Genomic DNA, 70449 nt, shown 5'->3' with positions numbered 1-70449 from the left:
GGATCGCAAGACCCCTTCCTCTCATCTGAGATCAGCTAGGGCGAGAGTTCCATGAATCCCCCAATAGGCAGGGACAGCTCTACGCCCCTGCCCAGCAGGAAGCAGGTACAGAAGAAAAGACCTCCTGTCCCTCAACTTCCCATAGAGATTTTATGGGGATCACGTCTCTCAAGGGGAAAACTAGGCAGGCAGTTAGAGACAGACATTGGATCTCTGCATTCCTGCACATCCCACAGAGTGTGACCACCCAGGGAACCTCCCCTCTCCACCCAAAACTCCCCTTTGTATTGTAATTACCTACCCCTGCGGGAAAACAAATGGGCACAAAATACCCAACTAGATCAGACCAGTCACTTGCACCTGTGCAATACCTCTTGTCAATCACAGGTGCCAATCAAGTGGTCCCACGCCCATAGGGGAACAGCCCATTCTAGAGAAAAAGGGATAAAAACTCCAAATCCAGAGAAGTCCGGCCCTTTATTTTACTCCTTCCCTTATTTGAGTCCCTTCCTCCTTTTGAGCGTTTTGAGCCTCGCCTTTGCACGTGGCCTGCTCCAAACTCTTTGCAATGTAATTTCTCTTCTAATGATGGGCCCTTGAGCTATTCTCTACTGCAGCGGGCCCACTTCTACTTCTTTGAAATGTACTCTCTCTTCTAATAAACTACTTTTTCACTACTTGACTCCGGTATCTCGTTAAATTCTTTGCTCAGGTTGCCAAGGACCTGGACTTCTCACGGAGAAGGGCCCACTCTCCCACAACAAAGGCACACTGAATCTCCCCACTGATTCTAATGTGCTCCCCAAATTGAGAAATGCTATCTTTGTCCAACTACCACTCCAGCCCATAGTCTGAACTGCAGACTTCTTTCTCCAGACTCAAAAAGCACCTATTGGCCTGTCATTAGCACTGATTGGGCACGTACCACATTCTGTTTTATTCTCTCTTTAACAAGGCTCTCCTAGCTGACAAGTTTCTGTGCTGCCCCATGGCTTGGAAGAGCTGGGGTCATGCAGACAGCCAGTGAGCACTGGTTAACAGATTAAAATGTTTATCTCAAGGAGTGAAAAGTGCACAGCTCTAATCACTAGGCCCTGGAATCGCACTGGAGGTGGAACACTAAAAGGGATTGAAAACCTAAAGCTGTCAACATCAACAGTGATGAATCACACTAATAGCACTTGTGATGTGATGTGATGTGATGTGATGTGATGTGATGTGTTGATGTGATGAAATAGCACTTTACCTCTATGATCTTCCTCCCCCAAACCCATAAGCCCAGTTTAATCATGAGAAACACATCAGACAAATCCCAATTGAGGAATGTCTTACACTATACCTGACCAATCCTCCTCAAAACTGTCATGGTGGTTAAAACCAAGGCAAGTCTGCAACTGCCACAGTAAAGAGAAGCCTTAAAGCAGCGGTTCTCAACCTGTGGGTCACGCCCCCTTTGGGGGTCGAATGACCCTTTCACAGGGGTCGCCTAAGACCATCGGAAAACAAAAAGATATTTACATGACGATTCATAACAGTAACAAAATTACAGTTATAGAGTAGCAACGAAAATAATTTTATGGTTGGGGGTCACCACAACATGAGGAACTGTATTAAGGGGTCGCGGCATTAGGAAGGTTGAGAACTGCTGCCTTAAGGAGACATAACAACTAAATGTATGTGGCATTCTGGATGGAATCCTGGAACAGAAAAGGGACATTAGGTAAAAACTAGGGAAATCAGAATAAACTTCGGACTTTAGTTAATAATAATGTGTCAATATTAGTTCATTATTTGTGTGAAAATAATATAAATGGAGTCACTTCCAAATGGAGTTGGAGCTGCCATTCCAGAGGGTCTGCCTTGCATGTCTTACTCCTAAAACCTTTGGAAAAGACCCTTCAACTGGGCCAAAGCCACATTGTATTCCAAACAACTATTTGCAAAGCTAACAGGACAGGCATTCTGACTACCGGTCTGAAAATTAAAGACTTGCTTTAGGATTAGCATCACCATGTATAGTTAAAGAATAACTTAGCTTATCGGCACCTATAGAAATTCCTTCCTTCACCTATTAACACCAATAGAAATTTCTTCTGTTCTGTGTCATTCTCCTCCTCCCTTTCTCATAAAAAACCCCTTTCCTTCACCCCCTAATCGGAACACTTTGGGTTTCTGCCTGAATCAGTGCTCCTCGAATAGCTATCCTCTTGGATCTCAAATAAAAGCTTGTTGTCTTTCACTTTGGCCTTTTATTTTTAGGTCAACATTTGTATCAAATGTACCACACTTGCATAAGATATTAATAATAGTAGGGAAACTCTGTGTTGGGGATAGGGTATAGTGGAACTCTGTACTATCTGCTCAATTTTTTTGTAAATCTAAAATTACTTTAAAAGGGTCTATTAAAAACTAACTAAAATTTATTACTATTATTATTAGTTTCAGGTGTACAAAACAATGCAATAGTTATCCTTTTCACCCCTCACAATGTGACAACTCCCCTTACCCCATCCACTGCCTCCCCACCCCCAATTTCATACTTATCTATTACAATTCCATTGACTCCATTCCCACACTATACTCCACATCCCATGACTATATATATATTCAATTATAGTTGACATATAGTATTATTCAACAGCAGCTTCAGATGTACAGTGCAGTGGTCAGGCCTCTACACCGACTATGAAGTGGTCTCCCTGACAAGGCATGAGACCATCTGGCGCCCTAAAAAGTATTTACAACATTATTGATTATATTCCTCAAACTGTCTTTTCTATCCCTGTGGCAATACTGTAGTTACCAATTTGTACTGTCTCATCCCTTCCCCTTCTCCTTCATCCCCGCCCCTCCCAACTAGCAACCCTCAGTTTTTCCTCTGTGTCTCTGAGACTATTTCTGTTTACATTACTCATTTATTCAGTTCTTTAGATTCCACATATAAGTGAGATCATATGGTATTTGTCTTTCTCGGACTGACTGAAAAATAATTAAAATTTTTAAATTCATTTAAAAACAAAATAGTCCCCCAAGCCCATCCCATCACCTTCCTGGCAAGCAGTATGGAGCCCTGTGCCCTGTGTCTGATGCTTCTGCAATAGGGGCTGGGCTTCTATGGTTCAGAACTACAGAGCCAAAGCCAGCAAAGGCTTTTAAAGCTGCCTTTTAAAGCAAGTGTTTTGGGTCCAACAAGAGATCATTGATGGATCTTTGGCCTCCAGAGGAAATGCAACCTTTTCCCTTGATTTGCATTTTAAATGCCTATCAAATAAACGATTAAACCTCAGTTATTCTGTTTAATAGCCTAGCTTAAAATTATTGGCCCCCTTACACAGTTCCGGAGAGGGGCTGATGAGCCAACATGACTCAAAGCCTGGGACTGAGGATGGAGCCGAGGGTGCGGACATTCTAGTAGGCTAAGGGACACTTTACTGAATTTCCCATGCTGCCCCAAAGGCTGATAGAAAGCACAGGATCAGGGCAGGGTGCCTCTGGCCCAGATCTTCACTGCTGACACCTCCCAGGGTGGTCCCTTCCCACTGGGTCCTCTCTTATCCAGGGACCCTCAGGCCTGGCGGGGCCCCCCTGAGTAACCCCATCGCTGGGTCTGCCCTACCGCCCTTCATTCATCAAGGGGGACACTCTGAGCCCACAGGTCCCCATGACTCAAAGCTGTTTCTCTAGAGCCCAGACCCATCCAGCCTGGCTTCACAGGAGGTTGTGAGAGGGACAAAATGTCTTTATTATATAGCAGAGAACTTATTATTTTAACCAGGAGGCACCTTTACCTTTAATAGGGAGTGACTTCTGGGGAAGGGAAACATGGTCAGAGGAAGAAAATAACTGACCGTGAAAAGAATAAGGCCCTTTCCTCAGAAAGGGAACAGAATTCACAAATCACAAACACAGGCCTGTTTTCTAGAAGTCTACCTGGAGACCCCAAGCTGGCCCACTAGAGTGGGCACAAGGCCTTGCTGCCACCCCACTGTCACTGCCAACATTTCTCAGCCATCATCCCGTGAGCTTCTTCTCATAACAGCCCTCAGAGACAGGCTCACAGAGAAGCACTGTGTGGCCAACCAGCACAGGCTAATGATAACAAGTTGCCCAGAAGTGAGAAAGGGAGTAGGACCTCGGCCTGCTGCCTGCCCCCAAGGGGATCTCAGTCCAGCTCCAGGGAGTCTGGTTGATGGGAGGCACTGCACAGAAGCCCCAGGCTGGGTCCCCAGTAGGCTGGGCAGGCGTTAGCACAAATCAGGCCAGTGATGGGATCACCTCCTCCACATGCCTGCTGACAAAGGTCCATTCAAGAGAGGCCAGACAAGCAGCCCCAGAGGCAGAAACAGAAACTCGGAGCAGCTGCTGGGGCCAGAGGCCCAGGGGCCAGGCCCACCTACCCTACCCACAGCCATACCACAGTAACCAGCTAGCTTGGCCAGACCCCTTACACAACCTCTGTCCAACAGCCCACCTCCTTGAAAGCACAGCTCTGGACTGCAGAGTACTTCGCATACATTCACACTGTCTTGTTTGGGGGTGGGGGTGGCATGGGGATGTACTCTGAACCATGGGGCCTGCATACCTTAAAATATGCCCTACCTCTAGGTGGTAAGGGTAGGTGCAGGTACATGCATGGAGGGTTTACCTGACTTTGTTTATCGCTGCTTCAGGAAACACCCTCCTGCCATATGCATTCCTTCTCCCGATTCCCACAGAGCCAAGGCCCACACCTCTTCCGACGTACTGCCATCACTAGTGTGCGTGTGTCTCCCCCATCAAACTATGAACAAACTCCTAGGGGGCAGAGGCACATTCTAGGCATCTCTGGACCTACAGAGCTTAGCATAGTGGCTGCTCTATAAATGTTGATGTCTGAATGAATGGGTGCTTGCACATCATTATCGCTTTAAGTCATAATCCAATCTGAGCTCAGAACAACCCAAGGGTCTATATCAAATTTCTAAGGGATTTTATTAAGGAATTTTATAACTTTTTTAGTGCTCCCCTCCCCCTACTTCCTCACTTCTGCTGTCTAGGTCCCGGTCAAATCCCAATCACCAAAATGCTACCATGAATCAGCTCCCGCCACTGACCTCAGCCCTTAAGCATCTCAAATCTAAGATGGAGTCAAACTCTTAGTTTTAGGCTCTACCAGAGGAACTGAGCATGAGGATGAAGGAACGTACAGGTTAGGAATGTGTTGTGTGAACCTGGGTATGAGGGACGAGCATAAGACAGCTTGGAAGGACAGGTGGGCTTCCAACACCTTCTAGTGGATGAGAACTGTTTCCTACATACGAGGTATGACAATTATGTTTGCAACTATGTTGCTAACTTTTTTTTGATATCAGAGGGATTATTCATTAAGAATTTGTACCAACTGGACAAACAGTTAACCAAGTTGACTATTTGGAAGTGCTGAAAAGGCTGCGTGAAAAAGTTAGCCGACCTGAGCTTTTTGCCAACAATTCATGACTCTTGCCTTACAACAATGCACCAGCTCACAGCACTGTCTGTGAGGGAGTTTTTAGCCAGTAAACAAATAACTGTATTGGAACACCCTTCCTACTCACCTGATCTGACCCCCAATTACTTCTTTCTCTACCCAAAGATAAAGGAAATATTGAAAGGAAGACATCTTGATGACATTCAGGACATCAAGGGTAATACGACGACAGCTCTGATGGCCATTCCAGCAAGTTCCAAAATTGCCGTGAAGGGTGGACTAGGCGCTGGCGTCGGTGCATAGCTTCCCAAAGGGAGTACTTCGAAGGTGACCGTAGTGATATTCAGCAGTGAGGTATGTAGCACTTTTTCTAGGATGAGTTTGCAAACTTAATTGTCTGACCTCTTATGTTCAGCTCACACATGCTCATGCACTTTCTCCCTGTGTCCAACAGCGACAGAGCCAGACACTGTCTAGGGGACAAGCAGATTTTGCCTTTGAAGAGGTAAGGGGGGTAGCGGGGAGAGGGCATGGATCTAAGTAGATAAAAGGCAAGCACAGCAAGCCGTACAGCATTCAAGGGTTTGAAGAAGAGGAAAGCAGGTCTGTTTACCAGGAATCAGGAAAAGCTATTTGAAAGAATGAGGCAAAGGATACCTCAAAGGATAATATATCAACAACAACAACAAAATATCATTCTGATAATAATGTCACTGCTATCATTATTATTATAGCAGCTAATATCTACTGAGTGTTTACTATGTGCTAGGCACCACACAAAGCTCTTTACAGAGCTTACCCTGCTCAATCTTCATGCTCATTTGACATAAAAAAACCGAGGCTTAGAAAAGTGAAGAATATGGCAAGCATCAGAACCCAGATTAGAGCCCAAGTGTGTGTATCTCCACAGGCCACCAGCCCCTAGTCAGCAGGATGGAGTGAGAGAGCTCATTCCGGAGAGGGCCCGAGTATCGGCAGAGGGAAGGAACGAGAGGCTTCGGATGACCATCCAGAGGAGCTTGGGAAATTGCTGCAGCCAGGTTACAGGGAGCCTTGAGTGCCAGTGCCAGGCACCTGTCCCTATTAATAGGCAATGGAGAGCCACAGGAGGTCTGACATAACTGGACCTAACCCACGGGACCAGTGGAGAAATGGATCAAGGTGGAGAGAATGGAAATGAAGAGGCCATCACAATGGTCTGGGTGAGAGACTGCTGCCGGGCAAGGTGAGAGAATGTGTGGGAACCTGTGAGCACGTGCCTCTGTGTTAGGTCTGCAAGATTATGTGAGAAAGGGAAAGTGTGTGCAAGGGTGAGTGTGCATGTCAGTGAGTGGGGGGGGGGCGGCTTCCTGTTGAAGAGCCTTCCTGGTAGGAGGTAGGGTGAGGTAAGCAGGGGAAGAGAAGGGGCAGGACAAATCAATTGGTCTATCTGAGCAGGAGGCTCTGGTGAATGAGAAACCATCATTTCACAGCTCTGTGGGCTCTGAGAAGCCCAGAGCCTGGCATATCAGATGGACACAATTAACATTTGTTAAAATCATGCATGAATGAATTTAAGATCTTGGCCTCGGGTCTCTTCAGAGGCCTGGTTTTGCCCTCCATCTGTGTGGGGGTCACCCTCATTCCTAGCCCCCTCCATCCAAGATCAGACATGCTTAGCTAGAGTAGCCACACTCCCAGGGCCCCAGCCCCCTTCCCGGGCCTTGTGCTCCCCGCACTTCTTTCTAACAAACACATTCCCGCGTGGACTCCAAGAGGACTTCATACTTTCCCAGATAAGGGTCTCCCCTCCTCCCTCCTATTCCAGAGCAGAGAAGATGCTGCCCAGTTGGTTCCAAGCATTTATCTGAGCGTTTATGCTTCTCATCAGAGGCAGAGAGAACTGACCAGAACCTCCTGTCGCACTCTCCAGCTGGCCAAAGGCTTTCCCTCCCGAGGATTTCATAGGCCCACCAAAGGATGGCCCTGAATCTCGTCCTCGCCAGAAGACATCTCTTTCAAGACTCCTCCCAGCTCCAGCTTTCATCCTGACAGAACAGACCAGGTAGATAGACCACAGTGACCAGGATGGGGCAGCTCCCACAGCACGAGATGAAAACTTGGTCTCAGTTTCTTGGGCACCTCCTGTCCCACTGGGTGAAAGGGGAAGTTTTCTCTGGAGTAACAAAACAAAAAAAACTAGCTCCTTTCCTGCTCAGCTCAGCTGCAACCCTGTTTTATGGCATAATGAGTACGATTTGGCACCTAGAGAAAAAGAGGGGTCTCTTTCAGATTGAAGAAGCTACAAAAATTTAGAGGAAGAAATGGGGGCCGGCCGAGTGGCTCAGTTGGTTAAGAGCTCGCTCCGGAGTGCGAGCTCTAAGCAACAGTGTCTCTGGTTCGATTCCCAGCCCGAGCTGAGCTGCCGCTGAGCTGTCAACAGGTGGCAGGATGGCTCAGCTAAAAAAAAAATTTAAAAAAAAGAATAATCGAGGAAGAAATGCCTTAGAAATCATGAAATCTAAACCTCCCCAAAATAAGGCATTATTGACAGACATGGAAATAGACAGATGTGGAAATAGAGGTCTAAAATCTTGGAGGCTTTCAGTTGTTTAAGATCAGTCTAAGCCATTTCTGGCTTTCACCAGATCAGTTTGCATCCAAAAGGATATCTGTGGAATAAATACACTTGCCCTTGGGGCAGAACCTGGACTAGAACCTGGGTCTGTGCCTCCAGGCTTATAGCCTTTATGCTACAGGCTCTCTGCCTCCTGGGGATGTGCCTGTCATGACTGTTTTATTTCCTCCAGGCACTCGGGCAGAAGCTGGTGGGTGATTTGTTAGACAGTGAGTCCTGGGGGCTGCCTGGCACAGTCTGCCATCCAGATGGCAGCCACCTAAAGCCAACAGGGTTGGAGGGGCGGGGGAGTGTGTGCTCTGATTTATGGGGGATGTAGGTGGGCTGGCTGGCCTAAGGCTATGGGGAGTTTCCAGGATCTAGGGAGGCTCCTTCTCCCCAATCCCCCTCCTTGCCACACCCTCGGAGAAAACATAATGAAGCAGGCTCCCCACCCACACGGGGACCCACACTTTGGAAGGGCCATTGCAGTCCCCACAGGGTTGCTGTCAGTAAAAAAAAAAAGAAAGGCAAGAGATGTGGAACAGAGAGTGTAGGGTCACAAATCCTGGTTGAACAGTGAGAAGGCCCCAGCCACTACTGGGTGTGTGTGCTTCAGTTTCCCTAGCTACTTGATGTCCTGATTGGATGTTCCCTCAAGACCCCTTCTGGCTCTGAGAAATCTAGGATTCACAGGTCAGGGACTGTGTCTTCCTCCTCATCTTCAAGTGCCCAGCAACTAACACATAGTAGGTACTTAAACCAGTTCACTGAAGGATCAAATGAAATGGGTCCTCAATCAGTCCAAAGATCACATAGAGGCCAGGAAAGAGATTCTTGCCTCTAGCACCGACCACCTACCCACCACAGAATCCACCGGTCTTAGAAAAGCCTTGGCAATCCTGGAACCCTTCGTAAATCTGCTTCCTCTCCTAGGTGCACAGGTGTGGTTGGAGGAGCAAAGCGGGAAGCAGGAAAATGTGCCTGGAGGAGAGAGGGATGTCTGGACCCAAGAGGAGCAGGTCGCCCTACGGGCACTTTCTTAACTCATCTGGCCCCCCTCCTTCTGGGTCTGTCTGGCTTCCCTCTCCTTGGCCTTCTTTCCCCCTTTGTCTCCTCTCCCCGACCTCCTCTGACCTCCTCTGTTTTCCTTGCACAGTCACCTTTCCTGCCTGCTTTGTGGAGGCTCAGAGCCTTCTGCTGGTCCCAGAGTGCCTGGTCCTCCCTTAGGCAGGAAGAATCACACAGGCTGAGTGGAGACTCCTAGGAGCCTCAGGCTTTCTCAGGGGCAGGGCAGGGAGAAAACAGCAATGGCGAGATTTAAATTCTCCCTCTGAGCCTCCTGAGCCTTTACCTATCCTCCTTGGCATAGAGCCAGATGAGGCAGAAAATGTCCTCTCTTCTAACCTGAGATCTGTTGAGAAGTACATTGTGTATGTGTGTGTGTGTGTTGGGGAGGCGATGGTATGTGCTATTGTTGGTGTGTGTGAACATGCACAGTATGATGGCAGAGTGTATTGGTAGCATTGCAGGTGGCATTGTGGTGAGGTATATATGTGATGTATTTGGTGTGTATGGAATGTGATATATGGGTATGAGTGGCATGTTTATGGAGTGTGTATGCCGAGTAGGATGCATGTGTGGTATACGTATGTAGCGTGGTATGTATGTTGTATATGTTTGGGTGTTCGGGGTGTGTTTGTGATGTGCAGTGTGAAAGGTGAATGGAGTGGGTAAGGGGCCATGTCAGTTTGGGAGCTAGCTATCCAAGGTGCCCTACCCAGAGAAGCCAGGGCCAACCAGTATCTAGGCAACCATGTTGGGGGGAGGGGAGGAGATATGGAGGTGAAGAATGGGCAGGAAAAGGAGGGAGGCTGAGAACTGAAGAGGCGTTTCCATGGCAACTACCAGGCAGGTCACGTGCAAAAGGCTAAGTTGCGGAAGCAAATATACACATCCACACGTACACAATATGAGGGCACTTGGCCCCCAGAGTGGGGGTCCTTTCACAGCGGACATGGGCTGCCCACTGATCCATCGCCAAACCTGGAAACCTGGGCCCAGCCAGAACACCATGCCAAGGAAACAAAGGAAGTGGATACAGAGGCCACATTGGTGGGGCGAAGAAGCCTCAGCCCCCCACATCTGGAGGTTGGTAGCAGGGACCTGGGTAGGCCCATTTCTCCCGCACAGCTGCTCCCTGCTCCCACCCTTGGGTGCTTTCTCTACCAGCCACCACTTGTAAGAGCCAGAAGCAAGCGCCAGGAGCCGCGGGCTGCTCTTCCAACGCTCCGCGCGCGGAAGCCCAGAGAGACACAATGGGAGAGGCTCTGCCAGGGCCAGCCCTGCTGGGGAAAGAAGCTGGACGTGAGGAAAGGAGGGAAGGAGGGGGCGGGGTCAGGGCCCCCGAGAAGAAATCGGATAAACAAGGAGAAGAAGAAAAATAAATCGATGCTGACATTCTCATGAATCCCGTGCCCTGGAACCCCGGCCCTTCCTTTCCTTCCTTCCACCGCCCTGTCAAGCCCTCCAAACCCCAAACCAGCAAGTTCCATTTTGTATCGCTCATGTGTCCACATTCACATCCAGCCACCTCCCCATGCGCTACTCCGGTGTCCACAGCTTCCAAGTAACAAAGGGAAGACTCCCCCAGGATACAGAGTGGGTGCAGTCCTTTCCTCTTCTCCTAAAAACAAGAGCCCCAAACCGGGCAACAGCAAGCCGGTGCCCAGCTACCAGCTGCACCCCCACAGACATGGCCTGCCTTCCCTCAGAGGCCCCCTCTCCCTTTCGGAGGCCAACTTCCCCTTTTCCTATCCACCTTGGTTTTGGCTGCCAAAGGGCAAGCTCCCGGGAAGGCCGGTTCACACCCCTGAAACAAAACCAGCCGGTCCCCGGTCCCCCACAACCCTTCCCAACCCGAGCCTTTCCTTCTGGAAGAAGAACCCAACTTTGCCACCTCCGCAGCCGCTTACCTACACAGCGCGGCCCCTCCAAGACGATACCCAGAGAACGAGCCGAGTCTGCAAGAGCTGGGAGTGGTGGGGCTGGGGCAGGGCGGTTGGAGAGGCTTTCGCGGTTTTCCCGCCTCCCCTCCTGCGAAGGGCTGGGATGGGGGAGAGGCGCGCCCTGAGGGGGTGGGGAGCGGTGGGCGGGGCTCGGCTGCGCTGCTCCGGGGACCGCTGCCGCTGTGTCGCGGTCCGCTGGCTGCTGGGTAGCGTCCGCCCGCAGACCCCTCTCCCCTCGCCCTGCGCTGCCCTCCGGCTGCGAAGTCGCCGCCTCTCCCACCCGTAAGGGAGGGATTCGCTCAAAGGGCGGCCACCTCCGAGAAGCAACAGGAGCCTGCCGCCGAGGGGGCGGGCCAGCGCCAGCGCAGATTTGCCACCAGCTGCTCCCTTTTGATTTTCCTCTGGTGAGGGTGGGAAGGGAGCGAGACAAACACAATGACAGAGCTAGTGTCGTTCTCAAATAGTAAACTGAGGGGAACGGGAAAATCAGAGAAAATAACCCAGCACCAGACACAGCAACCCACGTTAATGGGAACCTTGGCAATTAAGGGAAATGTGCACCAAAAGCATGAATGGCTGTGTTGGAGGCACATGAGGTGGCTCTGCTCGTAGTTGTCATTTCAGCTAGAGCTAGGTGCGGTGCTGGGGGGGAGCCGCTTGCCCCAACCACAGATTTGCTGCTCAGAGCCCCCTTTTCAAGGCCTCCCACCCTGGCCCTGCCAGGCCACAGTACTGCCCCATGCGACAGCCCACTCCTCAGGGTCCAAATTCAAGATGGCAAACTGAATTTGAAGATTTAAACCTTACCTAGTTCTCCCACTCAACCTGTGACTTGATCTTGAACAAATCACTGAAGGAAACCTTGAGCCTGAGTTTCCTCCCATGTAAAAATTGCTCTGAGAACATTAACCTTCTAGGATGCTTAGCCTAGCACTCAGAGTGAGTGCTCAATAAACCACTGTCATCTTGAGGAGCAGGTTTGTACGAAGGGAAGAGGCCAGGCACTGACAGAAACCACAGAAACACAGCAAGGGCTGGCCACTCAGTTGGTAGCCAGGAAGCCATGCTGCCTGCCATGAGGCTGCGCAGCCTGAGCCAAGATGGGGCAGACAGGATAAGGGGTGATGCCTGAGAGAGACAGGCTGGGATGTCCAAGCCTGGGCAGGGCCCCAGGGACTTCCTTACAGACCCCAAATCCTGGGACGATGGGTACGGCTAGGAAGAGATCCAGCCTCACCTCTAACACCCCAACCCTGGGCCTCTATTTTCTCATTTGTGCAATGAAGGAGACAGACCAGATAATCCTGAGGCCCCTTCCAGTTCAAACCCTAGATTATTTAATTATCGTAAGAAATAGATAGAGTGGGGTAGCCCCACTCAGGGAGACCCTGGGGAGGACAGCTCTGATACCTATGACTACATAGACTGAGTAGCCCTTCTGTTCCTCTATAAGCTGAGAACTTGGTTACAATGTCCTTCTCCCGCTTCTTTTGCTCCAGGTGAGGGAGATCGAACAAACTATGCCACTTGCTAAGCCTGTGTCTGTGGGCAAGTAGATTAATCCCTCCCAGATGCCCTTGAATGCTGCCTGTTGGCCACCTCTCTGTGTTGCTTTCTGGAGTTCCAACTGGCATGTCAAACTCAAGCTTTGTAAGCCTGTTAGGTAAAGGAAAAGTCATCAGTCAGAATTCCAAAGCTGAGCCACTTGCTAGTACCAGCCCTTTTCCTGCCCAAGAATTCCAAAGTGTTTGGCCAAATTACTTCCCACGTGCCCCTGCCTGACACTTCTGACCAGCAAAAGGCAACAGAGGGATACCAGTAGCTACATTCACGTGAGGAAGGGCCATGGCTTGCCTCTTAAATGGTGTTTCTTCCCAGTCCATCCAGGGACACTGCTGAAGAAGTTTGGGGTGACACAGTTATGAAGTCACACACAAGCTTGTTCTAGAGGGAAAAAGAAACATCTAGTCCCCACCCTATGAAACGTGGGCATGGGGGGAAGAAAAAGGTCACTAGCTGCTTCATTCTTTTAAGACATATATTTATGTGAGGAGCTACTCTGCACTGAACCCTGGGCCAAGCTCAGGGGTTCAACACTGAAAGGAAAGACACGCTAATAGGCAAGATAGATATTTATCAAATAGTCTCATGAATAAATGTGCAATTAAAACATTGTTCAGAGCCCTGAGTGGGTAGCATTTGAGAAGTGAGCTAAAGGGTCAGGAGATGAAGGAGCCAAGAATTGGAGTGACAAGTAGGCTTGGAAAATGATTCTGACACAAAAACAGAAGCAACATGTGCAAAGACCCTGAGGCAGAAGGAGCATGCCATGAAAAGAGCCACTGTGGCTCCTGAGCAGAGGAGACAGGCTGGAAAAGGAAGCAAACACCAGACCAAGCAGGCCTGGTAGGCAGTCCCTGGGTGAATCCAACCTTTATTCAATCCGGACAGTGGGAAGCCACTCAAGGATATCAAGAAAACGGTTTCAAGCAAGAATTGGGGAGTAGCTGGCTGTTGCCAGGGGACTCTCCAGTCAGGATTCAGGGGCTGCAAGGAGAGCAGTGCTAATGTGAACTTAAGAAATGGGACTAAATCTCAACTGAAGAGAATCCTGCTTCTCTAGAAGCCCAAGGAGCAAAAAGAGAGAGAGCTAGGGCAGAAATGCACAGCCACGGTGGAAGTAGGGTAAGAAACCATTTCTGAAACACTCCCCCCTCCATCCCACCCCAGAATTGGAGCCATGGGAGACCTAGGGCTTGGGAAGACAGCATAACTGTTGGAAGCATAAAGGACTGCTACATACTTCAAAGTGTGTGCTCAGCTGACTAGGCAACTTACAACTGTGCAGCTAGAACCCCATCTGGGTAGCACTTGCCCTGGTTCCCTTATGCTATCGCAAAAATAGCTCTTTATCATGTCAGTGCCCAGGTCACACAGCCACAGATGGAAAACCGAGGGCCTGTAGGGAAAATGAAAGGGGTAAGACCAGGAGTCTTAGAAGGGAGATCCCTGGCCCTTCCTAGCAGGTAACCCTCCAAGGTGGACACAGGAAGCTTTGGGGGTGCCTTTTCATCCTGGGGTGCAGAGTGTAAAACCAGTGCAGATTCTGCCCACGCTTGTGGCCCAAGACAGGCCACCCCAAGATATCCCACAATGGCATATTATTTGGAATTCAAGTTACTCAAGAAACTGCCCATGTAAGAAGAAAACCCTGACCTCTCGGTCCCCATAAAAGCAGGAAATAAATCTCCCATGTGATAGGTACCCTCCTGCTCCTGAAGGCTAAGAGACAACCTTATCACAAGAGTTAGAAGAATCCAGAGTGGAAAGCGTGTATAAACAAGCCTAGAGACGTCTTTACTAATTTACTACACAAGCCCAAACTTTGTTCAAATTCCTTACTAACCAATACCCAAACCACGCTTAGATTCCTTTCCAACGAGCACTTTCTTGTCCTGTCAATTTCTCACAAATGTATTGCTTCTTTGTCTAAAAAATATGAAAAGGTGCCTGGTTCAGTCATTTCTTTGAGCCTCATTTTACGATCTGAATATCATATTGTGATTCTCCCGTGTGCACATGTTAAATTGGTTTTTCTGTGTTATTCTAGTCTTTTGTCAATTTTATTTTATTACTAGTCCAACCATAAGAACTAAAGAAAGGGGAGGGGATTCTCCCCACCCCACCCAGCAGCCAAATGCTAAGCCCGGAACCCCTAGGACAGAACTGTTTCCCACCTCCTTGGCTGAAGAGCTCAGCTCACGTCCAAACCACTCTGACCCTGATCCCTTCCTCCCTCCCTGACTGTTTTTTCTCACACTCCTCTGGCTTCTCTCTTAAGCAGCTGTGTCAGGCCCTTTGTTGAGCTGCTCTTCATGGTTCCACAGCAATCCAATCCACAACCGTGGTTTTACCACCTACGGAAGGCTGATGACCCCACAATCTCCACCCTGGTCCTCACCCCAGAGATCCAGCTAAATAATCAATCCCCAGGGACTCAGCGCTGCTCATGCTGAATTTGTCATCCGAACCCCCAAAGCTGACTCCCCTCTGTGTCTTCCTCAATTCCTGCATGGCACTGCCCCAACCCATTTATTCATTCTCACTCCTCTCCCCTCTGCTGCTTCTGTTCCAGGTCAGGCCTCTGTGGGCCCAGCCTCTGCTGGTAACTCTGACTTTGTCTCCCCACCCCCAGGCTATCAACTCTAGTTTGGTATTTTCCACAACACAGATATGGTTCAAACCTTCAGTGTGTCCGTAGTTTCTACTAGTTATAATCCAACTTTTTTTTTTAAGAAAAAATATTTTTACTAAATGATGAACACTTCTTCAACAAAGTAAAATACAAAATTGTTTACAGCATAAACTCTTCAGATATAAACTGTTCTCCCAAAATCATGGGTTACACTGAGTCATGCTTAGTAATTTTTGTTTGTATGAGGACTCTGAATTAGCCAGAGATGTAAAAGCTTAAGTTCTCTTTTTTTAAATTTAAAACATTTTTCAATTACTGTTGATATTCAATAATATATTAGTTTCAGGTGTGCAACATTTATATACCTTATGAAGTGATCCCCCCAATAAGTCTAGTACCCATCTGACACCATATGTATTATTACAGTATTATTGACTACATTCCTTATGCTATACTTTACATCCCCATTATTATTTTGTAACTACCAATTTGTACTTCTTAATCTCTTCCCTTTTTCACCCAGAGCCCCAAACCCCTCCCATCTGACAAATATCAAAATTTTCTCTGTTATCTATAAGTTTGTTTCTGTTTGGTTTGTTCATTTTTGGTTTTTAGATTCCACATATAAGTGAAATCGCGTGGTATTTGTCTTACTCTGTCTAACTTATTTCACTTAGCATAATACCCTCTAGAGCCATCCATGTTGTCACACATGGTAAGATTTCATTCTTTCTTATGGCCAAGTAGTATTCCACTGTATATATGTACCACCTCGTCTTTATCCACTCTTCTATCAATAAACACTTAGCGGGCCGGCTGAGTGGCGTGATGGTTAAGAACTGGCTTGGGATGCCAGAGGGCCCCAGTTCGGATCCCACATATGAGGGCCAGTGACACTGCCCTCCACAGCTAAGATGCTGAACAACAGCTCAATCTGGAGCTGGGCTGCCCTGAGTTGCCGGTGACGGCGTAGGCTGCAGCCCCTGTGGCAGTGGGTTGCCATGGGCTACCATGTGTAGCCAGCAGCCAGTGTGAGCGGACCGCAGCCGCAGTGAGCGACCATCCAGAAGCCGGCAACTAATCTGCCTTGCCCGGGAAGAGCGCAATGATGGTGCCAACTTGGGCCAGTGAAGCAACGTCCTCCACAACTAGACTGAAGAACAAAACAACAGCAACTTATCTGTTCCCCTTCCCCCAATTCCCCAGCACTGCTCCCATCCCCCCAATTCCCCAATAAAAATCTTAAAAAATAAATAGATAAATAAATAAATAAACACTTAGGTTTGTTTCCATCTCTTGGCTATTGTAAATAAGGTTGCAATGAACATAGGGATGCATATATCTTTTCAAATTAGTGTTTTGGATTTCTTTGGATAAATATCCAGAAGTGAGTCATATGACAGCTGTATTTTTAATTTTTTGAGAAACTTCCATACTGTTCTCCGTAGTGCTGAACCAATCTGCAGTCCCACCAACCATGCCCAAGGGTTCCCTTTTCTCCACATCTTCACCAACACTTGATGTTTGGGAATTTATTGATGATAGCCATTCTGACAGATGTGAGGTAGTATCTCATTGTGGTTTTAAGTTGCATTTCTCTGATTGGTGACACTGAACATCTGTTCATATATCCGTTGGCCATCTGTGTGTCCTTTTTGGAGAAATGTCTATTCCGGTCCTCTGGCCATTTTTTAATCAGATTGTTGCTTTTTGTGGTGTTAAGCTGAATGTGTTCTTTATATGTTTTGGGCATTAACCCCTTATCAGATGTATCCCTGGTGAATATCTATCTGCTCCCATTCAGTAGGTTGTCTTTTTATTTGTTGATGGTTTCCTTTTCTGTGCAAAAACTTTTTAGTTTGATGTAGTTTCATTTGTTTGTTTTTTCTTTTGTTTTTCTTGCCTAAGAAGACATATCTGAAAAAATATTAAGAGCTATGTCAGAGAGTTTACTGCCTATGTTTTCTTCTAGGAGTTTTATGGTTTGGGATCTTACATTTAAGTTTTTAATGCATTTTGAGTTTATTCTCTCTATGGTGTAAGAAAGTGATCTAGTTTCTTTTTTTTCATGTCACTATCTAGTTTTTCCACCTTTATTGAAGAGACTGTCTTTACCCCAATTTAAATTCTTACCTCCTTTGTCATAGATTGATTGACCATATAGGCGTGGGTTTATCTCTGGGCTCTCTATTCTGTTCCATTGATTTATTTGTCTGTTTTTATGCCAGTACCAGGCTGTTTTGATTGCTATAGTGTTGTAGTATTGTTTGATGTCAGATAGTGTGATACCTCCAGCTTTGCTCTTCTTTCTCGAGATTGCTTTGCTATTTGAGGTCTTTTGTGGTTCCATATAAATTTTAGGATTATTTGCTCTAATTCTGTGAAAAATGCCATTGGTATTTTGGTAGGGACTGCATTGAATCTATAGATTGCTTTGGGTAGTATGGACATAAAATCCAACTTCTTAACATGACATTTAGTCTTTACAACCCAACATCTTTTTCTGCTTCATCTCCTGACCCATTCTCTGCCCTGCCTTCCCCCATCCCATCACTCTGGTCACCCCAATCCTTTCAAATACTGTCCCCCAGTCCAAGAGGATCAGTAACAATTATCCAAGTACACTGCCCACTTTCCTGCCCCCAAACTTTTACTCATATAATTTTCTCTGCTTACAACATCCTCTCCCTTCTCTACTAATGAGAATCCTGCCTGCTGTGCAAAGCTAGAGTCAAATATCACTTTATTGAAATTAAAGTTATCTTGTCCGTGCTGCCATGAACAGTGTTGTGTCTCTGGATTCATACTTGTACATATCATAGTCTGAACTTTACTCTGTCTAACTGCATGTGTGTGCGACCCTAATAAAATGGGAACTCCCTGGGTCAGCTGGGCATCTTACCCCATTATAGACCCCAGTGTCTTGCCTGGTAACCCACTTATAACTGGTTGAATTTAAGTGAATTGCAGCTCACAAGACCCTATATGATCTTGCCCCAGCCAGCCTTCCAGATTCATTTTGAACACTTTCTTCCTTGTTCTCTCTGCAGTCAGCAGCCTCTTAGCTTAACCAAAGGGTGTCAGAACTGGTTCCCTGAGCACTGGTACCCTGAGCCTAGACCATGCCTGTGAAATCCTTTTGCTTTGTTCTCTCTTTCCAAGATGAAGCGAAGAAGTAGTTAGTGTTCTCGAGGCCACAGGCAGAGCAGAGATGGGTAGTGAGCCTCACAGGGCTCCTGGGCCAGAGTGCTTAAGAGGAAGAGCAGGTAACTCTGACACTGACATTGGGGGTTGAAGAGCTGGACTTCCCTAACTATGTGTGGAGCTGTAAGGACTGTGTAGGATGGCAGATACTGCTGGTTCCCTAGACCAGATCCATTCTCTTCTTTTTCCTGTCTGTCAGAACTGTTTTCTAACTGAGCTACAATGTACTCAGTTTAAACTACAGATTTTCTAGATTTCTTTGCAACTAGGGGTCGCCATATGACCCAGTTCTGGCCAAGAAGATGGAAACAGAATTATACTGAGTGAGAATTCTAAGGAAGACCCAGTAGTATGTGCCTTTTGCCCTTTTCTTCTCCTTATTCCTCTTCTGCTTCCTCCTTCCTTTTCTTCCTCTCCTCTTTCTTCTCCTCCTCCCTTCCCTCTCCCCCTTCTCTTCTCCCTCCTCCTCCTTCCCCTCATCCTCCTCCTCATGCTCATGCTCATCCTTTTTTTCTCAGAAGCACGGATGCCTGGAGGTGAAGCAGCCATCTTGCAACCATGAAGAAAGAAGTCTCCCACTAAGGATGGCAAGACAGGAAGCTAGAAAGAACCATCACCAACATCTGAGTAACTTTATTCCAGAGTTCTTGTTTCATGAGAAAATTCAGCTCTTATTACATAAATTTACTATAGTTGTGCCATGTACAAATTTACATAAATTTACTACAGATGTTCCATGCAGCTAACACGAGCCTAACTGATACAAATGGGGTGGAACAGCAGGGAGGACAGTCTTTTATTTTGAGAAAGCAGAAATTCAACACAAGACTTCCTCCCTTAGAAGACCACTACCTGCCAGTCACAGCCCCGTCAGCATACACCTGACGCATGCCAGCATACTGAGAACACAAACACCAGCATCTCTCTTCTTGGAATGTTCTGCATGGTTTCTTTCCTCAGCTACCTTTATATCAGTGTCTTGATTTGGGGGAAGGGAAGAAAGCCAAGGCAGTGGGAGAGGGGGAAGTCTGAAATAAAATCTCACCCTGTCTTCCCACAGGAAAACTATAACATATGTCAGGAAGCAAGCAAGGGATGACAAAACACACATGAGATTTGTTTCTAAGTGAAAAATCCACGGCAATCTCATTAGCCTGGAAAGCCAATTGCTGCCTGAATCACTTAAACTTGTCTTGTAAGTGTGAACTGTTACCTCAAGGTGCTGATCTCTAATCATGAGCACACATCTTCCAGAGCTTCTGGTTATCCAAACTGGAGCACAGGACACCTCCTCCCCGCAGCCTTTCCACTCTGCAAATATGCACCCATTTGTCTTTTCCCAATGAATGCAAATGGGAGAAAACCAAGCAATGTTGCCCTTTGGAGATAATGACGTTGGAAATTCAATACATAATGGCTCCCTAGATAAGACCAAAATAACTTCGTGTTTCTGCTTTCCGGGTGCACAGAGAAGCTGACAGCCTGTTAGCATAAGCAGGCGTCTGAACTCCCCACCCTTCCCCGAGGGCCTGGAGCCAGCCTTCATAGAGAAAGGCTTCTGTTTTTCATCATATACTTTCTTCCAACCCACTGGATCCAGGCTCAAAACAGAGGCTGTAACTAAGTTTTGAGCCAGGAAGAATCATAGGGACCCAGCAGGCACCTCCATTCAGCCTATAAGCCAGCTTTACAAGTAGACAATAACCCACTAACACAGTCATATTTGCCAGGCAAGGAAGACTGATTTGAATCCACTTATTCTCTTTCAAATCACCAAATCCCATCCGCACCCCAAAGCCAGAGCTGGAGTTAAGGAAAACAAAAGTGATTTGGGGCTGGCAGATTGTTGAACGTCTTCATAAGGAAGTCATGTGAACCCCACAGACTAACTGCCATGAGGGGAGAGGAACTTCCTTACAGGGCAAATTTTGTGCCTGTACACAAACCTGCATTTCTCCCAAGGAGGGCACAACAGCAGGCAGAGGCCTGGAGTCCTGGGGCAGTGCCTGGCCTGTCTGGGGAAGGGGGCTCAGCTCTGATGACATGGGCATCCAAGAGGGACGCTGGGCAGGTCAGCACACCACTTGTGGCCATACAGGTACTGCTTCTCTTGTCTGTTTATAATGGACTCTTTGGCCCATTGATTTCTCCAACCCTGTCAACCCTCCTATAATTCAGTTATCTCTTTGATGCTGTTGTTCATGTAATTGCCTCTTAGACCAAAGGCATAGATGATGTCCACTATTTAAAGCATTATCTCTATTGATTTTCATTTTCCAGGCCTGCATCAAAACTTAGATGTGGCTGGTGGGAGCTGATGAATGTAAAACACTCACCATTCTGGCCATTCACTCTAACACTAAGCATTTATATAGTCCTTGGGACACAACTCCTCCCCGGCACATTGTTAAGAGAATCCACAGTTGTCCTCCTAAGTTTAAGTCACAACTTTCTGTTTCAGAATAGGGATAAGGGATGTTATTATTGGGTCTTCGGAAAAGTCGTGACGCATGTTTGCAACAGATGGCACTCGTTCATTTTTGGAAGTACTAGAGTCATTCGCATCTATGTTATTGCTATGTTATTTGACAGCTGACAGTTCTAGCTACATTCTGAAAAACAACTGAGCTATTTGGTTGAGTTTTGGAGATTTTACAAGTTGAAGATGGAAGACCAAACTATGCATTTTTGCCATATTTTACTGTTTTCATTCCATAAAGGGAAGAACGTGTGTCAAGCTTGTGAAAAGTTGCATAAAGTTTATGGTGACAATGCTCTTCAAGAACGTCAGTGTCAATGATGGTTCGTAAAATTCCGTGCTGGTGATTTTTTTTTTTTAAAGATTTTTATTGGGGAATTGGGGGGATGGGAACAATGCTGGGGAATTGGGGGAAGGGGAACAGACAAGTTGCTGTCGTTTTGTTCTTCAATCTAGTTGTGGAGGATGTTGCTTCACTGGCCCAAGTTGGCACCATCATTGCGCTCTTCTCTGGCGAGGCAGATCAGTCGCCGGCTTCTGGACGGCCGCTCACTGCGGCTGCTGGCTGTTCACGCTGGCTGCTGGCCACACATGGTAGCCCATGGCAATCCACTGCCACAGGGACTGCAGCCCAGGCCGTCGCCGGCGACTCAGGGCAGCCCAGCTCCAGGTTGAGCTGTTGTTCAGCATCTTAGCTGTAGAGGGCAGTGTCACTGGCCCTCATATGTGGGATCCGAACCGGGGCCCTCTGGCATCCCACGTGCTGGTGATTTTGATCTCAATGACGCTCCTTGGTCAGGGAGGCTCACTGAGGTTAATGACGACAAAATAAAGGCATAGATCGAGTCAAACCCACGTTACACGACACGAGAGATTGCAGAAACATTGAACATCCATCATTCAAGCATTCACGACCACCTGACGAAGCTGGGATATGTAAGCAAGCTCAATATTTGGGTTCCGCATGAACTCAAAGAAGTTCATTTGATGACGCGTATAAACATCTGCAATATGCTCATTAAACATGAGGAAAACGATCCTTTTTTGAAGTGACTGATAACTGGTGATGAGAAGTGGATTGTTTGCAACAATGTGGTGCACAAACGGTCTTGGTCCCAACGTGATGATTCGCCTCAAATGATATGGAAAGCAGACATTCATCAGAGGAAGGTTATGCTCTCAGTGTGGTGGGATTTTAAAGGTGTCGTGTTTTTCAAGCTCCTACCAAGGAACTAAACAACCAATTCGAATGTGTACTGTCAGCAATTGGACAGTTTGAATGAATCCATCATCCAGAAATATCCAGAGCTTGTCAATTGTAAAGGAGTTGTGTTTCATCGCGACAATGCAAGGCCACACACAAGTTTTATCACCCGTCAAAAATTATTGGAGCTTGGATGGGATGTGTTGCCACACTCACCATACTCGCCTGACCTTGCACCATCAGACTTCCACTTGTTTTGCTCTCTTCAAAACTCCTTGCGTGGTATAACGTTCAATTCAGATGAGGCTGTACATCAGCACCTTGTTTAGTTTTTTTGCAAATAAAGACAGGTCCTTCTATGAACGAGGGATTATGAAGCTCACTGAAAGATGGCAAAAGGATATCGAACAAAACTGGCAATATATCATTGATTGATTTTTGTTCTTTATATAAATAAATGACCTTTGAAAAACAGACAAAATACGTCATGACTTTTCCGAAGACTCAATATTTAGCCCAGGGAATCGACTAAGTTGTTTGCTCTCAGACGGTTACTAACTTGAAGATGGGAAATGTGGCTGGTTTATGTTTAAACCCTCTTCTCTCTCCCCCACTTGCCAATATAATTGGTATACAATTGGTATTTGCTGAATGCAAAAGATAGGAATAATATTGATGGAGAAAACCAATACATATCAATAATTAGTCTCCATATCAGCGCTGCAAGGCCGTCCAATGCTGTACCAAGTCCGACAGGAAAGAGACAGGGAGAGATGAAAAGCAGGCTCCCTGAGACATGGTTCACAGACCTTGGGCCCAGCACACTCATCTGGAGTCTGTTTTTAAAATTATGGTAAATTGTATTTCCAAAGATGGCGTCAGTAGTATCTCCCATCTCATGGGCTCTCCTACAGTGAAACTTGGCCACTCTTCCCACTGAGAAGTGGAGTCTGTTTCCTCTGCCTTCAGTCTGGGCTGGCTCTTTGACTTATTTTGAGCAAAAGAAAGAGGGAGAACTATTCCCAAATAACTTTCTGGACTGGGAATTAAGAGATCTGCCACTTTTGCCTTAGTTTGGTATGCCCCCTTTTGGAAGCCAGCTGCCTTGTAAGAAGTCAGACTACCCTGCTGGAGAGAGAGACCATGTGGAGGGAATCCTGAAGCTGCCTTGGACATTCCCATCCAAGCCAAGCTCCACGCTAAAGGCAGCCCCTTGAGTAACCCTGACCACAAACCTCTGGGCCGTCTCAAATTCCAACTCCTCAGAGCATCAGTAAATAAAATGGCTGTTGTTTTCAACATCAAGTTTGGGAGTATTTTGCTTTGCAGCAATAGATGACTAAAACAAGGTGAGTGAGCCCCACCCCACCCTTGAACCAGATTCTCCAGGGATGGAACCTGGGCATCAGTATTTTAACCGGCCTTCCCTGCAACTGAGAAATAGAGTTGAGTCTCCCACTGACTTCTCCCACAGGCTGCTTCCTTTGTGACTCACAGACTCAGTGGATCTGAGATCTTGGATGACAAAATGTGTCTGAGCTGTAGAGACACACAGAGTAAAAGAGATCAGACATCCTCAGAAAGGCAGAGTCTTAGACAAAACAGAGTATGAGAGATTTCTGTATTCAGAGCTCTGAACCAGACACAGTGAGGAGAGTCAAAGGAAACAGAGCCACGGAGTATTTGAGCTGGACAAGCCCCTAGAGAACATTTTCAAATTGGGAGCCAGAGGTCCAGAGGGGAAACTGACAGGCTCAAAGTCACATAGCTTGTTAGTGGTCCAGTCGGGACCAAAGCAAGTTCTCCTGAGTACTGACCTAGTCCTCTTTCCCTTGCCCCATCCATCTCTCAGGATTTCTGTGTCCCAACTGAGGAGTAAAAAGACACATACTTTACTAAATGTATGGAAAATACTTTAAAATATTAACTAAACTGTGTACACATAATTATTAATTGCCCCAATTAAGGTAAAAATAGCAAAAGCATCCAAGGTAAGAAGAGAAGGATCAGAACAAGAGGTGGGACTGATCCTGGACATTTTCTTGGAAGCTGACCTTTAAAGGAGAATGAGGGTTAAAGGTAGGAGAAGAGCAGGCTGAGACACAGGGGTTGGAATGAGATGCGTGGAGGTACTGGCTGATCCTAGTTGGCAGGTTCAGGAAGTCCTGCTGGGAAGGAACAGGGGTTTATAAGTTTCCATTTTAGGGCCTGTTTTCCTTATCTGGTTCTTCCACCAGCAGAGGAGAGAGGAAACAGGCAGGTGCCCAGGTGGGAGGGTCAATGACACAGACTTCCCAAGGCCCCACTCCTGGCCCTGCTGTGCTGATTAGAAAGCTGACCATGGCCTGGGAAAGGACGGGCCCCAGAACCTAAATCGGTGAGGCTAAGGGCTTCTGAATCTGGTGTCAGGGTTCCACTGCTGTCCCTGTCTCCCCTCAAAGTCCAGCCCCCCTTTATGAGTAGAGGAAGCCTCAGAGACCTTACCCAACCGTGTTTATTTTTAGTTTCCCATTCTTTTCTAAGGACCGTTGTGCATGGAGCACACAATTTAAATGTTCCCAGCTGCCCTTTGCTGAGGACTGAACAAGAGAGAAGTGATTTTTGCATGTAGTAGGAGAGTTCAAGGCCATGTAGAGGGAAAAACTCCCCTGTGGTCAGAGTGGGCAAAATGAGTAAAGTTGGTACATTTGTTTTCCTGGCAAATAATTATTTCTCAGCAGAGAGGTGATAATGCTGTCTGCAGTTTCCATGCCAAAGAATACCTCTTTGGGAAGGCGGTGAGAGGTGAGTAGGACAAGCATGGATAATCACTAGAATCCAGTACTGTTGGTCTTGGACAAGTCACTTAACTTCTCTGAGCATCAGTTTCCTCATCTGTGAAGATGGTATAAATAATATTCTCTGTTCCATAGGGTTGTTGTGAGGACTGATTGAGATAACACATGGAAAATACCTGCCACAGTGCCTGGCAATGGCAATTGCTCAACAAATATTCATTTTTTAACTTTACTGTACTAACTGAACTCACTCTCACCAGCCCCAAGGTAGACCTTCATCTTTAACTGCCATCTAGTACATGCCTTCATGTGTCAGGCACAGAACTAGGCAGGTAGCACACCAACAAGCTTGAGTTCTAGGTATTACTTATCCCATTTTCCTGTGACTCTCTTTATGGTGAACCCCACCCTGTACCAGACCACTGTGGCAAAAGTCATAGTGAATGCAGAGACACAAGACCGCAGTCACTATGGGGCCAGAGGAACACGCCCATTGCTCCTGACCTATATGCCTTTTCAGATTGCCAGGAAACTGAATGCTCCCAGGGATGAAAGTGCCACTGACCCCCGCCCCCCACCCATGTCTGCAGGACCTGATCAATCCAATTTAACTCATTGAGCTGGCTGAAGTGGTCGAGCAACAGAATTCAATGCAATTCTCGGGTGGGGAGAGGCTTCAGGGAAGTACTACAAATTCAACAGACAACTTAGCATTTTCTGTCTGCCTGGCACACAGGCCACCTCTCAATCTGCACAACAGCCCTGTGCTGCAGAGCCTATTACTATCCCCACTTCAGAGACAAGGCAACTGAGCCTGAAAGAACTGAAGCAACTTTCCCAAAGTCACTCAGTTGATAATGTGGCAGAGCCAGGACTCGAATCTGGGTGAAAAGCAGGCAATTGTTTGGGGTTTTGTTTGGTGAAGATGCAACCTTGTCTCGTGGCTTTCAGGCATTCTGTACCCCTGGACCCTTCTTCCCATGAGGAGATCCTGTTCCAGGGGGCTCCCCCATGAATGATCCTGTGACACAAGGACACCATCCACAGCCACCAGCCACCCCCAACCCCTGCCCAGCCTGGGCCTGTGGCCCTGGCACCCACCCCTGCCCTCTTTGTCCCTCTCTGCACAACCAGAGCCATTAGCCAGGATAGGCAGGAAATCGTTTTCTTCGTCCCAGGAATCTGTTTAGGGAAGTGCAAAGAGGTGTTTTTCCACTCCAAGTAGGTCATTTCTCTTGCTTCCCCATTGTGAACTTCCTGCTTTGTGCACTGGTGAGATTAGATTTCTCTGTGTGATAAAAGAAGGGTGACTTGTGGATGCTCTACCCAGAAACTGATAAGAAACAGGGACTCAGCTGGAAACATATCTGGCTATCATCATTATCGTCATCACTTAATATCTGCTAAGTGCCCCAGAGTGCCTACTCTAGACTTGGCAGGGCTCTGAGAGGACAAAGTCAAGGAAGGTGGAGTGAGCTTCCTGACTCAGGGATGCCTAGATGCAAATCTCCACCTGCAAGGCAAATTCCCCAAAGCCTGGAGCACACAGGTGCATTCAGACAAACCGCAACCACAGGTGAGTTATTAAAACAGATTGCTAGGCCCACCCCAGGGGATGTTGGTGCTTCTGGTCAGGGGACCACACTTTGAGAATCAGAGCACTAATACACCTACTAACAGCACTTAGGTATTCACACATGTGGTCAAATGCAGGTACATCCTCAGACATACATAATCAGACACAAGGTCCAGCCACCTCTTCAGCATCCTCTGGCCCCACTCTCTCCCTCACTCTTTGGGCTCCAGCCTCTCCAATCTTTGTATTCTTCAAGTCAACGCTCCTCCTGCCTCAGGAGGAAAAAGAGGTGAGAGAACAGTAAATTGAGACAGAAAGGCAGGAATGCTCATGCGTGGGGAACGGCAGTCGATTCTCCCAGCAGGATGGTTCCCACTGAAGGCTGAACAAGGGATAGAAATTCTCTCTGCCTGGAACATGCTTCCTCCTCCTCCTCAGCTAGTTAATGCCTCTTCACCCTTCAGATTTTAGCTCTAACATCTCTTTTTCAAGGAAGCCTTCCCTGATTCCTTCTCCCATTCCCAACCACCATCACCAGATGAGGACAGAGACCAGTTACGGGTGGTAATATCTTGGTGTAATTTGTCTTCACACATTTAGGGCAGGTGTTTTTTGTTTTTAAGATTTTTGGGGGGAATTGGGGGAGGCAATGGCATTGGGGAATCGGGGAAAGAGACCAGACAAGCTGCTGTCCCTTTGTTCTTCAGTCTAGTTGTGGGGGACGTCGCTTCACTGGCCCATGTTGGTATTACCATTGCGCTCTTCCTGGGTAAGGCAGTCGCTCGCCAGCCGTTGGACGGCCACTCACGGCAGCTCCCGGCAGCTCATACCGGCTGCTGGCCGCTCATGCTGGTTGCTGGCCACTCCCGTAGCTCACGGCAGCCCAGCTCCAGGTTGAGCTGTTGTTCACCATCTTAGCTGTAGAGGGTGCAGCATCACTGGCACATGTGGGATCCGAACCAGCGGCCCTGCTGCTCAGAGCTCGCACTCCCAAGCCAACTCTTAACCAACGAGCCACTTGGCCAGCCCAGGGCAGGTGTTTTTTTAGTGTGTGTTTGACTTCATGAGAGCTGGGAGCATGTTGAATTTCTCAAAGTTGCAACCCTACCTGAGTGTCTGCCTCATGTTAGATGCTCAGAAATATTTGTTAAATGAATAAATAAGCCCTCACACAGGTAGACAGCTCACATATCCACACAGGGATTCATACAAGAACACATTCACATGTGCTTGTGTCTGCCTTTATCATTCTTTGAAGCATAATGTAGCAGACTTGGACACTGTTAGAGGAGTAGAAGTTAATTCAACTCTTCTGCAAACAGTTTAGCATTTTGTATAAAAATGTAAACAACCTTACTTAAGGAATTTACCCTTAGGAGATCATTGCTTCAGAAGAAAGCAAGCACAAAGAAATTCATGGAGCAATGTTTATATCATCAAAATCTAGAAACTAGCTACCCTAGTTAGATGTCCGCTGACAGATTAAGTAAATCAATACATCTAGACAATGAAATATTCTACAACTGTTAAAGATGACAATAGGGCCAGCCGAATGGCCTGTTGGTTAAGAGTTGGCTTGGGACTCCAGCTCTGAGAAGCAGGGCCCCGGATTCAGATCCCATATGAGTACCAGTGACGCTGCGCCCTCTACAGCTAAGGTGGTGAACAACAGCTCCATCTGGAGCTGGGCTGCCATTAGTGGCCGGCGACGGCATAGGCTGCAGTGGAGCTGCAGTGGGCTGCCATGAGCTACCTTGAGTGGCTGGCAGCCAGCGTGAGCTGCCGTGAGTGGCCGTCCAATGGCCAGCAAGCGACTGCCTCACCTGGGAAAAGCACAATGATAATACCAACATGGGCCAGTGAAGCGACGTCCTCCACGACTAGACTGAAGAACAAAAAGGACAGCAACTTTTCTGTTCCCCTTCCCTGATTCCCCAACGCTGTTCCCCTCCCTCAATTCCCCAATAAAATATTTTTAAAAAATAAAAGATGATAATATCCATTCCCTTGGGCAAGTTGTTTACCTCATGTCATTGAGAAAAAGAAATCGAGATACAAAATAATTTTTATTCTAGAATCCTATTTATATAAAATTGTAGACCTCTCTCTATGGATGCATAGAGAGTTCTAGATTTTACCAAAATGCTAATAATATTTACCTCTGGGTGGTGGAATTTAAAGTAATTTCTACTGTCTTCTTTGCAAGAGTACTTACTTCAAAATGTTGAGAGATTAAATGAGATAAAGTATGTGATGATGTGGAGAGTTTATAGCACAATGCTTGACACAAATACATGGTACCCTTTATATTGTTTTTATAGTTTTCAGGATTGCTTATATTTTTTAAAATGCTCCTGTAGTGAGAGTTAAATTACAAATTACAAAAACAATGAAGCTTTAGAAAACAGACCAAGGTAGAAATGGCCAAGGAGGGGACACGGTGCTAAGTTATACATAGATGTGATTCCTCCATCCCAACCTCCAACCCTGCTCCAGTATTTAATACAGTCTTCAGTACTAGTAAGTGCATATGACAATTTATTGAATTCAACTGAATTTGGGCCATTTATTAGTTCAGTTAGAGGGATTGTCAGAGGGAAACCTGATGGGACCCAGATCTCTAGTCCCAACCGCAAAGCAGACCCCACCCAGACCTCATCTGGGCTCTTGAGGGCATCAGCTATGCTCCCAATCCTGGGCAGAATAATACATGTCTTTCTAACTGGAATTCGTGCACTCACTTTGGCTACATCAAGCCCAGGAAGTTAAGAAAATGCAAATTTCCAGTCACTCTTATTTCTCCCACCCTCTGAGCTCTTCATTTAACTGCAATTAAATTAGCATCCCTTTTCTTAAACAAGAGCAACATCACCACATAAAGCTGACTAAGACCTCTTCAGATGAGAGATTTTTCACTTTTTCCTGAGAGTGGGCAGTGAGGATAAGATAAAGGAAGGGGTTCCGATAGAATTTCCAGGAACTACCTATCCCAAATCAATACCTGCAGATTCCCTTTTTTGTCTTATTGTGTGGTCTAATGCAGCAGTCCTCAAAGTGTGGCCTGAGGACCCCTGGGGGTGCCTGAGACATTTTCAGGGGATTGGCAGGGTCAAAACTATTTTCATAATAATACTATGATGTCATTTGCCTTCTCACTGCATTGACATTGTTGGTACAAAAGCAAAGATGGGCAAAACTGCTTGCTCCTTAATATGAATCAAGGCAATGGCACCAAACTGGGCTTGTAGTCATTGTGTCCTCACCACCACACACTTGCTGGTTTCACTTAAGAACATCCTTGATGAAGCAGTAGAAATTAATTATTAAAAATTATTAATTTTATTAATATTTTTATCTTAATCCTGAATGCATCTCTTTTTAATTTTCAGTGTGAAAAATGGGAAGTATGTATATGGCATTTCTGCTGCATACCAAAATATTAAGGTTTTCTCTAGGAAAAGTGCTTGTATTTTGGAGCTGCAAGCTGAATTAAGCCTTTTTTTTTTTTTCATGAAACACCATTTTTACTTGAATGAAGATTGACAAACTGTGATTATCCAGACTTGATAGCTGGCAATCATTTTCTCAAAAATCAACAAAATGAGCTTGTCACTTCAAGGAAAACATCTGACGATATTTGTTGCTAATGATAGAACTTAAACTTTCAACTGAAAATTAGAATTTTGAAAAATTGCATCCTTCACCATGAGCTTGACAGCTTCCCAATCCTTAAAGGCCTTTTTAATGAGGTCAGTGGTGATATTAATGCATATTAGTTTTGGTCTTGTATAATAAAATTGTCAGCATTTGGAAGATGTTCATAACTCAGAACCAATATTTTCAAATAGATGATGTTATAAAATTAGACATAGGTAAAAGACCCATTCAGAGTGCAACACAAACCAAGAGATTTTAATGTAACCAACTATAAAAAATTCATTCACAGGTTTCAGATTCCACATTGAAGCTACCCTTCAAGAAACTATCACTTGTCAAGTTTGAGTATAGTATCAAAGAAAAGTTTCCCCAATTATTTGATAAGACTATTAAAATATTCTTCCAGTTTCCAACTCTATATGTATGTGAACCTGGATTTTCTTCATATATTTCAAGCAAAACAACACATCATAACAGATTGAATCCTGAAGCAAGCATGAGAATCCAGTTATTTTATTAAGCTAAATATTAGAGATTCACAAAAATGTAAAACATTGCCACCTTTGTCCTTATTTTTCATTTGAAAAATATAGTTATTTTAATAAAACTATAATTTATGTTAACATGTAATTAAATACTTAATTATAATTGTAATTAAATATGTATAGGATCTGTATGGAAAACTACAAAACCCAGATTTAAAAAAAAATCAAAGGTCTAAAAAAATGGAGAGACATACTGTGTTCATGATTTGGAAGACTCAATAGTTAACATGTTAATTCTCTCCAAATTGATTATAGATTTAATACAATCTCAATCAAAATTTCAACAGGATTCTTTGTAGATATAGACAAGCCAGCTCTAAAACTTATATGGAAATGTATGGAACTAGAATAACCAAAATAATTCTGAGATAGAACAAATTTGGAAGATTCATCCTACCTAACTTTAAGACCTACTATAAAGCTACAGTAATTAAGACAAAGTGGTATTGGTGAAATGATAGATACACAGATCAATGGAACAGCATCAAGTGTCTAGAAATATGCCCACACAAATATGATCAATTGATTTTTGACAAAATGCAAAGGCATTGGATGGTAAAGTACAGTCTTTTCAATAAATAGTGCTGGAACAACAGGGCATCCATGTGAAAACAAACAAACAAAAATAGACCTCAATCTCTACCTCAACTAAACTCAAATTAGATCCAAAATCAAATTAGTATCCAACACTGAACTCAAATTAGATCATAGTTCCAAATGTAAAACTTAAAACAAAATTCTTGAAACATCAGAAAAAATCTTTATGAGCTTGGACTTGGCAAAGAGTCCTTAGCACAATCCAAAAAGAAAAAAAAATCAATAAATTTAAATTCACCAAATTAAAAATGTTTTATTTGTAAGGACACAATTAAGAGAATGAAAAGACAAGCCACATGGGGAGAAAATATTTACAAACCACATATCCAAAAAAGACTAGTTAGTATCTAGAATATATAAAAAACTCTCAAAACTCACTAATAAACAAACAACCCAACAAAGCAAAAGATTTGAACAGATGCTTCACTGAAGAGGATATACAGATGGCAAATAAACATGTAAAAACATGCTCAACATACCAGTCATCAGAGCAATGCAAATTAATACCACAATGAGATACCACTACACATCTATTAGAATGGCTACAATAAAAAACCCTGGCGATACCAATTACTGCTGAGGATGTGGAGCAACTGGAACTCTTACATTGCTAGTGGGAATGCAAAATGTTTCATCACCTCTGAAAACAGCCTGCCAGTTTCTTATAAAGTTAAACAGATGATTACCAAGTGACTCAACAATTCCACCTATAGTACTTTATCCCAGAGAAGGGGTCGGCAAACTTTTGAGATGGAAAGAGCCACCAGGGATCAGCAAACTGCGGCTTGCAAGCATGTGGCTCTGAAGTAAAATTGAAAATGAAAATAAAACTATCATAGTTTCCCTTATAAAATTTTTAAAGGATACTAGTCACATAATGGTGATTATATAAAAATATATTTATGGCTCTTGAATAACTTTTAAATTGTTGTGAGGGATAGGATTGGCTCTTCCAGGGGTTGGCAAACTTTTGAGACGGGACGTACCCAAAGGGCCGCATGTGGCTCGCGAGCCGCAGTTTGCCAACCCCTGGCCTACAGGAATGAAAACTTAGGTTACATGAAAATCTGTACATGATTATTGAGGTCTATGCTCATCTCGATTTCTGCCACAATCACCTCAGGAAGGAATGGCTTTAACCCAAAAGAGCATTTATAGACCTTAGTGCAACATTCATAAGAGAGACAGGTCTGAGCTGTCTGCAAGCAGAAAGGCTTGAGGGGTTGAGGGGAGAGGAGGACACTGAGCCTGACCCAGGAGAGTGGGATTCCTGAGACAAGGGCCCCAAAAGCAGCAGGTCTGTGAGCTACTCCCTTTGCCTGTAAAATCCTCAGAAGGTGCCTGCGAAGGCTGCGCACCTAGCCTAGAAAGCAGTAGGCAGGTTCTCCTGAGGCTACACTTCCAGGGGAGAACATGGTGAGGGATGTTTTCTGGCCAGTCTGCTGCAGTTCAAAGCCAGATTTTAATCTGCTTTTAAAAAGAAATGTGACATTTCTTGTGCATTAGTGACGTGGGGCAAATTCCTGCTGGTTCCACAGATGTTGGTTGGAAATGCCAGGAATGGATGAGATGGCTCAGAGCAAGCATTTCCGATGAGAAGAGAGCTGAGGGTGGTCTCCTGGGGAACACCATGTACGGAGCTTGTGGAAGACAAAAGGACCAGTCAGAGGACAAGAAGGGAAAGTGGGAAAGCCTGATGCCACAGAAGCCATGGCAATTTCACAAAGTACGGATCACTCAGCAGTTAAATTCTGCAGAGTTAAGAAGAGGACTAAAAGGGCCCAACATTTGGCAACATGGCGGTTCACTGACGTGATGGGGCAGGAGCCACATGGCTATGGATTGAGGAGTCCATGAGGGACAAGGATGTGTGCCCCCTCACAGCCACGAATGTCAGCTCCATTGGCTAAGCAGACCACCTGAGCTGGGCCAGGGACGGATAGCCATCCTGGTCTCATCAGTGACAAGAAAGAGCACGGTGAGCTCAACTCAGGGAAGCTCTATGACTTAGACAAACCACCAGTAAGGGACATCCATCTGCCTCAGGTGGTAGTGTCATCTCCATGGAAAATCAGCTCATTGCTGAAAGACTAAGAGGAAAGTTCATGCAGAGAAACAACAAATGGCCTAAGACCCAAAGATTTAGCCAAGTTTCCCTCTCCTAGCACATTTGTTTGGTAAAGGTGATATGGAGGTGAAGGATCTGGCCCTCTTGCTGCAAATTCAACATCTGTTGAGAGGTCACAGTATGCCCATCATTTTGGCCTGCATGTTTACCTATATTATCCCATGTAATCCTGCAACAATATGTGAGACAGAACACCTATTTTACATATGAGGAAACAGAGGTTAGCTTGCCCAAGGTGTAAGTGGTGGGGTTGGAATTTGTACCTCCAGGTACTTCGATTCTCACTCCTGTGCTCTCTCCCACTAAAACATGGTGTAATTAGAAGGAATTATTCAAAAAAGACTCCCAGCTCCCTCCTTGTATTAAAAGTGAAGATCTTCTGGGACTCAGGGCTTAGAGAGAGAGAGCCCTCTTATGTCCAGTTGTCCTGCTGGCAGGAGCTGAGATGTGATGGACCAAAGACCAGGTCATGACCTCCCCTTCTCAGGGGACTCATCTAATAAAGCCTCCTGCCTGGACAGCCTGGGCTGCTTATCTCCAGAACACAGTTCTCCGTTTTCTCTGCGTGGGCCCATTGTAAGACCAGTATGGAGCTTGCTGACTGGACTGGGCGGCAGATTTCCAAGGAACAGGAAGCCTGTGCCCATGCAGAGGAGGTAGAGAATGAGTGGCATGTGGCTCTCACAGCCACCCACCCACATCAATGAGACATGGAGGTGTCCTGGGATGACAGCTTGTCATAGCATGGGAGGGCCTCCCAGAAACCATCCACTTCGGACAGGGGTGGGTGAGGTGCCAGGGAACCTCCTCCCATTCGTGATGCACTTGTCCCAGGTTCTGGAAACGGCATGGTCTCAGCCTCTGGTCATGTGACACTCTTGAGGGATTGTGCCCAGCCTTCTCTAGGGAGTTGTCCCACCCTACTCCTACCACATCAGAGGCCCAGTGGAGAATAGAAAGATCCACAGACCCAGGTGGCAGATCCTACGAGGTCAAAGCTGGAAGGATTCCACCTGATTTTGAAAAGCAACTTTTAAAATCAGACAGCCTGGATTCAGAATCCAACTCCACCACTTAGCAGTTACGTAGTTTGGGGAAGATTATTTTACTTCCCTTGGCCTTTTTTCCCTTATCCATAAAATAGGGATAATAACAATGCCTATTTCATGCTTACAGGAGATAATACACTTCAGGTGTTTAGCACAGCAGGTGGCACATAGCAAACATTCAGCAAATACTAGCTATTATTATCATTATCCCCATCATTATCATTACAAGGAGCCCTCCTTGTGCATCTCCCAGTGTCCTCCCAATTGCATCAGGACATTGGCTGAGCAATTATGGGAAACAATGGCCTTGGGAGTCAAACCAAACCCCAGAGGCAGCTGGATGGGCAGCTAGGCTGTAACTGGTTCTTCTCCAAAGAGCCATCATCTTCTCCACTCCCAACACACTCACTTGGCCCTCTTCTCCCTCCCCAGGGAAATTCAGCAGTCAACAGAGTTGACAAAACTGGAGAGTTTGACTGGTTTCCGGAGATGCCTGAGATCCAGGGACCATAGGACAACATCACCAGCAACATCTCCCCCCACCAACACACACACACACACACACACACACACACACACACACATCCCTGGAGATTCTGGACCTATTTGGGAAGTTTCATAACCCACCTTCCATAATTTTTGTAGCCTTTATAGATGTTCTGTGCCTAAGGAAGGTATTTTCCTCTTCCTATCCAGACTGCTTTTTCTCTACCTTACCTCTCTCTCCCCCAACACACATACCTCTGCAACCCTGGAAATCAGTCTATGCCCCAGAAAGCCTGAGAGAGGAGGGAAAGGGTCTAGTTTCTAAGGATAAAGGAACAGAAATGGCCTAAGCCCTAACTCTCTGCTCCAAGGCCTAGTTTTTTGTGATGACCAGCTTCCTCTGGTGGGCAAAAATATCTGGTTGTTCTCCAAAATGAGTGTTCACTCTTGCATGGGAACTGGCCAAGGACTGCATTTCCCAGTCCTCCTTCAGCTAGGTCAGGGGTCGGCAAACTTTTGAGATGGAAGAGCCAATCCTGTCCCTCACATCAGTTTAAAAATTATTTGAGAGCCATAAAACAAATGAAATCACCATTATGTGAATAATATCCTTTAAATTTTTTATAAATGAAACTATGATAGTTTTATTTTCACTTTCAATTTTACTTCAGAGCCACATGTAAGTACCCAAAGAGCCGCATGTGGCTAGTGAGCCGCAGTTTGCCGACCCCTGATTTAGGTGGTACCATGTGACATGTTGACACCCATAAAATGTGAGTGAAAATGATGTTTATCACCTGTGGGCCAGAACATTTGAGAAGTGAATGTGCTTTCTTTGTGTTTATTTTCCTCTTTCCACTGGCCTGAAGCAGATGACAAAGTCACTAGGTAGAAAGAATCGGAGTCCCTGAAAACCATGTAGAAGAAAGCCTCTCACTGACCACTCTCATTGGATGGTTAGATGAATGATAAATAAGCTTTTATAGAGTTAATCCACTGAGATTGTGGGAAATTGTGGGACCTATTACAGTTACTGTGTTATACCTACTACTAATACAGCTAGCCTGTCATCTGCCCCCTTCCCATACTGTCTTGTCCAGTTGGAGCAAGAAAAGAATTGGAAGAAGAACTTGCCCTGGCATTGATATGAGACTAATAAAAACAAACTTGGGTGTCTAAAGGCCAAGCCCACAGGAGCCAGCTTGGAGAATTTTGTGCTGGTGACAGGTTTGGTGTGAGTGTGTGTAGTAAGGGCTGGGGGTGCTGGGCACTCAACAGTATAATCATAATGGTTAAGGTGAATATATTAAATGCAGAAAAAGTAAGTGAAGAGCAAGAAGAAATATATCTTTCACATGAAGCCATTGGATGGAAACCAACGGAACCATTCATCCAACGTTCTTGGAAATAATTGAGTAAGCATTTGGGGCTTCCTTGTCAACATGTAGCTTGCTGAGTTGGCAAAGGCAGAGGCAGAGAAAGAAGAAGGAAAGAAAAACAAACAAGGAAAAAGGATATACACTGGAGTGTTCTTGCCCCATCCCTGTCTGCTTTGTGAAAGCTCAGCTACTCTTTAAGGCTCATTTCAAACCTCACCTCCTCTGTGAAAGCTTTCCCTGACCTATCTCAGTACAACTGGTGGCTTCTTCATCCAAGTTTCAAGCATGGTGCCCAAACTCAATCATAGCTTGCATCACACTGGATCATGATCAATGGTTCCAAAGGACACCATCTTGGTCTTTGTTATCTCCTGGGCCTGGCAGGAGTACTGACACAGAACAGGCACTAATATAGTTGGTGAGTGAATGAATGAATGAATGAATGAATGAATGAATGAATGAATGAACGATTAAGTGAGCAGAACCAAAAGCTAAGGAACAAAACTCAGAATCCAAACTGAGGATGCTGGGATACCTGGGTGGGCAATTTCAATTTTCTACCTAGGGTACCAGTAGAGCACCCAATGACAAATTTTTCAGGTCATGAAACTTTTATTGCTGAAGACTATTGCTCAGGGCTGCTGTGGAAAATTAATGTTGCTCTCTCCCCCACCCCACCCCACCCTCAGCCTTGAAAACACGTAACCAGCCCCCTCAGCCCTGGAACAGCAACATTAGCCAACTCCAGCCTGCTCTTCAAGTGCAATCTTTCCACCAAGTGGCCACCTCCTTGGGCTTGGCTGGGCTGATCTGCTTGAACCCTGCCTCTGGGAGTCATAGCACCAACAGACAGGCCCAAACAAGATGGGGAGAAGGAGACTGGGAAGGAAGAGGTGTCCCAGGAAAAAGGCTGGAGAAGGTCCAGGCCTTCAGCTGGAGAGGAGGTCAGGCACACTGATGGCTTGCGGAAGCAGGGTAACTGGAATCCTTTAGAAGAGCTGTTTGGAGAGCCTAGGGAGAGTGCCAGCGTTCTCTCCATGGCAGTTTTCATATCGGTGTTGTGTTTCTGGAACAACTGAGAAGTGAACGCTGGAGAATGCTGAAAAGAAACTCCCAAGTTCCAGGACAGCACTGGGAATGAGGGATAACTGTCCAACTGAGTTTCCCCACAGTCTGAGGGGCCCAAGGAAAAGCAGCATCCGTTTCTTTATGTCCTGGTTGTAGCCCTTGATGCAGCAACAGTTGTGGCTGTCTTTGTCTTGGGTTTCCCCAGTAGCTGAAATGAGGAGTCATTCCCTGAGTGTCTCAAAGGGGCCACTTCATCCGGTCCCTTGAGGCCTGAAACATTCCACAGGACTCTGGAGCGGCACAGCTTCCGTGAGTCCCTCAGAGTTCTTGGAGTGACTGATGCTGGCTGTCCTGACTCCAGGAATTTTTGGAGAATCTTTTAAAATACATCTACTTCTATTTCTTAAATATAAAAATAAAATGAAATCCGCTCCCAACAGCCTGTCACTAAACAAGAACAGGAGCCCTGTTCCCAGTTGTCAGCATGGACATCTACAGGGCAGTCACCTGTCTACACCCATGGCACCGGCAGGAGGTCTGAGAGAACAGGAAGCTTGTAACGCCATCGGGAACATCTTCCTGTTAGGGATAGTCCAGGCACTCCAACGGAAGCCGTTACTGTTCCTGGATAGTGGTGGTGTCACCTGGGCTGGTCCCTGAGTCAAAGTCCAAGGAGCAAGAATTCCTGATGTGGGGGCCTTCCAGGCTCTTCCCAGGGCCCTACCTCCTCCATCCATTGTGGACACCCCTGTAGAAACCTCCATGGTGCCCAAACTGTTGTCTCCAGGTTATTATTTCCAGCCTGGGGTTTGGGAAGAGCTGATAACTCTCCTGGTTTCTGAAGAACTTGGGAGAGCAATGATACACACACACACACACACACACACACACACACACACACACGTACGTGTATATTCCCAGAGACAACAGACAGTGGAGATGGCAGTAACGAAGGTGTCTGGTGGCCTTTAGCCCAGATGATGTTGCAAATGGCCCATTCTTTGCAGCAGTCAGTGCTATGAGGTGGAACAGGACAGCTGCTTAGGATTTCCGGAAGCGTACCTCACTCTGAGGAAGAGAATGGGGAGAATGGGGTGAGGGTATGCATTGTGGGCCCATAATGTGGATGAAAAGGTGGGGGTTCAGAGCCTAAAGTTCAGCCCACCTATCACCTGGCACTGCTCCTCAGAGAGGAGGCACAGTAAAGAGAAAAAGATGGAAGCAGGTTCTGAGAGACCCGCACACTAGATTTCTGGAGCAGCCTTTCTCTGTCCCCATCTGAGCTCTCTACTGTTCTTCCCTTGCCCAGGCGGAGAAGGGAAGGGCATAACATGCCTGCTTTACAGCTAAGACAGTAGGCCCAGGTAATGTAGGGGCTGAGCTGGGTCAGCAAAGGTAGAGGTGAACCCCCGTTTCCTGACCCCCAGGTCCCCATGGGACCAACTTTCTGCCAAAGAGGGGAGGCCTCTTACTCTCAGCGGCCTATGTGTATTCACAACTCAGCCACCACTGGGAGCAGAGAGTGATATTGGGGCCGGCACCCAGCTTAGGCCCACCCCTTTCCAAACACTTGGAGCTCTGTTCTGCAGAAGGAAGAGAAGGAAAGGAACACAGGAAACTGGGGTTGGCCCGATATTTGCTTCTTGCTTGTCCTGGTCTTCTGCACTTTGCAACCCCCCCCCCTCCCCCCAAATACGAGGGTGTGAGGGAACCTCTGCCGAGACCCTGGGGAAAGCCTGGGCCTTCTTCCAGGCACCCTGTCTTCGGCAGTCCCCACCTCCTTGGTCAGTGCCCCATGCAGGCTCTCACCTCCATCTTTCTGTATATCCAGGGAAGGAGTTCTGTCACTTTGGTGTACACACCGGGTTTGTTTCTCTGGCCACATCCCGTGCCCCAGCTTGTGACTCCTGCCAGGTACCAGCGGTTGTTCTGCTCACAGACCAGGGGCCCCCCACTGTCTCCCTACAGGGGAGAACATACACATCAGCAGGGCGGGAGCGGTGGTCCTTGAGCAGGAAACGGTAGGCACACGATTCCCACTCCAACCCCAACAGCCCAGCCTCCCCCACTTCCCCCGGGGTCCTGGAAAATAAACCCCACCTGGAAGCAGTCCCACCTGGCAAGAGTCTCTGCCTCCCCGAAGGTCCCCAGCACACATCATCCTTGGGGTAAGGTAACTGTCATAGACCAAGTAGTCATTGCACTTCCTGAAGTCAATGAGGTTGACCTGCACCTCCCGGAGGAAGGGGGATGTCTTCTCTTCAGTGAGGTGGAGGGAGGAGAGAGAGAATGGGAAGGGATTAAGACTCCGGACAGCTCTGTGGCCTTCTAGCTGCCCACCCCAGCACCCAGAACCACAGCTTCCTGGGAGTGGAGGGCACCGTTCCCGTGCCTGGCCACTCAGAACGTGTAGGCACACACACCCTTGTAGCAGACACAACTCACTACATAGAACAAAGACATACACATACATGGACAGACTCACAGCCTATCAAGCTAGCTTGCACGTTGCACAATGCTTTTCTGTATTCAAAGCACCATCCAATATACCACTTCATTTGTTTTCAGTAACTACGTGCCTTAAACAGGTAAAATTAATCCGTTTACAGGTAAAGATGTTCAAGATTACTGACGTGACCTGCCCACACAGCTAATCAGTTATGGAGCCAAGAACAGAAAAAGCTGCTCCTTGGCCAGCCAGCACTCCACCACACTGAGCAGGGAATATGACCTGAGTCTCACTGTTGGCCAGCCAGGTCATGGCGCTGTCCTGTCACATATAAACAACCTTATAGAGCTGATCTCAGACAAGGCCACTCTGTGGCCATGACGAGCTGAGACGAAACAAAACCATTTCATAACCTGGTTAAGTATAGACGAAAACAAGGTAGGTCACTGTGCAAACCGCAACAGCACTAAACACCCCCTCCTAGACAATAGGAGTGGCTGTTGCTTCTTTACCAAGCACAGCTTGAGACCCAGTCTATTCATAACTTCTAGATGAGATTCTTTAGAGACCCAATCATAGAATTATCCTGCTTCCTAAAAGCATCCAATCTAAAGAAATGATCCACTTCCTTGAATCCCCCCCAAACACCCAAGTCTTGTGCTGTGTCCTTTCTAACACCTCTTATCGAAAGCGCCATGGTTCTCCATGGTGTCCCTCAGTGCGATGAGCAACGAACCTAACTTGCTCAACCATAAGGGTTTTCCTGGTGGTCTTAGCTGGAGGACATTGTCACAATGACTGTTTTGACATACACTCAGGTATATATGCACACATTCACATCCAGGCCCATGAATCTATATACCCAAACCTTCATCTAGATAGGCCCTCGCCTATCTACCCTGACACATCACCCCCACACACTCCACACAGATACACATGTATACAGGCACACGCACACACACACAAACACAGAACCTAGCATGTCTCCCCCTCACCATCTGACTCCTTGGTTTTTCCAAAGCCTGTGATCCAGCAGGTCTCATTGAGGCTGAAGGTCTGTCCATGCATGGGGAGGCAGGCAGGATGGATGTGAGCTGCAAGAAGACCTCAAGACTTCAGTGAAGGGACAAGGTTAGAGGTTTTGGTGGAAGGACAGGCGTATTAGTATCTTAGGAGGCCCCTCCTTGTCCACAGAGTAGCTCGGAATCTTCCAAGGCCTCGGACTGACCAATCACTTTCTTTTGACCCCCTGCCTTCACAGTTCTGCTCGAGTCCCCTAAAACATTCTGATTTCAGTGGATGCCATGAGGGCTGAAGCATATGCCTTGGAGGCACCCCTGTGCCAAATGGATACTGACTGACTGTGGGTCTCTCCCCACTCAGAGTGGCTCTCCTAGGTGAGCTTCTTCCTTGTGTGACCATCAGAACAAGTAGCAGCAGCAGGCTAAGTCCCATATATTACGGCCATGGTGTCTCAGTGGAGTGGCCAGTCTGGTCTGGGGAAGGCACCTGCTGGTTGGCCAGAGCCCAAGGCTCTCCATCAGGGTGAGACCACACCTCTCCCAGCTGGAAGAGCACTTCCTTAAAGGCACAGACCACAAAGCTGCTGCTCACTTGCTCCCATGATCAAAAACAATTAGAAGGTGCTGTTGTGTACCACTTCATAAGCTCCTCTGAGGACTCGTATCCCTAGATGGACTGGGGTATCAACCACCAAAGTCCAATTTGCAATAACAAAATATTAGTTGATAGATAATATGTTTGTAGTGTTCTCAATTGTTTATTTTGTTCACTGCAACTCCCTGTACTTAGAATAGTGCCTGACACATATGAAGTGTTCAACAAACGTTAAAAGAAAGAGAGATAGGAGGGAGGGAGAATGAATGTTAAATTCTCCTATAAACTGGGCTTTAAGCACTGGTATCTAACACACTTGTCTGCTAGAGAGTAAACAAACAAAAATAAATCAAGGGGTAGCATCAATTATAAACAAAAAATGCAAAACATAATTTCTTAAAATATTGTATGCCCATTTTTGAGACATAGAGTCTTAAAAATATGTAACTGTTAGATAGTCCACTAATTTTTATGGGGTAATTAAATTTACCTGTGAGTTTTCACGAGTTTTCTTAGATAACACTATGACTTCAAAGTGCTCAGCCTGCCATACAAGTGTAAGAAAATTTGACCTGATTTCTAAAGCGAAAATCAGGGAACATGGTCTGACCATAGGACTACATAAATCTGAGCTGTGATTCTCAGACTAGAGATCTGCTTCCTGCCCGGTGGCCTATCAGAATCTGGAGAGGGACTGCCATAGTCTGAAAAGCATATGCAATATTATAATACCTTTCATGTGGTTTTTTTCATTTGGTTATTAAAATTGTTTAATTTGATTGGAAATTCCAAATAATATTAAGGGGGTAGGGGCGGTAGGAGGTGACATCCGAATGGTTGGCCAAATGGAGCCTGGGTTTTACAAGGTTAGGAAGGCCCGTGCTGGTCCTGCAGACTGACTGCCCCTTTCATGTGTGTATGAGGGGCAGGGCAAGGGCAGTGGGGCACCCCTCACCTTATAGTCCCGGGCACTACAGACAAGGCTGGAGGGAGCAGGGCGAGGACAGAGGTCTTGCTCGCTGGTGGACATGGCTCTGGGACAGCCCTGCCCCACTGAGCTCTGCCAAGGTTTCCTCCTCCTCATAGCACCTTGATGAGCTAACTACTGACTCACTGACACTGCCTCCATAACTAATGTGCCGGGAAAGACCAGCTCATAGGCCCAGAGCACAAGAAAGGCTGGACTAACCAGAGAGCCTTCCAAGGCCAGAAACTCCAGATCACCTTAGCTATCCTTTCCCAGGGAAGCCTCCCTCACCTGCCAAGACTGATTACATGCCCCCGTCTGTGCCACCGTGGCTTCCCCAGCTCCCCTCAACATCACGTCATTGTCCTCTACTGGCTGTCTTTATGTGTGTCACCTATTGTGTTCTATTTGCAATTGCAACTACAGAGCCCACTAAAAAGTGGACACTCAGTATTTGATAAGTGAACAAATGAGTGAATGAATTAATGAATGAAGGCTTCTTTGGTCTCCTGATAACCTCAGTAGCATTTCCATCATGCAGCTGCATTTGGTCCTCACCTCCAACCTCATGGCAATTGGTTGTTTGAACGTGTACTCATCTTGTGTCCGCAACTGCAGTGTTAACAACCTGCTAGCTGAGAGCCAAGTGAGACGAGCATTGTTTGGGAGTTAGAATGACCTGGATCCAGTCCTGGAGCTGCCACTTATTACCCCATGGCCTCTGATAATTATCTCTCGCTAAAACTCATATGTAAACTGAAGCTAATAATAGTACTTGCTCCACAGGATTGGTTGTGAAGAGTAAATGAAATCATAGATGTAATATGCCTACCCCAGTGTCTGGCCCTTGTTAAGTGCTCAGTGAATACCACTGAAACAATTTAATCTATTTATATTGATGACATTGTATCCAAGCCCTGGCTCTGTCACCAATTTGCAATGTAAGATGTGTCAATTAGGGCAAACTTACTTCCAACCTCTGGGTCTCAGTTTCCCCAGTTGTAAAATAGAGATATTCCATTAAGTGATCTCTGAGTCTGACTTGCACCATGCTGAAGCTCTGGTACCCCGACAGATGCTGCCAAGTGCACGGGCTGGGTTCCAAGGGCTGTTAGGATGAGCCAGGGTGGGGTGGACAGGCATTGATTCACTCACCAGACAGGGTCAGGGGCTTGGAGAGCCGCATGAGGGCGATGTCGTAGTCGTCCTCGTCGTCAGTATAGTTGCCATTGATGATGATCTGGGAGATGGAGGCTGCCTCAGGCAGCTGGTGCAGGTTGTTGGTGCCTGCATATACCTTCCAGCCTTCCAAGATTTTCTCCTGGGTCCTGCAAGAGCCCCAGGAGCGCATGGTCCACTTATCCGCCTGGCAGAGCCCACTGGCAGCATCTGCTCCACACAAGGAGCTGCCTCCCTAGCACCAGCTTGGGGGCAGGAGGATGGATGAAATGACCTCCAGAGGGAGCCCTCTATTTTAGCACAGGGGTCCAAATTAATCCCCTATCTCCAAAAAGCCATTCTTAACTGGCCACTCTGCATGTTACATTAGAAAGGGGAAGGTGGTGAATAGGACTTCTGTAAACAGTCACCCCATTGTCTCCTCTGCACACCATCAAGGATCAAATAAGGTAAGCGGGACATATCTCAATAGTATTATCCTCAGCAGTAACGGTGCTTTAGGCCCGAATCCTTTCTTGCTACAGCTCAAAGGGACAAGCCTGGCTGGTGACTGTCAGAAGCTGGCTGTATCACAACCCCTCCCCACAAATCCTCACCCCTCAAGTCTTGGGACAGTGGTCCTGATTACGCGGGCTCCTCTCCTGTAAGTAACAGGAAGCAGCAACAAACCCAAATCCTCTTTATATTTAGCCTGTTCTTCAGAGGTAGGCTCACAAGCCTTTCTTCCTGCCTCCCTTACTCTCCTTAGGGGTCATAAAACAAGGGCATTTTTTTTCATTCTGGGCCTAGCTCAGAACAAATAACCCCAACTCACACTCCCAGGACCAAACACCAACTGCAAATCATGGCCCTGGCCACACAAATGCCGCCTGTCCCGCACCAAGCCCTCCTCCATGGAGAGAGAAGTCAACCTGTGATCAGCCCTTCTGGTGATCCTGGGCCCCAGTAGCATCACATCACTGGCCCCCTCAGCCACTTACACAAAGAAGCAGTGGGCAGCAGTGAGCACCCACTGGGCGTCGATCAGCGTGCCCCCACAAATGTGGGTGGTGCCGTAGTGCAGACTGACTTGCCAAGGCCACTTGTTCTCTGGGGCCAGTGCCCCTCCCACGATCCGCCCCGTCATGGCCCTCAGTCCACAGTCTGGAGGGAAGCAGAAGAGATGATGTGTGAACTCTGCTTCTCTCAGAGCCCTGCCATGCTCCCTTGGCTCAGGGAAGACTGGGGCAGCCTGGTCCTGAGGGAACACAACCACCCATGGATGCCACTTTGCTCACTTAATCTGATCTGCAATAGTTGTTTCCTGCCAAAGCAGAGTTCCCACATGGTGGCTAGCTTTCTGGGATCATCCCATGGGAAGTTTGATCCAGGTAGGTTTCTCTTTCTTCCCACTTTCATTCTTTCATTAATTTGATAAATGCTTACTAAGTGCCCAGTGCTCTGGGCATTGTGCCAGGCATTAGGGTTACAATGGTTAATCTCAGAACTGCCCTCAGGAACTCAAGTAGATCAAGTCTACCATGACTTGAATTGATAGGCACTGTGATGAGGATCTCTATCATCTCCAGACAAAGGAGAAATAAACTTCCCATGTTGCACAGGTGCCCTTGTGCCCACATGGTTCCCCAATAGGTCATTTAGTGCTGTTGGAGATGCTTCATTTCAGGGAACATTTCCAATAATGTTCTGAGGTGAGTCATTGCCCAAAATCATGAAGAAAGAGGGCAGCCCTTGGAGTTTGTTCAGACGTGTGTTCTTTTCTCTTTGAAGGGGGAGAGAGTGAGGAACCAGAGGTAGTCTGAAGGGGTGGGCACTCTGTCCATAGCACCATGTGACTGGCCTATATAGAGGAGCATTCCCACCTGGTCATTACTGAGAGCACAGCACTGTGGACCAATTAACAGCTTGGGCTTTGGGGTCAGACTCATGGTCAAATACCAGCTCCTCACCTACCAGAAGTCTGACCTTAAGCAAAATGAGCATTTCAATCTCATTTCAATAAGTGCACAATAATGGCACTTGCCTTGTGAGAATTAAATGCAATCATATTTGTAAAGAGATAGGCACAGTGGCTTGCACATAAAATGTGCTCAGTAAAGGTTGACCCTACGTCTAGATCTCAATCTAATTCTTTGTCTATTGGTATAGGAGCTTTAAGCCGGTCCAAACCTGCTCTCCCAGTATCTGCCCCCTGCCCAGAAGCCAGAAGATTTGAATGGGTTCCTTGGTATGAGTAAGGTTGCTGGGCTGAAAGGTCAGGAGAAAGGAAAATGCTATCCTGGAACTGCCCCAGTGCCGTACCGGGATCCTCGCCTTGAAGCAGGTCTGCTGCCTAAGCCCTTCTTCCTGGTGGACCCCCCAGAGCCAGCCATCTCTCCCAGAGAAGTCCCAGCCCTCTGCCCCATGACTCCCACCCCACACAGGCCACAATCCAGGAGGAAGAGCATCTTCTTACGGGAGCACTGGAGAGAGACATACCGCTGGGAAGGGCATTCAGACCTGAAGGAAGAAAGACAGAAGGTAGAAAAAGGGTACGTTAGGCACCTCCTCTAGGAAGCCTTCTCTGATTGAATCTTGCTCCGTTCCTGTCCCATTTCTTTTGCTCAAGAAAATGGAGATTCTGGCCTTCTCTCCTCTGTTGGGTACAGATCATTCCAGTGTTTTCTCCAGGAGTAGGGATGGCTTAGTGCAAACCACCCACACACTTCTTCCCACTCCCCACTTTCTAGTGGAAGATGTGGTCAGATCCACATGCTTTGAAATCATGACTCCATTGTGCGAGCATCTTTCCACAATTAAACAGGTGGTTTAATGCTCCTCTGTCAGAGTACCACGGTGCTCGCCAGCAACATTGTATGCAAACCGCTTAGCACAAAGCTGGCATCCAGAATGCAGCTAATTCACTTCCCTTCCCTCCCCATCCCTTCTCTCAGAGCCCTGTTTTTTCTCTCCTCTCCCAAAATAAATACTGATGGAGCACTCCCCCCAACCTCTCCTTCAGTGGGGTCATGACAAGGGTGGGCTGCAATACAAAGTGACAGGTGACAAGAAAGCCCAGGAGGAGGCGGATGCCTCCTGCTCCTGACCATGGGCACCTGACACTCCCCTGCTGCTGCTCCTCCTCTTCACCCCAAGCCCACTCCCTACAGCAATGTTCACTCCAAACACCTGGCTGACTGGTGGCCCCAAAGTTTATTAACTGTCTCTGGCAACCAGGTAAACTCTTGAGGACAGCGCTGACCGTGAGGTGCTTTCTGCACCAAACCTCAACAAGAAGTTAGGAGGCAGGTGGCGAATAAGTTCTGTTTCTGAGCTGCTCCTCACATTCATGATGGACTCCTAGAGGCTGGGTCCCAGAAAAACCAAGAGGGTGCAGGGGGTCTCTGCTCACAGACAGCGAGCCCGGCCATACCTGTAGAGGCTTTCCTGGACAGAGGAGTTGTATTCAGAAATTGAGAAACTGCTGGTAAAATCCCTATGGGCCACCTCGGTTGTCCGATAAGCACTGCAAGGGAAGAAAGAGGAAAAATGAACCCCCTTGACATAGAGTCCACCCCTAGTCCTCCAGCTGGCATCAGAGTCCTGGCTAACCCCACTGACAGAGGCCAGAGGCTGTCAAGGCCCAATATGTCCTGACGTCACCCACATATCCCCCCACTGCTCCCCACTAGCCCTGTGTGTTAGCCCAGTAGTTCTCAAAGAGTGATCCTCACTCAGACGAGCAACATTAGCACCATCTGAGAATTTATTAGAAATGGAAATTTTAGGGCCCTACCTCAGACCTACTGAATAAGGAACTCTGGTTCTGTGCTTTAACAGGCTCTCTAGGTGATTCTGATGCATGATCGAGTTTGAGAAACACTGATCTAGCCCTTTTCTATCCAAACTGTGATCCATGGACCAGCAGGAATAGCATCACCCTGGACCTGCTGAGCCACACTCTGCATCTTAAAGATCCTTATTAACATGAGGTTTGCATATAGTAAAATTTGTGAATCCTTTACTCACTTACTGGATCTCAGACTACAATGTACCTAAGAATCACCTTGGGTGTTTGCTAAGCAGGTTCTAAGTTCTAATCCCAGAGATTCTGATTTGTGGTGCATTTTAACAAGTACCCCAGGTCACTGTGATGTATATGATCCATGGACCACTATTCCTACTATCCGTGTTGCTCTTGTGTGCATTCTAGAGCATGGTACACTCTTGCATGAGAGTGTGCCCTTGTGCATACTGTTCCTCTACCTCGGGGCTCCTCCAGTCTCTGCTGTCCTCCAAGCACAGCCAGACACCCTCTTCATTGTGTGCCTATAAAACTCTGCACATATCTTACCATTACTCACACATTGTGCTATAATTATTGTTTTAAGCCTCTCTTGCCCACAGCATGCTAGGGGATCCAACAGCAGGGATCTTGTCTTGCTCCTTTGTGTCTGGATGCCACAAATTAAAAGCTCACTGAATGTTCTTTGAATAAATGACACGATCTACTGAAACCCAAGGGAGGCTCAGATTTGCATAAGGTCATACAACTTAATGATAAAAGATATTCATGGTCTTCCGACTGTAGCACCCAGATCCCCCTTTCACAGATGGAAACTCTGAGACTGACGTGGGGATGGAGAACTGGTTCTAAGACCTAGCCCCCAAGCCTGGTTTTCTAGGTGCTTCTACAGAAAGCACACAGTGAGATCTTAAACCCTTATTCCCACAACCTCACACACGTTGGTGAACCACAAAACTACTTGGCTTGAAAACTCAGACCAAGAGAGAGGATGGAGATGACCGTGTGGTCAGCACATCAGGACTCTTTCAAGCCAGAAGGTCACTGTCCACCCTATCTCTCCTCCACCCACCAGGATTGACTTCTTTGTTTAAAATCTTTAGAGCCAAAAATTCTTATGACTTTACCTGTACACCGGCCCATCCACTCTCATCTGATGAGCTCTAGCCCAAGCCACAGCTATTATAGCTCAAAGTCCACTGACGGTTCCCAAAAGTGAGAAGACGACAAGACCTGCCCAAATGCCTACTTTATCTCACAGGGCTACCTTGACCATTAAATGTGATAATGGGCATGGGGGTGCTTGGATTCAAAGAACCATACAGGAGGGTGATCTTATGCAGATCTACAAAGAATTACTTTGGCCTCATGGAAATAGCTTGCCTGAGACTCATAAGACCCCAGGGCCACTGTCCCTTTGAATAAGTCAAGGGTGTCATGAACTAGTGACTTCAACCCTGGTCCCCAAGATTCTCTTTAATATAAGGTTCCTACAATAAGCCTGAGACACACTTGCAAACAGCCCCAGAGAGGCCTGAAACCAGGACCCTGGGAGAAGGTTTACCTCTCAAAACCCAGCTGCTGGCAGGTCTTCACTGAGTAGGAGTTGTTCCAGCTGTTGCTGCAGACAGGAATCCACTGATGGGAGGATCCAGAATAGACTTTAAGAAGAGACTTGTCCCAGTCAAACCTCACTACAGGGCAATACAAGGGAAGAGCAGGTCTTCAGCACCCAGGAGACTCCAAGTTCTTGGGGAATCAGCTGAGTAAGGCTCTGAGAGGCTCCTGTCCTGGGGCTGAGGCCTGGGAAACTCCCAGAAGCTTGGCCCAGGTGGTGATGATCATAGCCAGTTCTCAGAAGCACAAGACACTGAGTAAGAGCAGAGCCAAGGCAAGGGGCTAGGGTAGGGCTGAAAGTTCTCCATCTGACAGGATCCAGGGGGCAGGGAGCCATTGCTAGGAGAAGGGGTAGGCACTGCCAGAAGCCATCACCCCTAGAGGGCAGTGACATGCTCAAATGAGAGTGTGACAAGGGGAATAAAGTCTATGATCTGACTGAGTGCTCACTGGACAGGTTTAGTCACAGATGGATACAGTCATGGGCAAGGACACACGTAAACACACAGGTACGATGGATGGGACATGCACCCACATCAGGGCTGTACATAGAAAACACATGTGAAAGCCACTGAGGACCAGAGCTCAATGACATCTTTGTGCTCACCTAGGCCAGCCTTTTACAAACTAACCTTCATGAAACCATAAAGATGAAAGTCAGAGGTCACCTGCTGGACAAAGGGGAGGGGCACAATGACGGGGCTCTGGACCCCACACCTGCCTCCAGCCAGAGAAGCTTTGCTTTGCTCAATCTGATAGCTGGGAGTTGTCAGGTTTTATTCGAGAACCACTAATTTTGTGCAACCCACTCATTTTACAAATTAGGAAACTGTAGCTCAGAGAAGGTAAGTGAATTGCCCCAGTCACATAGCACTCAAAGCCAGGTTTCAAACACAAGCCTTCTGTGACTAGAATACAGTTCCTTTGATTCCCTGACCATTGCCTCGCATTTGAGTTTGGAGTCGCCGGAGGACACGCATGCGCACACGCACACCTTGCCCAGGCTGCTTACCACAGCCCAGCTCATCGCTCTTCAGCTTGCAGTCCACCACTCCATCACAGCGCACAGAATGCACGGGGCAGCTCTCTACCGGCTCCTTGTACTTGATCCCTGTGTGGCCCCGCCAGAAGTAGACTGGAAAAAATGAAGCAGACAGCTGGGTCACTGCCAGCCCCAGAGAAACAAGACACTGGACAGCCCGATGCCCTGGGGGTTCTGAGACACCGACCTGGAATCCCTCTTGGACTCTGGGGCTCTCGTCCCCCATCTGTATGGAGAGAAAGGCTGCTCAGGAATGCTCCAGAATGCTCCAGAAAGCTCCTGCAAGCAGGGCAGCACCAGGCAGACTAGAGCAGCCACCCAGAGAAACAGAAGAAGAGAGAGAGAAGGAGGGAGGTGTGGAGGTGGGCACTACTATGGGAGGTTCCCTGCGCTACATACTGGCCAGAGTGGTGGCCAAAAAAACCACTTCCTCCAGTATTCCAGAGCCCCCTTCTCAGAACCCTTCTGGCCTCCCTTTGTCTCTGTGCTCTGCAAGCATCACAGCAGAGAAATTTCTAAATCCGCAGTCGCACACATGCAGCCACTATCTGTCCAGTTTTCTCAAAGGTGGTCCTTCCAACCTCAGGACCTCCTGGATTTTCTTCCTCCTCCTCCACTCCCCTAAACAAGGGATATCTCCTATGCTGTTATCGCCCCATTACTTGTCTTTATGCCTTTAAATGTCTTCCCACTCAACAAGCAACTCTAGATGGCTGATTCCCAAATGTACAAGCTTTACAAACCATCTGTGAAAATCAGCCTCATGACTCCCTCTTTCTCTAATACCTATTTCTTTCCAAACTAGGAACTGTCATCCCTTCTGCTTGGAGACACTTCCCCTTGAATGCCAAAGAAAGCTGTGTTCTGACTCTTCCCTCTGCCTCTCGTCTCCCAGCGACTCCTGGTCCTAGCCCCACCATGCTCTCAGTCACCCAAGGCAAAGGTCACCATTGTGCGACTGCTCCTTCCAGGTCCAGACACCAATTCCCCCATATCTCCTGGACTTGCCCCTCTTCTCCGTGCCCTGGTCTTCCCCACTCCCACAAGCTGTGCACGGAACCTTTCTGGAGAGAGCTCTGGTTGGGGAGAGCTGGCACTGGGAGGTCTAGAGGTCAGAGCACTTCAGGAAATGTTGTGAACCACACTGAGAGCTCTAACTGGTCAGGGAGCCTGCCCTCAGATGCCCTCTTACTCCTCCACAATTTATTTTCTACTGTTCTCACTACTGTTGTAGTGTGCTCTCCTGAGACAGTGCCTTATGTGGGGAAGGGAGGGCGCGCAGGGCAGTGAGTTCTGGAGGAGGTTCACATGGGTACCATGTGACAGGCACCATACCGAGGCCTTTACATGCATGTGACAGTGACGCCTCCACCTTGTCAGGCAGGTGGGGAAATCGAGGCTCGGGAAGTCCATTAACTCGCTGAGGTCACACAGCTGGTAAGTGGCAGGACTGGGATGCTTCCTCAGGTCTGTCTGGTACTAAAGCTGTATTCTTAACCAGCACACGACCTCCCCGGAACAGCCCTCTTCCTCAAACAGCCCTGCAGCCAGGAGCTTCTATATCACCCACTCCGCTCTTTACCACATGCTGCCTCTTTCATAGAATGCTTACCCCTCATCCAGGCATTTATAGCTCCCTACAACATGGCCATGCCATCGCCAAGCAAACAGACAGCCTTCAGTTCCCCAAATGTATGTTCTCGTCTCTGGTTAGCTGGTCCCTTCCCTCTCTCCGTGCCGACCTTGCCCATCTTCCCCGTGCTTCCTGCAGCTGCTCATCCCACTCAGATGCCCTGTCCTGGATTCGCTCCCACTTTCGAGGTCCTTATCTGGCCCCACGGCCTTCATGAGCTGGCCTCTGCTTCCCCAAGCCACACAGCTGTCACCTCTTCCTGACAGTCACAGTCAAATGCATTCGGCCTGCATTCTTACCAACTATGTCCCCAGGAGACTGTAATCCTCCTAAGGATAGGGCAGTATGATGTGTGTTTCCCCTTTTGCTCCCTCCTAAGGTCTCCCATTGTGCTGGGTTCATTGTGGACACGCTGGCAGAGAGCCCGGGCACATGTCCCGAGCGTCTTTTCCAAAGAGGGGAGAAATCGTGGGTGCCTGAACTGCTGAACACTTTATTCCGTTGATGGAAAATGCCTGAAAGACTTTTCCTAATGAGGGTTTTTATGTTTGTTTTTTTAATAACTAGCATTTTTAGAGTGGAATTTTGTGCCAGGCATTGTGCCATTATCTCACTTATTCCTCAAAACCCAGGGAAGTCTTTATGAGACTTTACTGGGCACATAGTAAGGATGAATGAATAAACAAATGAATTTAATCCCATGTGAAGATGCAGAAACTGAGCTCTGAGTGGTGCCTAAACTGCCCAGGTAAGCTGCACAGCAAGAAACACAGATGGGACCCAAGCCCAGGTTCCTCTGACTTTCCACACTCTTAACCCAGTCTTTCCAAAGGGTCTGGGGGCACCATGGTCCAAAACCATTTGCAGGAGTGGCCCTCTGTGGGCACAGTAGCTGGGTAAGTGTATGTTCTCCACTCTTGTCTCCTTGGTGCGTGTCCATCCCCAGACACTGCTCCACCTAGCAGTGACCAGGGCCAGCCCTGCTCCTTCCGTTAAACTCACAGAGAATGATGAGCGACACCACCAGGACAATGAGGAGGAGGACACACCCAATGAGCGGCAGCCTCTTCTGGCCCTCCTGCCAGGTGAACTTGGGCAAGCTGACACCTAGGAGCAGGGCAATAGCAAGGAAAGGTGAGGCTGTGGGAGAGGAATCCAGCCTAGTAGAGCCTAACCGGGAGCCCGTGCCCTCAAAACCTGCACTCTGACCCAGACTGTGCAGCCGCCAAAGTGACACCTGCTTTGCTGGCTGGTTTCCTAGCCCTTCCCCCATTTGTCCCAATGTTCCACTGTCTGGGTTTTGCATGTAATGGTTCCTTCCTGCCCTTACCTCCCCAGATCCCCCACTGCCACCTCTGCCCATTCCCCCTCCTCCCACACAACATTACCCAGGGGGTAGAGGAGGAGTGGAGAGTGCCAACGCCAAGATTTCCTCCCCACCCATGCACTACTTCCCTGTTCCTCTTGCCTTCCCTGCAGCATCTCCCTTACCTGCGCTCTCACTGGTGGCCCTTGTGGCTGGTGCTGATGTGGCAGGAGATGCCCGCACAGGTACAGCCCCCACTGGTGCCGCTCTAACAAGGTACACTCTCGTTGGAGAGGATGTTGTGGAGGCCGACCTGGCAGATGATGACCTGGAAGGTGATGCCCGGGCTGGGGCTGTCCGGGCTGGAGACGTCCTTGCTGGGGAGGCATTCTGAAAGCAGAGGGAAGGCATCCCTTAGGCTGTTCTGCCAACCCACCCAGCTGTCAGCCCTGCTAAGCTAAGAAAGACACACTCTAGGACCTAGCAAGCGGCTAGGGGGTGAGCAGAGCCGCCGGACAGGGAAGCATCTGAGAAGACAAGAGTGTCCAAAGATGGAATGAAGTTCAAAGAGGCTGCTGTCTCCAGCTCCCCACAGTCTCGCCCCATCACAGCCACTGCAGAGGTGGGCAGAGAGCAATGGGCCATTTGCCTGGATCTTGGAAGCATCTGCTTTGGCCACACATGTCTGGAGACCCTCAAAGAAGAGGCTGCTGGACTGGCCCTTCACTCTGAGGGTTGCTCAAGGAGATGTGGTCCCCTGGAGGAGAAGTAACCAGCCTTTTCACCCTCTTCACTTCCACTTCCCTACATCCTACCCTTTTCTTTTGTGTATGTGTGTTAGGTTATAAAATATTGGTTTTACTATGAACTGTTGTTAAAAAGTATGAAAAGCATTGCTTAAGAAAAGACCTGACCTGGGTTGGCCAAGTGGCTCAGTTGGTTCAGAGTTGGCTTAAGAGCATGAGCTCTGAGCAACAGGGCCGCCAGTTCGATTCCCACATGGGCCAGGGACGCTGTGCCCAAGCTGAGCTGCTGCTGAGCTGCCAACAGGTGGCAGGATGGCTCAGCTGATGTAATGACAAGATTGCCTGTTCGATGGTGGGCTACATCCACCTGCAACTAAGACTGAACTTATCACCATGAGCTGAGCTGCTGCCTGGATGGCTCAGTGGATAGAGCGTGTGCTCTTAACAACAAAGCTGCTGGTTCGACTCCCGCATGGGATGGTGGCTATGCCCACCCACAACTAAGATTGAACACAGCACTTTGAGCTTAGAGGCCATGAGCTGCCTAAGGGCAGCCAGATGGCGACTGGCACCCTCCACAACTAAGATTGAAGAACAACAACTTGGCTGGTCCCCCTTCCCAATTCCCCAACACTGTTCCCCTTCTCTAATTCCCCAATTAAAAATCTTAAAAAAATAACAAAAGACCTGACCTGCCTTATACCTCACTATTCTCAGTAACTCCAGAATTCACACACACACATGTGCACCAGTACATCAAGGAAAATGGAAAGACAGGGTGTAGGAAGAGAAAGAAGGTATAGGCTGAGATATGATTCCACCACCCTTGGACGAGATCCTTAATCTTACTCAGCCATGGGATTTATTAATTTATATTTGGTACTTTAATGTATACTTATAGATGTCTTGACATGCTGTAAATGGTTTATGGGTATTTCCTTGTTTAATCCTCAGAACCCTGTGATGTAGGAACTCTTATTATCCCCATTTTGCATAGGGGAAGACAGAGACACAGAGACTCAGCATATTGATCAAGCTAGTTGAGCCAAGATGTAAGCCCAGAAAGACAGACTCTGGAGGCCATGCTCTAACCACTGGGCTTTGCTGCCTCTCAGGGGAGGGATGAATGAGATAATTCAGCAGCTGGCCATAGTAGGCAATCAGTGAATGCCAGTCCTATTGCCTCTTGGAGAGCCTGAGCCTTTGGGTGCTCTAAATCTGGTAGAGAAAGCCAGTGGGCAGTTGGGACTTATGGGAAGGGCTTGAACAGTCTCAGCTGACTGTCAAGTCCTGGTCTGCAAGATATCCAGTCTCTGTCACCACCTTGTCATCTTCTCACCTCCCTCTATCTCCTTACAGCTATCTCTTCACCCTCCCTCACATCATCTCTGCCTCTTAAGCCCCCTCTAGAAGTCCCCAGAGCGACAACAGGATCTGGGAACTGACCTGGCCCAGGGGTCACATCTGACCCTCACTATAATTTCTGCTGAACACTGACTAGCTGCTCAGGGGGGCAGGTCTCCCAGGAACAGCAGGAATAGTGCAGGAAGCACACCTTGCTTGGGGACCTTGCGTTGGGGGCACAGTGGTCAGGGCTGCGTGGAGGAGACAGGATCTGGACTTCTGGCACCTCTGTCTCCCTCCCTCAGCTCCCACTGTGCTTAAAAGCATTTGACATTATTACTGAGCAGACCAGTTAATAAAAAGTCCTCATTAGAACATCTAGTTCCGGTCAACAGCATCATCCCTACCAGGTGAGCATTTTTTTTTTAATTTCTTCTTCTAAGAGTCAGAGGTAATTGATTTGGTCACTTGCTCATTTTTCTGGGGATGGTGGGATGCATTCAATGAGGAATCGCAAGTCCCTGACCACACTTGGCTCACCAAAGTCAGGGACCAGGAGCCACTCTCCCAAGGAGCCACTGGGGTTAATTAATGGATGTGGATAAATGCACACGAGTCCTGATGCCCCAGCCAGCTGAGCAGGGACACACTTATGTGTGATTAGGGACCTGAAGGCAGCTGCTTGCGGCTGCTGAACCAAATGAACCAGAGCTCAGGTTTCCCTCTCACGCCCATTGTCTGGAGACTAGATTTTCGTATGAAAACAAACTCGCCCCTGGAAGCCTCAACAAGACTGGGCAAGGAGAGGTGGTGAGGATATGTTGAAGCATAGAATGCATCAGGTGACAGCACTGGTTTTGGAGTCAGGCAGACCCCGGTCCTTATCCTAGGCCTAGCAGTGTGACCTTCGGCAAGCCACTTAACTTGCCTTTTTCTTTGTCTTTCTCTTAACCTGTAGAATAGGATTAATAATCCTGAGGGTGCAATGAGATAAATAGGAAAGCCCTTGCTTGTGTCTGGCACACAGCAGCTGGGCAGACAATGGTCATTCCTCTCCCCCTTTGCATTGGCACACACAGCACCAACTGTGCTGAGATGTAACAGCCATGGGGCGCGACCAAAGGGCTGAAGGGTGGTGTGAGCTCATCTTAGGGAGAAAAGAGGGTGCTGGACAAAGGCCAGGCTAAGCTCCTTCAAGGGGAGGGACAAGCCCCGGCTGTGTAGGGCCCTGTGTTTCCCACCAGTGGTGGCCTGAGCCTTGGCATCTGCCCAGGACCCTGGCATTGTGGCACTCAGCTGGCCTGCCAGGCCTCAATCCCTGTCATATTCTTACTATAAGTGTTCCCTGACCTCGGGACGCATGCTCATCATTCAATACAGTAAAATGATAACAGCTCACAAAACTTTAGCGTTTACAACAAACTTCCATGTCTCTAACCTCATGAGGTCCTCACTCCATCCTTGGGAAGTTGGTATTTTTAGAAGCCCGTCTTTTACAGGTGAGCAAACCCAACCAGAATCCCATAGTCAGGAATCTAGCCGCAGCCTGTATGCATCTTGAGTCAGCAGCAAGAGCCTCCTGGCACAGTCTTCTTCCTGGAACCCGTGCACAGGTGCCCATTCTACATTGGTGCCATGGCTTGAGACTGTGGCTGGGCTCTTGCAGGGCTGGGAGCACCATGGGGAGCCTAGAGATGGGGCTAGAAGTTCCCACAGGGGTCTTGGTCTTGTGATACTTTCCGCTGGGAACCAGGGTTGGGCCCTGTGACCTGCCAGAAGTAAGGAGAGCCTGGTGGATGGGACCAGCGTGTCATCAAGCACTCTCTAAGCCAGCTGGTGACTCTGGACAAGTGCCTTAACCTCTTTACACCTCAGTTTCCTATCTGTATGGTGAGCCAATCACTTTGTTTCATAGCAATACAGTGATAGATAATACATAAAGTAAGGACTTCTTGACTATTAACTGTGATGGTGGGTATTTGCTTATCTGTTTGTCTGTTAAAGATGCCGGGCTAGAAATAGGAAAACATGTGTTCAAATATGACTTCATCCATTCCTAACTGGGTTACCTTGGGCTATTAAGTGCATACCTCAGTGTCTCCACACATGTAAAATGAAACTAATCTTGCCTCCTTCCCCCAGATAATGACAAATAAACATGAAAGAGCCCAGTGTATAAATGTGTACTACCATAGTAAAGATAACAGCCCACCAGGCATTTTATGTGATCCCATTTCAACCTCATAACAGCTCTTTGTGGTTGATATTTTTAGCCTTATGATATAGATTTTGAAACTGAGGTCCAAGGTGGTTAAAAACATGCTCAAATTCACATCTCAGGTAAGTGACAGGGCTTGGATTCTAACCAGGCCTACTAGGAGCACGTAGTCTGAACCAACAGTACCCGAACACCCATAGTAACGTCTTTCATTTGTTTGGGGTTCACAATTTTCCAAGAGCTTTCACACCCATTACTTCATTTGATTCTCACAAGCCTCCTAGTTAGCAAACTGGGCAGGCATTATTCCAAGTTTATACATGAAGAGAGGAAACTGGGGTTCACACACCTAAACCTCCTCAACTGACTGGTGGTCTTGTAGGGACTCTGCCACAATCTTCTGATATCCAGTCAAAAGCTCAGGTTATCTCCACCTGGGCAGGTCCCCATGACCCTGGTCCAGTGACCCCATCACGATGGGCAGGAACAAAGGGACCAACCTGAAGGAGAGAGAGCTGAGAGGCAGGGAGAGGCCCAGAGGAAGACGGGTGGGAAGACCTGGGAGAGGCTGGAGCAGTAGGAGGGAGTTAGACCAGAGAGGGAAATGGTAGTGGGTGGGCACAGTGGAAAGGCAGGGCAACCAGAAAAGCAGAGAGGCCTCCTGAACCTTGTTTGTCCCTCTTCCCAATGCTTGTTCTATCTGCAGGTAGGTCCCAATGTGCCTCCCCACGGCCTCAGCCAGCAGGAAGCAGGGAGGAGAGGCCCTGGGGTCCAGGCAGGACACCTACGTGGGTCCCCCCTCTCTGAGTCTGGAGGCAGGTGGGACATGTACCCAGGGAGCCAGAAAGAGGGGTGAGTATTCCCCAGCCAGGCTCTTTGGCTCTGAGTCTCAGTTGCCCTGTATAAAGTCTTTCAGGGTTGGGAAGTATGGGGTGTGAGGATGGAGCGAAAACTGGGGGTGGGGATAGAAAGAGCAATATTCAAGAAAGAGCCAGAGGCCCTGGAGGTCCTGGCACCAGTAGAGTGGGCACTGTGGTGTCAGAGTTGGTGCGAGGCAGGTGGAAAATTTCTGGCCCCACAGACCAGGGCAAGAAGAAAACCCTGGGGCCCCAAGTCCCACGTGAGAACTGCCCACGTGGGGAACTGCAAACTCCAGCAGGGAGAACAGGATGAAAGGGCTGCCCCAAGTCCAGAGGAAAGCAGCCACCAGTGTGCAGCTCTTTCCTTCCTCCCCCCGACACTGAACCTCAACCCAAACCACGGCAGGAACTAGGAAGGGTTCTCATTTTCTAGGACCCAAGGCCCCTTGTACCTAGTTCACTGCTCCCTATGCCACAGCTTCCAGGGGTAGGCTCCCCGCCCCAAGGTGAAGGGGGCATTTTTGTGGTTTCTTGTGGCAGACTCTACCCCATGGGCCCTTACCTGGTGGAAGATGGGAGGAAGTTAACAAGCCCTCGAGTATGTGCCCCCCTAGGCCTCTCTGGATCTCTTGCAGGCCCAGCCAGCGATGCCACTGATGAGGGGCTGTGCTGGGTGATGGCACAGCCACCTCATGGATTGCTTCATCACAGTGGCTATGTGGTTATTGCCATGGATTGAGTCCCAGACTTTCCATATAGACTGTTCTCCAACCAAAAAGGGAGCCTAAACTCTGGGACAGGGAGAAGCACCCCATAAAGAGGTCTGGTGCTACACCTGCAGCAGCAGCAGCTGCAGCTTCAACACAGCTTCATGGCCCAAGGGCAGGTCCATCAGGGTCCCTTCAAGTTCAGCCCAAGATGCCTGCGCCTCCCCCCTCAGCCCTGAGCCCCACTTCATAAAGCCCTACACCAGGGCAGGCTGGGCATATGACAGGCTGTCCCAGCTGAAAGGATCTGGAAAACCTTCTAGTTCAATCCTTTATCCTATTGATGAGGCAAGAAAGGCCCAGAAAGACTCTCAGGTCACACAGGCAGCTGGGGGCAGTGCCAGGACCAGAACCCTGATCATCCAGCTTCCGTCCTTGGGCTGGCACACATCACTGTGCTCTGCCACTGCCAGGGTGAGGGTACCAGGCTCTGCCAGAAACAAACCCTCACCAGACCTAAGCCCCTACGGCAGCTTCTCTCTCTCAACGACCCTGAGTAATGAAGATTTTCAAAGGGGTGGGCATAGGCAAGACCCTGGGCCAATACCCCCAGCACTCTAGGCTAGGTAGGAAGAGGTGCCCTCAACCCCCACTGAAAACACTAGGGGTACCGGGGAAGCTCAGGTGCTCCCTTTGATGGGACCTAACAAGCCCCCTTGTCTGTTGGGAGCCTGGGGAGCCCCGGGGCCATGGCAGGGGAAGCCCAAACCCAGTCCAGTGTGGACAGGCCTGGACTAAACTGTCCTCTATGGAACTGGTCTGGACCGGGATGGAGTGGCTCATGGCTTTTTTCCCATTCTCACTGCTTAACCCAGGCTTCATTGTACCTCTAGGTACATAGGGCCCCCTCCTCTTCTCCCCTCTCTGAAGCCAGAGAAACCCCCCCAGATACAGGCTCCCCTCAGAACACACACAGGCAGATTCCCCAGCACCTCCTCCCACCCAGCCACCAACACACCCGATGTTAACCGCAGGGACCCCGTTCAGCCTGAAATCAAACTGGGCTCCAAACTAAGAAGCCAGAGCCACGAGACCTCTCTTGCCCCAGGTATGGGAGACACAAGGGCATCTTGCTTCTGCTCCTACCTAGATGTGTGATCTACGGGACAGTCACATCCCTCTCTGGATCTTAGCTCCTTAATCTACAAAAGGAGGGGGTTGGACAAGCAGCTCTTTTCAAGCAGGGCTCCACAGAGCATTCAAGGTTCTGTGGAGAGGCCTGGGAGACCAGATTAGTAAGTAAAGGGCTCTGGGTCCTTTACCCCACTTCAAACAGAGCAGATTCATTTTTCATTTGTGTACAACGAGCTCCACATAAGATTTAATTTCAACAAAACCTGCTGCTACATAGAGCTTGAAAATTGCTGGCCTGGGTGAGCACTAAAGTTCCTTCCAGTTTACGATGCCTCCTCTACACATGCGAACGCCTGGGATTCCCCGTTAGACCAGAATCAAAACACCTCCTTGTTCATTCATTCATTCATTCATTCATTCATTCATTCATTCATCAAATAGCTTAAAGAACATTAAGAGCCACAGTTGCCAAGCAAATATTTGATTGCCCAGGAATTTGCTGCCTCTGTTTCTTCCCATGTCCCCTCTCTGCCAATGCTGGGGTGTTGACAGAGTTCAGGGCTGGTACATTACGGGGGCTCTCTGGACATTCCTGGTATTGCTTCCCTATAAGAGGAGCCAGCCTCTACGTGGTGCTGCCAAGGCCTCCACTTGACTGACAAAGCCCCAGAGTTCCCTGGGCTGGCTTCCTTCATGCCTCCCGCCTGGCTGGGCACAGTCCATCTCTGTTGTTGCTGTACCAAGAAGAAGCTGTTTTGCCAAAATAAGACACTTAAGCTAAGTTGCTGTTATTACATCAGTCTGCCCGCCCGCCCAGCTCCCCAGCCAGGAGCCCCATACACACACTCTAACACATTTGCACTCATGTTTGCTAAGTCACAGGGACAATGCAGGGGGCAGCAAGGAGGGATGACCCAGATGGACGTCTGCTCAGCACCAATAACAACATGAAACAGGAACACAGAGGTCTCAGGTGAGCGCTGCATGCCTGCAAGGGCAAAGAGCAGATGCCAGGGGTTCTGGGGATATCTGCGCAATGGGGTCTGGGGGGTGGCATAATGACCTGAACCTACTGGTCTGCCATCTTGGGGATCTGTCCAGCTCCCTCTGGGGAAGGCACCTCATCAGGGCCAGTCCTGGGACCCCAGCCATTCTTCAGTCCATAGTATCTGTGGTCTTAGGCTGATTGAGTACCCGTTCCACTTTCAAACCCAGTATAATAAAAGTCACTCTGTAAAGGGTTGTTGCTTTATCAGTGGGCCTACTTCAGCCTTTCTTTAGTAAACATTGCACTTCTTTAAGCATGCAGAATGGGATTCGTTTTGAAAAAGCACATTATTTTTCAAGAACAAGTGCACATATCCAGTATGGTGCACCTATAATCCCATTCTGTATAATTTCAGAGACTGTCACGAAACCGCAAAAGGGCATCTGAGAGCAATTTGTCCAACCTTTTGCTTTAGTAGGTAGAAAAACAGCAGCATGGAGAGAAGATATTTGTTCAGTTTTTTTGAGGATCTTGGACCAGAGTCTTACACGTGAAAGACACTATCCTAAGACTCCTTCAAGTAGATACTATTTTTACTCCATTTTGCACATAAAGAAACTAAGGTGCAAAAGGTTAAATGATTTTCCCAAAGTGAGAGCTGACCTGAAACTCTGTCCACCACATCATGCAGCTTCTCTCTTTTTTTTTTTTTTAAGATTTTTTATTGGAAAATTGGGGGAGGGGAACAGCGCTGGGGAATTGGGGGAAGGGGAACAGACAAGTTGCTGTCGTTTTTGTTCTTCAGTCTAGTTGTGGAGGACGTCGCTTCACTGGCCCAAGTTGGCACCATCATTGTGCTCTTCCCAGGCGAGGCACATCAGTCGCCGGCTTCTGGACGGCCGCTCACAGCCGCTGCTGGCTACATACAGTAGCCCATGGCAACCCACTGCCACAAGGGCTGCAGCCTACACCATCGCCGGCGACTCACGGTAGCCCAGCTCCAGGTTGAGCTGTTGTTCAGCATCTTAGCTGTGAAGGGCAGTGTCACTGGCCCTCATATGTGGGATCCAAACCGGGGCCCTTTGGTGTCCCAAGCCAGTTCTTAACCTTCGCGCCACTCGGCCGGCCCGCAGCTTCTCTTTTGAATACAGAGAAGCTGAGAGCCTTCTCCACCCCTTTTCCAAGATCTTCCTGAAGATCCAACCAATTCACACAGGAGCTTCATCAGGCTTAAGTCCAGTAGCCACCATCTTCCTCACTATTTTATGGAGCTGGAGAACAAAAACTGCAGTGCATCTCTCCACAATGAAGCCCTCAGGGAGAAGGCACAGCCTTAGAGGACAAGTTTCTCCCAGTCGGCTCCTACTCAATTCAATCAGCTTTAAGAAGTCTACTGCCGGTATGATTTAGAGACTCAGGCAGCTCTCCCTGCCCTACCTCAGGCTCACTATCTTGGAGGTTCCACCTTAAGCAAGGGGGTAAATTTAAGAACTTTAAATAAGGAAGTAGTGGTTCACTTCTTTCATAAGTTAGGACTGTCTCCCAAAATGAGCTTGGCACCTACCACACCATTTGACACTTATTCTACCAATAATGAAATACCTGCTCTTCACCCTATGCCCTTCCAGTGACCTTTCATATTGGTCTCTGACTCTGGACAGATGTGCCTCCTAGGCAGGTATCCCTCTATCACTCTGCCCTAGGAACTGGCTTCACCACCCTTCAGATAGCTCAGCCCTTCTCATCCTTTGTGTTTATGGACTATCACGTTTAGGCTCCCAGCAAGTTACCAAGGAACATGGTTGTGACTGTGGGTTCAATCTCTCCATGCCCCAGACAAAACTCCATTCTCTCTGTGCATCACTCTTATTGCTTACCAAAGGCTCCAATGAGCCCCAGAGGCCTAGGACAAATGACCTTGGTGAGGTGGAGACGTGAACCAAGGAGATCAGAGCAAATGGCAGGGGGGAAAGCCTGAGAAAGAAAAGTCAAGATGTGGGAGATGATAGTGAAGGTTGCAGAAGCGTATCTGGGGTTCAGAATGAATCACAAGCCAACTGCAAGCCAAAACATATGCTGAGCTCATCCTCCTGAAACCCAGAATTGCCCATCCTTCCCAGAGACCCAGATTCTACCAAATCAGTAAAGAACAAAAGAAGGTGAAAAGGAGTAGAAAATAAGACCAAGGAGAGGTTAGAGCTCAAAAGGAATGCCCCTCAAAAAAAGAAAGCTGAGATACAGTTGGACAAAATCTTTGGATGCCTTCACATGTATATGACGGACTTTTCCACAGAGGGCCTTTAGCTGCTCTCTACCACCACCAAGAGCAAAAGAAGGGGAAAGGAACCTGAATTATAGCAGAAGGAGTTATGGATAGACATAAAGAAGCACTTTCCAAGCATGAATTTTTATTAACCATGAAAATAAGTGACCCAGGGATGTTGAAAAATCCTCTTAAAGATCTTAAATGCATAACGTGACACTTTTTAGGATGGTTTATGAGTCTGGTGAGGGGGCAGCCAAGATAACCTAGAGGCCCAGTTAGAATGCTAAGGTTCCATAATTCTCAGGCCAGCGAAGGTGATGATCTAACAGCATAAATGTCCTGGCTGGAGTGCTCATAGACCACAGAGCGTAAGCCCAGAATTCAGCCGCAGTGCCATGGGGTGTTTCCTGACCAGACTCTAAACCCCATCACATTCTCTCTCCTTCCTAGAAGAGTCCCTCCTAGGAACCATGGAAAAGAGGCCAAGCAGTCTTGATCCTAAGTAGCTTCAAACTACAAAAAGCGCATTCAATTTCGCCCCCAAACCTGAGGCACACAGGTGGCAGTCCCCACCTATCTCTAAGCCACATCCCTCTGCTTCCTCAGCTCCAGGAGCTTCTGGCCTGAGGCCCACAGACACTCACCGAGCGGCTGTCCCTTTCCATGGTCTCCCAAGGAGTGAGGCTTCCAGGCTCAGCTGATATCGACTGGAAGATCCATGTTGGCCCCTGGCTTCCTGAGCATGTGGGGGAAAAGGGCTGGAGGGCTGAGGGCCAGCCCCCACCAAATGGGGCGGGGAAGCCAGTTGGGACGTGTGAAGTAATCCCAAGTACAAACAACACGGCAAAACTAGCCAGACCTGTCCCTCACTCCTCCTCCGAGGCCATCCCAGTTACTCAGCAAATACCAAATGAGTGTGAAGCCACCTTTACTCCTGAAACTGCCCCCACAGGGTCAGCTGAGGGGAAATCCCACGGGTTTCAGAATGCTTCTTTCAGAGGGGGACTCAGAGAAAGGGCTCAGGCCCTATGAAGACAGTCTAAACCCAGTCAATCTGAACCCCTAAAACAGGTACTCCTGAGCCCCCCAAGGTATGACTCTGTCCCAAGAGATGTCCGAGGCTAAGGATCAGAGACCCACCCAGGGCAAAACCGTATGAACCTTCATCTCCAAGAGTCACATGTCCAAATCCCAAATCAGGGCACATGGATGGCAATTTTTTTTTTCTGAACTTTATTCCTACAAAAACTCTTAAACAAATTTAAATCAAATGACCTGTAATTATGCACATAATGAATTGTCACTATTGAAAATAATAAAATGCTATGAAACAACACTTGAAAGCCAATTAAATAAAATATATAAATATCTGAATGGAAACCGTTCCAAGAAATATTGGGCTGACTCATGGTCCCACACCTATGCCCCATTGTGATCCTCAGAGTCACAAGAAATAGAAGAGCTGCCACAAGACGGGTGCTCAGCACCTCCAAACCCAGCAGAGCTGCTGCTGAAAACTGCAGAAGTAAGCAATGGGAACAACTTGACTGAGCATTTGAGGGCATGAAGATCAGCGAACTGCAGACTTTTTAGTCGTTGAAGGAAGCTCAGAGAGCATCTAGTGATTCAATCACTTAATTTTACAGCTGGAGAAGCAATCTGCACAAGTCACATCTAACAAACAGTATCAGCAGCCATAATATAATAATAAGGTGCTAGGGTCCCACTGAATGCTTTACATACAGCAATGCGTTTAATCCTGGCAACAATCCCATCCATCCATCCATCCTTCACTCACATATTCAACAACTCTATGGAGTGCTTCTGATATGCCTGGCTTTGCTCTAGGTGCTGGGGATACAGTGTATAAAATAGACAAAGGCCCCTGCCCTATGTCGCTAGCATTCAGGGTAGGGATGTGGCAGACAAAAATAAATAAACACAAGATAGATAGATAGATAATAGATAGATAGATAGATAGATAGATAGATAGATGATAGATAGATAGATAGATAGATAGATGATAATGTTGCTGGCTGCTCGCTCGTGGGTTGTGAAAGCATTCAAAAGGCAGGTAGAAATACAGAAGGAAGATTTATTAAAGTGAGAGAAGGGCTGGCTGGGCAGAGTCTGCTGGAAGCTGCTGCTGAGTCGAGCCTTTGTTGAGTTTGTTTCACCTCAAGTTTCATATTTTCTAACCAGGATGTAGATTACTTTGACCAATAGTGGAATTTCCTATTGAGTTCGGCTTTGTCCAGTTGAGGTGGGGGAATCAGTTAAACTGGTAATCGCAGCATTTGCATATGTTATGTAGATTTAAGTTGGAGCCAGGAGTGGATCCCATACCGGTGCAAGACCTCTCCCAAGTCACAGGGCCTGCATGGCGGAAGAACACAGAACTATGATTGAAACTGGTATGCATAGTAAATGTGCGGCACGCAGAGCCATCAAGTCCTGGCAGAAAGGAGGAAAGAAAAGAAAGCTTTCAAAAAATCCCAAGCTAAATTACACTTGCTAAATCGAATTATATCAGAGATCCAAATCTCAAAACAGAAGATTTAGTGTCACCATTACAATCCCCCCAATCTCATCAAGACAGATGATACATAATACAGTACATTAGAAAGTGAGAGGTGCTACAGAGAAAAAGGAAGCAGGGAAGGGGATCAAGAGGGCTGGCAGTGGGGTGGGAAGGGAGTTACAATTTCAAACAGGGAGGTCAGGGAGGGCCGCACTGAGGTGACATCTGAGCAAAGTAAAGGAAGTGGCTACTATTCTCTCCATTTACGAACATTTTTAGCTCAGAATAGAAGCTATTCGCTCCAGTTTAGGGTGTGTTGAGGGAAACCTAATCCAGGGGCAGAGGACGGAAGAAAGAACCTCTCGAGGGCCCAGGAGGGGCCTCCAGGGTTCTCCAATCTTGGGTTATTTTTGAGTGTCACTTCCCTGGCTCTCCAAGAGAGCAAAACTCGGCCACATCCCCTTCCTGCTTCCTCGACAGCAGAGAGCCCCCTCCTTCTCTGCCTGTCCTGAGAAGATGCTGGAATTGTGTTCTGCCCCTTCTCTTTCCTCTTTGCTAGGGAGATGCCCAGCCCCCACTCTGGCCCCCAGGGAGCTAAGCTATCTCTGAGCCCTGGCATCCATAAGCCACACCTGAGGAGCACCACTCTGTTCCTAGGCAAGCCCCTGGCCTCTCACGGTCACCCTTAGCTTCATTCCCTGGAGGTCCCACCAACCTCTAAAAAGAGCTCAGGCTTGGAGTTCTGGGCCAGTCAGGCGAGATGGAAGTCCTGACTCTGAGGTAAAGGCCAGCTACGTGAACTCGGAGGTCTTCAGATTCACCAACTGGGAACTGGTGATGACATATCAAACCAGAGACAGTGTCGGGCATTCGGCAGGCTCTGAAGAAATGTCGGTTTTATTTCTTGCTCTGTTCCTTGGCTTCCATCAGAAACACAAGTTGGCCCATCCCAGAGTCCTTGCTGACCAAGCCATCTGACCCATGCGAAATCCCCATCTGCGGTGGTTTAGTTCAATAAGCAATGACTGCTCAGCACCATAGCAGCTGCGGGGGGCAAGGCACGGCAAGGGACAACAAGAGAGGGACCCTGCCCTGGGAGAACAAACAGTACAGCTGACCCTTAAACACACAGGTCTTAGGGGTACCAACCCCCTGCACAGTAAAAAATCCTCATATAACTTTTGACTCCCCAAAAATCTTAGCTACCAATAACCTAGTGTTGACTGGAAGCCTTACTAATAACATAAACAGTTGATTAACACATGTTTTGTATGTTATATGTATTATATACTGCATTCTTACAATAAGGCAAGCTAGAGAAAATAAAATGTTATTAAAAAAATCATTAGGAAAATACATTTATAGTACTGTACATATTTATTGAAAAAATTCCGCGTATAAGTGGACCCACTTAGTTCAAGCCTGTATTGTTCAAGAGTCCACTGTATGTGGGCCGGCCGAGTAGTGCGTTGGTTAAGAGCTGGCTTGGGATGCCAGCTCTGAGCAGCAGGGCCCTGGTTCGGATCCCACATATGTAGGGCCAGTGACACTGCCCTCTACAGCTAAGATGCTGAACAACAGCTCAACCTGGAGCTGGGCTGCCATGAGTCACTGGCGAAGGCACAGGCTGCAGCCTGTGCTGCAGTAGGTTGCCATGGGCTACCGTGTGTAGCCAGCAACTAGCGTGAGCAGCCAGCAGCCGCAGTGAGCGGCCATCCAGAAGCCGGCGACTGATCTGCCTTGCCCGGGAAGAGCACGATGATGGTGCCAACTTGGGCCAGTGAAGCAACGTCCTCCACAACTAGACTGAAGAACAAAAAGGACAGCAACTTGTCTGTTCCCCTTCCCCCAACTCCCCACCGCTGCTCCCCTCCCCCAATTCCCCAATAAAAATCTTTAGAAAAAAAAGAGTCCACTGTATGTGTTGGGGCTGGGAGGAACACTGAATCATGAAATCCTCTGCTGGTAGTTTTTCTATTTCCAGAGGGGAAGGTACTAGGGTAGCACAAGACCTGGATTCATCCCTCAACAGAGCTGGTCTTGGAGGCCTGCCCCTGCCTTAGACTTCTACACCTGATCCTGGCTTGGCTCTGCCCTTTCCTGTCTCCTCGGAAGGAAGGAGACACCTGTCCACACCTTCCCCACCTCCCTTTGACCGCCCTCCTTTCCTTTGCCTCCCTTTCTTCCAGCCAATTCCCTGCCTTCCTCCCTCCAGCAACCTGACCCACTACACCCCACCCAGAGGCTAGCAGCAGCCCCCAGACTCAGGTGATCATTTGCGGTACCTTTACCTCCCTCTGAATGGGAACCCTAGGCCGGCCACCAGACCCATTTATACCCTGGTCATTCCCCACCTCTTTATCATTTCCATCTCAGGTGGAGGGAGTTTTACATTAGCCCTGTAAACAAGCACATGCCTTAAGGCAGCCAGCCAAAGAGAGTGAAGAGCTACAGAAATCTCATTACTATTTTAAGACTAAACTCCCAGCTCTCTGCTTTCATGGTTGTGCCAGCTGCCACTACCCAATAATGCCTTGGGGGCTCCTTTATGGGGCTACGGACTAGAACACAGGGTTCATGGCCATTTTATTCCCACCTTGTTATTGGCACTACTCTTTCCTGAGTCGTCCTTCATAAGTGTCACCCCTGAATTACCTCCTCAGCTCCCTCTGTGGAACCCCTGAGTGCCTTTCCCCCTTTGCACCCCACTTCTGAGCATCTCCATCTCTCAGAGCACAAGAAAGGGGCTTCCTGGGCCAGCTGAGTGGCTCGTTGGTTAAGAGTTGGCTTGGGACACCAGCTCTGAGCAGCAGGGCCCTGGTTTGAATCCCACATGAGGGCCAGTGACACTGCACACTCTACAGCTAAGATGGTGAACAACAGCTCGACCTGGAGCTGGGCTGCCGTGAGTCACCTGCAACAGTGTAGGTTGCAGTGGGCATGGCCGGCAGTAGGCGTGCGCTTTCATGAGCTGCCGTGAGCGGCTGTCCAATGGCCAGCAACCGATCTGCCTCACCCGGGAAGATTGCAAGGATAATACCAACATCAGCCAGTGAAGCGACGTCCTCCACAACTAGACTGAAGAACAAAAGGACAGCAACTTGTCTGTTCCCCTTCTCCGATTCCCCAACGCTGTTCCCCTCCTCCAACTCCCCAATAAAATCTTAAAAAAAAGAAAAGAAAAGAAAAGAAAGAGGATTCCCTTCAGACCTGATGGGGTCGGGACACAGACCACATACTTAGAGGCCAGGCAGGGCAGAGAGGAGACATTGAGCCCCACCTCAAGGGAATAGTCACCAGCAGCAACCCCCTGGGCCAGACCCCTACTCCCCTCTCCTGCCCTAAGCCCAACACTCTCCCCTGAGCCTAGACCAGTAGGGTCACTGCCCCACACTTATATCACATCCTCGGTCAGTGGTGCTCCTGGCTATTGTACATGGAGGCTAGGGTGGAGGCTTTTTTTTTTTTTTAAGCTAAGAGACAATAGCCCATGAGCCTAAATGGAGTCCCTGGTCCCCAGCTGGCCTCTCAGCCAACCCTAAGGAAGGCTTACAGGGGACTTTGCTGGTGGAGCAATTCTGAGACTCCCTATTTCCAGCAGATATTGGGCCTCTCAGCTGGGTAATGGAAAGGTGGGAGTAGGGATGGATAGGCGTACCCAGGAGGGAAACCAGAAAATAAATGTGAGCGGGGAACTTGAGGTTGGTCAAAGGACCACCTGATGACCCTGCAGCAGGTCCGTGCCTTAGGAGCCTGTGTTTCCCTGTCATGGAGTTATCTGTCCTTTGTGTCTTGCTCAGGACCAACAGGAGGCAAAGAGGGACAAAGCCCTGATCTTTCCTTGTAATTGTCATTGTTCTCTTGCAACATCAAAAGTCCATGATTTGATTGAATAAACTAGGTAAGCCTCTGGCAGAACTCCTGGCACTCTTGGCACACGCTGGTCCCCACCCACGTTGAACAGTGAGCACTGGGCAATGAGGAAGGCTGGCCCTGCCTTCTAGGACCTCCCAGGTCAGAGCAGCCAAGTCCTCTCCCATACACCCCTACCCGGTAGCTGCCCAGCTATCCCCGGATGGCTCCAGGGAGTAGAAAATGTCACCATCTGGGCACAGTTCTGTTTAGCTGCCGCCTATTTCCAAAGAAGAATCTGACACAGCTGCTCTTCCTCATGACTTGCCCCCCTTCCCTGTAGCTCCTAGGACCCTTCCACAGGAACACACTGAGAAAGTTAAATCCCACTTCCAGGTGACAGCCCAGGGGCCATGCGGCTGCTCAGAGGCCCTAATTTCATTCCTATTTAGGGGGTCAGAGGTTCATACATAGATCTGTGCTTCAGATAGTAATGTGCTCTGTGGGTACAGAAATAGACCCACATACAGGGTCTGACAATTAACTTCCTGAATTTGTTACAACAATATTGGTAACGTTTTTTGATATCAGAGGGATTATTCATGATGAATTTGTATCAACTGGACAGTTAACCAAGGGAGCAGTTCGGTGACCTTCACAGATTGCGCTTTTCCCACCTGAAAACCAGTTCCTTCGTATTTATTTATTTTTCTTAAAGATTTTTTAATTGGGGAATTGGGGGGACGGGAACAGTGCTGGGGAATTGGGGGAAGGGGAACAGACAAGTTGCTGTCGTTTTTGTTCTTCAGTTTAGTTGTGGAGGAC

At 47.8% G+C, this 70449-nt stretch overlaps 2 protein-coding genes across 3 annotated transcripts in view; both read right to left on the bottom strand.

The window, feature by feature from the left end:
- Window positions 1-11368, bottom strand: part of FXYD6 (FXYD domain containing ion transport regulator 6) — a 39999-nt gene extending 28631 nt beyond the window's left edge. The window contains exon 1 of one of the 2 annotated variants that reach the window (XM_019647500.1): window positions 11018-11368. The gene's annotated coding sequence lies outside the window, so the exon portion shown is untranslated. The remainder of the gene's footprint in view (window positions 1-11017) is intronic. The other variant, XM_019647499.1, reaches the window with a different exon arrangement.
- Window positions 11369-37040: 25672 nt separating this feature from the next.
- On the bottom strand, window positions 37041-53399 carry TMPRSS13 (transmembrane serine protease 13). The gene is made up of 12 exons (XM_019647398.1): window positions 53174-53399; window positions 52685-52789; window positions 50020-50142; window positions 48955-49084; window positions 47019-47111; window positions 46062-46105; window positions 44587-44749; window positions 43583-43755; window positions 40839-40937; window positions 39511-39653; window positions 39204-39356; window positions 37041-38462 (listed from the first exon to the last, which is right to left on the bottom strand). Exons 1-12 carry the CDS (start codon window positions 53397-53399, stop codon window positions 38436-38438), a joined length of 1479 nt encoding a protein of 492 aa, XP_019502943.1. The 3' UTR covers window positions 37041-38435.
- Window positions 53400-70449: the final 17050 nt, after the last annotated feature.

This window comes from Hipposideros armiger, unplaced genomic scaffold (genome assembly GCF_001890085.2).
Source record: "Hipposideros armiger isolate ML-2016 unplaced genomic scaffold, ASM189008v1 scaffold_111, whole genome shotgun sequence".
Taxonomy (NCBI): Eukaryota; Metazoa; Chordata; class Mammalia; order Chiroptera; family Hipposideridae; genus Hipposideros; species Hipposideros armiger.
The sequence above is the reverse complement of the archived record's forward strand: the minus strand, read 5'-3'. Positions and strand labels throughout refer to the sequence as shown.

Coding starts and splice junctions, on each gene's coding strand:
- TMPRSS13 (XM_019647398.1), bottom strand. CDS start 53,399: ATGCCTTCCCTCTGCTTTCAGAATGCCTCCCCAGCAAGGACGTCTCCA. Junction 52,790..53,173: donor GGCCACCAGTGAGAGCGCAG/GTAAGGGAGATG, acceptor CCCTGCTCCTAG/GTGTCAGCTTGCCCAAGTTC. Junction 38,463..39,203: donor GGATATACAGAAAGATGGAG/GTGAGAGCCTGC, acceptor TCTCTTCCTCAG/AGTGAGGTACGCTTCCGGAA.